The sequence below is a fragment of the Falco punctatus genome (assembly GCF_963210335.1).
Source record: "Falco punctatus genome assembly, chromosome: 6".
Classification (NCBI taxonomy): Eukaryota; Metazoa; Chordata; class Aves; order Falconiformes; family Falconidae; genus Falco; species Falco punctatus.
The window spans coordinates 64896582-64968670 of NC_137585.1; the positions used below are offsets into that span (position 1 = coordinate 64896582).

General features: G+C 43.0%; 1 long non-coding RNA gene across 1 annotated transcript; it reads right to left on the reverse strand.

The window, feature by feature from the left end:
- Positions 1 to 16142: 16142 nt before the first annotated feature.
- LOC308066612 lies at positions 16143 to 44699 on the reverse strand. The gene is made up of 2 exons (XR_013929220.1): positions 33773 to 44699; positions 16143 to 27380 (listed from the first exon to the last, which is right to left on the reverse strand). It is a non-coding gene; the product is annotated as an uncharacterized lncRNA (long non-coding RNA).
- Between the last annotated feature and the right edge of the window lie 27390 nt (positions 44700 to 72089).

The window sequence follows — 72089 nt, forward strand, 5'->3', positions numbered from 1 at the left end:
TCCCCACATCATCTCTTTAGCAAACAGTCCAGTGCACATGCTTTCCATTTGGGAAAAATCAATAATAAAGTTTTAAAGTTGGAACTTTCTTTTGCTTATTATAGTCTGGTATCTAATACTTATAAACAGATTTAATTGTAATTCATGCTTTGTTAATGAGGAAAGGAGAAAGGTCCCAGGTCATTTGCCTTGTGAAGAAAAAAGTTTCATGGATCTGAAGCAAAGTGGCAGGCTGCTAAACATCTTCTAGCTCCGAAGGAGAGTTAAGGCTGTTACTGCACCAATCTGTTTTAGCTGAAAAATGCTGCTGATAGTAGTAGAAAACTACCATTATGCCAAAAAACCTGAAGAGATTCCTTTTTTTCTTAGTTTTTGGGTACTACTTGGGATTGGCCAAATATAGAAAGAAAAGTCCCCAAAGAGGAAATGAAAAGGTTTACATGCTGAAGTGGGAAAACAAACAAAGAAACACATTGATTTGCTATTAATATTTAACTATAATTCAGGAAGATTATTCTTCATGATAGTATTCCCTTGTACCTATTGACGTAATCCAGAAAGTTTTATTGCTATTATTGGAAGTGAGGATTTCTTTTACATACCAGTTATGTTGCAATGCACAGCAAAGAAGCTTTCCCATTGAATATCCCCAGACTCAGGCTCTCTAAAAGTTAGGAAATCAGTCCAACATGAACATACTTCTCAGTTTTGTGGAGAGAGAGAATTTCAGAGGAATATTAGGTTATGCTAAAACAGTTGTCCCTCGTCCCTCATTGCCTTCTAGATGTCCCTGCCTCTTTACATGAAAATGGAGGGAATGTAGAAAATTATCTTAGACTAGATGCCTAAAACTTAAATAGCTGAAGATAAAACCTTATTTTTATCCACTGTAAGTTAAAGGAAGGAAATCTAAGCTAGTGTAACCATGTCTTGTTTAAACTACCCCTCAATCTGACATCTAGACAGTTACCTTGTCTGGTTTCCATCACATCTCTGGATGCTTTGGTTCTCACCAAAACACCTTTTAAAAGCGTTTCTACACTTGTTCCTCTGACCACTACAAGCCCCTCCTTGGCTTATTCCCTCTTCTGGGGCAGTTCAAGCTCATCCATACTATTAAGGCTCTAGGTAATACTGCCCACAATGATGTGTCTTCTCATTTTTGTTTTGCATTCCCTCCTGACGCTTTAGCTTGGTGTTGCACTGTGCTGCACGGACAGAACTCTTCTTCGAATACCTTTGAATGCTGCTGTTCACTCTGAGATCAGATGCTGAGGATAAGGACAACTGCGTTTTAGTCTTAGCAGCCTCCTCCCCTTCCTGGGGCCATGACAACCTGACAGTCTTCAGAAGAATGATAAGGAGACTGAATTTCAAAAAACTTCAAAATAATGTTGTAAAGGCCCAGATGAACAAATTTTTACAGTGTGGTTGGGCCTGTCAGCAATGAGGGACCTTCTCTATGGAACACACCAAGGAGATTGGACGTTACATCAAGGTGCTGGAAATAGCAGCCTTCTTACATCTTCAGTCCAGGCATTTGGAGGTGACTATCACAGTAGAAAGCTGGTCATGTTAGAAAAGGCTGAGTACTGTTTGCAGGAATTGGGATAATTCCCTTGGATTTATTTCTATTTCGATATTTCAGTTCATTTTTCATTCCAGAGCTATTTCCCAACAGAGCAGCAACTGCTACTGAGAGCCCATGAGGCACCTGGGAAGGTCAACAAGATGGACATTTTAAAGAAACCAGACAACAGTTTCCTTTTATGTTATCTTGTAAACACATTTGCAGTCTAGTTAAAACAACAAAGCAAGACATTTCATACATTCAGTTCCTTAATTGAACGACAGACCAGAGCTTCGGCTGGTGTGATACTGTATCCTTCCCTTGCAATCAATTTAGTGCCATGGGAAATTCATTTCCAAAACCCATTTTTCATGATGAACACAGAAACTTTTCATGTAGTTTCTATCAAGGCTTCTGCCACTGCTGCTAACGTCATCCCATTGCTTGCATCTCCAGCTGCTACAGATCCTTCTGCCATTGCACGTTTGAGCACCTTGCTAGTGATTTCGCTATGACTGAGAATCACTTGGGCTAACTTCGCTAGCCATGTGTCTTGAAAAACCTTCTGCCAAGCAAGGCTCAGCCCAGTCTTAGGTTTGGCAGGCCACTTCACTGGCATGCAGATGATTTCATCGTTTTGTTGTTCTGAAAAAGTAACTGCAACACTATTTACTGGCTTACAATGGCTTTATGATAACCCAGTTGAGTCAACTACTTCTTTTGTTTGTTTTACTTTTAAAATTACTTAACTCACTTTTAAAGGAAGTTAACAGGGTTACCTGGGACAACACTTTGCAAACTTTTTAGTGATAATCTTGTTCATGAATGTACACATTTCCTTTAAGATGATACACACATAAACCACAGTGCATGGACATGAGTCAATAAAGTAATTCTTGTGAGCTTGTATGCATCTATATAGTTTCTTAAAAACAGGCTATGGCAGCAGAATTGCATGGCAAGATGCTGTTACTTGGAAACATGAACTGCTTTATAATATCGGTATGTAATGTTGGATCAGTGAGAAAGTGGTAAACCAAGTCTAAATGGACTGTGTCAGTACTTGAACTTCAGATTATCTTTAAAAATGTCACCGAGTTTTCAATTCTCAGTAAAAAATTAAAATAGAATCCTTCCCCCTTGTTTTCATAACCTCAGATTTTCAAACCGAAGTCAAAGGTTTGTTTGGATCTTTACAACTTGAACACCTGTGCAAGAATAAGGAAAGGAGGGAGGGGGTGAGAAAAACCTCTCAATTTTTTTCTCTCCTGATTTTTTTTAAAACTATCTGCATCTGTACTCAGGTCTTCAGGCAGCTTGAGCATCATAAGCTTCTTTTTGCACAATCCAGCCTGGCAGACAACTTAAGGAAAATGCACCTTTTGGCTTAAAATAAAATTAGAGAGTGACTTAAAAAGTTTCTCAGTGGCTGATTTTTGCCCTGTGCCAGCACTATGTGATGTACTGGCCATACAAAATTGAAAAGGAGAAATTAAAAAAAGAAAAAAAAAGGCAGGAAAAAAAAAGAAATAAAGGCGAAAATAATTCGAAGCCTGAAATAATGGTGAGAAGAGCATGTTCTGCAGGCTGATGTAGGCCAGAGCAATCAGAGCTGGTACAGTAAGCAGAAAGCAGAGCAGCTGCACTGTGTTTTACCTCTTTGAAACTTCTAACAGGAAGCAGCCCTGACGTGAGGCCGGGAACCAGTCCTTCAGGTGCTGGAAGGCTCTCAGTGTTTTCAGCGCTCAGCACTTTGCAGGAGACACCCACAGCTTCTCCGGTGCCCATCTTACAGAGGGTACCTTCTGCTGCAACCTCTGCAGCTCCAGATGTTCCTGTCTCAGCTCCCCCAGTGCTGGCCCAGAGGAGATCATCACAGCTTCTGCTAAGCCTTCCCATCTCCTAGGGTGGATTTCCAGCTCAGTCAGCAAAGCAACCCAGCATTAGGCCAGTCTCCTTCCTAATACACTTTGGGGACATTAAAAATTGCACAACAGAGAGAGCAGAGGAACCCCTTTGCCATGCACGGCAGTGACTTTGATAATGCCAAGTCACAGCCTAGTGACAGAAAAATGTCGCAGCACACATCAGGCAAGATGTGAAATTCAGGGCAGCAAAATGAATTTATAAGCATCCCAAAGGTCAGTATTCAAGGGCTGCTGAAGCTCTACATGAGCCTAAACCTTGCTGCATGCAAACACACACATGCAGATACCCCTAAATGCACAGGCTTACACGTACAAAGAAGTCTTTTTCTTTTTCCTTCTTGATACGCATGTTGTGGAAAATGTGTGTCTCTGTGGGTCTGGTGACATGCAAATGTTTATGTGGGTGTTAAAAAAAAATATGGAGAAGGTGTGAGGCATATATTCAGAGAGCCAGAAAGCCGCACACAGGCTTCTATTTATAGCACCCTCGTGGTGAAATAGAGAAAACGAACTGCAGCTTCTATCTGCTGCTCCCAACTGAAGTTTGAGAAGAGCGGATAAAATCTTTTTGGGGTCTCTTTGTAGTTTTAACTGACAACAAAAAGTGATGAGTTAGCTGTTTCCTTTGAGACCCTCTTAAGCAGGTGAAGAAGTCAACTGCTGTGTGAGAGGAGTGGAATAAGCTGATGCTGCCTCGGCGCCTGGAAATGCACTCCTTCCCTTGTCAAAAAACAGAAATAGCACTTGCTCTGGGCACAGCAGCCAGACACTGTCTCCCAACCTGGATTCTCAGCCCCACGTGAAGAATTCATGATCCAGGCACCTCAGCGTGCATGGACATTTCCATTTATTCCTAGTTGCACCTATTAGAAAAAGAAAAAATAGAGATCCAGGGTCCTAGTATCAGAGTTGAGATCTGAGGTTATGGTTCAAACTGTCTGATGATTTCTTATGCCTATAATGGCATGACTGCAGTTTTGCTTTTTTCTTCAATGGATTTTTCTAAAATGGGATGCACTAGATATTTTCTTACTGATGTGATCCTGATGCTGCGTAGTAGTTTTCTTTTTTTTCTTTTTTTCTTTTTTTTTCTTTCAGCTTTTACTCATTGCTTCCCTGAGGGCACTAATTCAAATATTTTCCTGCTTGAGGCTGAGATATTCACTAAGTGAGTAGGCACCTCACCACCCTCCTCTTTCCTCCACAAAGTCTGGTCTTTGCAGTCCCCAGTGCAGGCCACTCTGTTGACTCTTATGCTGGTGTAGGACATTGTCTCTTCCTCAGTTCCTCACTTCACAGTACCTACAGATCACACCACTTGTCTGCAAATTGTGGATTGCTCCATAAGGAGTTGGGAGCCACAAATTTTCTTTTTGTTTGGGTGGTGGAGGTGGGTTTGGCACTTGGAAAATGACAGGGCTGAGAGCAGAACATTGAGATCCTGCCTTAGGTCCAGACTTTGGCCTAGTGACGGTGTAAAAACTAACTTCAAGCTAAGCTACACACACACACACACACACACACACACACACACATTTTTAATTGTATAAAACATAAAGCAAGCAAGTAGACAGAAATATTTAGTGAGTTGGTATTGGTTACAGTACACAACTTTCTCAGAAGAAAAAACCTTGAGTTCTTAAACAGCCACAAAACTCCATTTTCATCTTTAAAAAGGCAGATTTGATTTGTAATTTGTGTCAGTGTAGCTTTAAAAAGTAACATCTAAAAGGCTGAGGAAAAAAACCCCACCTGGATTCATTTTGAATGAAATCAATATTTTTGGAACTAATCTTCAAACTCTGTTGACTGACCAAAAATTCTGAATATTTTCATTCTGAGGTGATCTAAATTGTATTTTTATCAAACTCTGCATTTTAAAAATTCAAGTGAATTAGTTATTTGCACAGTCCTAGGATAATATTAAGCTGTGAGTTTTGCCTACTTCTGTCTCATCTGGAATTGCTGGCAAAGCAAGTATTTGAACTTCTGTTTCATTCTAACGTGTCTTTGTTTCATTCATTCAATATTAAAACAGTTTTGATTGAACAGACTAGTCACATGGTGCATTGTCTGTTCTTTGACTGGAAGAGAGCATATCTCTTGGGGATGATCAACCCTGAAGACTTTTGATATCACTCTACTTCTATTTTTAGAGACATGATTGTTATGTAAGTTCTCCAGTGTCTAATATAATTGCTGATTTTAGATCAGTGTCTTTCTCTTTGGAGTAACATCTTGGTGAGTGCATTGATTTGGCAAGTTTTTTTCCCAGATTTGGACCTGGCCTCCTATTGCAAACATTGCTACTAATACATTCACTACTAAGAAATTGTTGCATGTTCTTTGGTGACTATTCCTTATTATTCACTTGAATTTGCATATTTTATTCTCTGTCAATAAACTACTTTCATAGATGTTGATGGGGAGAGACAAATGCTCCTGAGATGCATTTTCATTCAAGCAATAACCAAAAAAAGTACCATTTCTCTGCAAATTTTTTGCTAATCTTGGCCACTTTTAATTCTGTCCTTATTGTGTTGCTTTCCTTGTAACAAAATTTGGGAAAGTGTTCCTCTAGAAAAAACCAAACCCAAACAAAACAGAACTTACTTTAAAAGTATAGGTCCTACATACACCCAGCAATTAAAACACCCTGTTATAGAGGAAACTAGCAAAAGCTTTGCCAAATGACAAAGGTAGAACACGTTCCTCACTCTCACTTTGCTCACATACCTAGACCAAAAGTCAATGTGAAAAGCGCTCACCTACACTTTGCACTCACCTACAGGTCAACAGGGGCAAACAAGTTAAGTTGCTAATGCATGTCAAACCACCGCAGTGGGTGTGGGTGTGACACACGGGGACACCTATTTGCACCGTACTTCAGTTACCCAACTGTTTTCTTGGGTAATTTGCTCCACTGCAGTGACATGAGAAGGCTTGCTCAAGGTCCTGCCTGCAATGAGACATTGTCCTTGCCCCAGAGATCTTTCAGCTGCAGGTCCAAAGAGAGAAAGGGGGGGGGGGGGGAGGGAAATAATGGAGAAACTCTTGCCCAAGGTCATAAAACAGGCCAGTGCTGGAAAAAACATATTTTTCTCTCCTTTTACAGTGACCATGCTGCTGTTGAGGGAGCTGTGGTGAAGACATATCTAGTCCTGCGGTTTTTAGGCACATTTTATCTGTTATTTTGGCATAGTTACAAAGTTTTAGATCAGGCACTGCATAACTGTTGGGTCTCAGTCTAAGGTAAAGCACTCCTTGGTGTCATCAGGATTTTAAACTTGCATTAGATGAAACATGTTAAAGCTCAGCTAAGCTGCTTCAGCTCACTAATATGGGCAAAAATACAAGGAAAAGAGGTCCTTCTGTTTTGCCCCAAGGCAATCTCATGGTGAGGTGGAGTTCAGGGATGAAGGACTGACCTCAGCAAACTCACCCCAGTCAAAATAAAATGCTTTCGCTTTATTGTAGTTTTACCTCAGGATAACTCAGGCACCTCCGTCATTCTGAGGTTAAGAAAAAAACCTGAAACCCAGCTATTTCAGCAGCGAGGGCAAGCCCTAACTGTCTACCTAGCTCAAGGGCTTACCTTCACTTGGGATGCTTGGTAGATCAGCACTGCCAATTAGTTAAATACATTACAAAAATAATTGTGGGTATCCCTTCAGACCCTACCTACTCATCTCTTCTCTTTTCAGTCTAAGTTTGTCTTTTTTGGTGTAAACGAGCAAAGATTTAGCCAATGTATTGGGCAAGAGGGGAAGGTAGTAGCTCCTGAAACAAACTGTCAGTAATTAGGAGCACATTTTCTAGAGCTACCAGTGCATGGAGGTCTGTGAACTGTCTCTAAAACAGGAGCAAGGAGGTTTCATCGGAAACAGCAGTTCTTCTACAGTCTTCAGGTACAGCATTTGGACTTTTTTTTTTTTCCAATACAAAAAGCCACCCCCCTCCACCCCCCCACCCCCCCAGGTTGTACTAGATTGAAGCAAGCCTGAGCGAAAGCTGGGGCTGGCAAAGCTCCAGCCGCGTGCAGAGGGTAGGCTCAAAAGCAGGAAGCTGTGGCAAAGCTGAGTCGCTGAAAAGCTACTGGAGCTAATATATTGTGGTCATGGGGATAGGCAGTGGCATCTGAGTAGTGATGGGAAGACTCAAAAGCACCTTCAAAACAGGCTTGAAAAATACTGCTGATCTTTGCACTTTGGGCTTTTGTGCTCACGGTTACGCTTGAAGCATTTAGAACGACTTTTGCGTTGATGATCTGGAGCGGCGCATATATTTTATCCCTATGTGTGATGTGTGCCTTGCAGAAGCCTCACTTGCTGCCCATGCACTGAAGTGCTTTGAAGGTGGAAGGGATGCTTAAAATTGGGTTACTCTGGCAGCATTTGTGATGGCATCTGGGGCAAAGCAGGTTGTAAAAACTCTCTGGTGAATAGCTGCCTTACTCCCCTCTTTCTGTGACAGTGTGAAAAGCCAGATATGCACTTGTGGATTGACTAAATCTTTTATGGGGTGGAGAAGAGGTACTGGCTGTGAAGCTAATAAAAAACACCAGGTGGTCAAGATATCATGGAATCCCACTGTTCTAGGAGATTGTTTCATTCATTAATATGGACTGTGGTGATGAGAACAGGATGCATAATATTGCCATGAGAGGTAGGGAGTGAGGAGATAGAAGGGATGAAGTAAGATGTCCCTTTCCTTCTCTGGCCATCCTTGGGAGTGGGGCAGGAACAGCTGTATTTCAGATCTGAAGAACCAGTGCAAGCTGAGTTAAAGGGAAGACTTCCACCAGTTTCTCAGGGGTGAGGTAGCTGCTACCTTAAAATGCCACAGATAATTAGAGAGCTGCAGCCAGCACACGTGCAGGGATCCTGTCTCCATACCTGAGCTGTGCTCTCTACTCTTCTAGGTGCCTGCCCTTACAGCTGTCTTGTTTTTGGGTACAGCCTGGGAGACTGTTTCACATGTTTCTTAGTGCCTGGAATGGCCATAAGGAACCACCTGTGCCTGATGGAGACACAGATGTAATTCCTGTGGTTCTTACTCTGCTGAGGATCAGAAAATACATGAACAGCCAAGACCCCACTTGTCCCACTTGTCTGCTTTGTACTGATCTGTGGACCCTGGACAAACCAACCAGGAATTACTGATAACCTGCATGCTGTTTTTGTGTGTTTTGCAGCTTTTCAGTGGTGCCCTGCTCTCAAGTAGAGGAAACCATGAGCATGTGTCAAGCAGGTTAGTAAAGCTGTGTCAAAACCCACTCTCAGATCATGCTCATTGCTTGCTCAACATCTAGGCTATAAACCTAAAGGCTAACCTGTCTAACCATAAGTGCATAATAGAAGGATCTGGTTGAAGGACAGAGGTAGGTACTCAGACAAGTGACAAAAGTTGAGCAGATTAGGTCTAGAGCTAACAGGCCACTGCAGGGCTCTGTGGAGTGTGATGCTTTGTGTCCTAGTGTGGGCACAAGGCAGTTGGTATGAAAGAGGTATAAGTAGAGAAGGATGTCACCATCAGATTCAAGATGGGGTCTTTCTGGGTAGCTAGTTCCTTTGTGCCAAATCTGCAGCCAGCGAGGTGAGCAAGGAGAGTGTTGTGATGGTGTTGGTGTCATCAAGCCTGCTCTTACACCCCAACACAGAAGCAGCTTTGTGTCAGCAGAGTACAAAACACACTGGTGCAAAATATCTTCCATGCTGTATCTCTGCTGTGGGATCACATTGAGGGATCAGATACTTTGCTGTGGGATCACATACTCAGCACCGTTCTCAGATGGTGAGTGGAAGAGACAAAGAGATTAAGAGTGACATTCTTTTTCCTAGAAAGTACGCTTGTTGCTTGTCCTAGAAGCAGAGTTTCAAAAAAAAAAGAAGAGAAAAGAAAATAATTTATGTTGGCCTGAGCTGTGGTTTGGAAAAAGAAAAGGAGAAAAGAAACCAAACAAAAACACTGGCCCACAAAGAAGAGAAAACAGGAAAGGGAAAGAACAAAACATCCTGTACACAGCAGCCAGTCAGTCGAGGAGGGAGGGTCTGTGTCATTCCTCTGCTGAAGTGGGCACAGGCAGCCTCCATCAAGCCTGTGTTGCTCAAACTTGCTCAGACCTTTCCTTTCTTTCTTCAGCCCTTCTGCTCACTTGGTAGTGTGTTGTCTCCCATTTATCCCCGAGCTGGATCAACAGGGCCAAAGTTGGTTTCAGGTGTGGCATCTGCAGGCTGTACCATCCCTGGCTCCTCTCCGGGGATGAGTATCAGGGAGTCCAGATCCCCACTGGGCACCAACAGATGTAAACTCACTTCGCCCTGCTCCAAGATGAGGGGCAAGCACGGAGCTCGAGGCTGTTGCCGTGCAGTCAGCACCATAGTGTTGGATGAGCTGACAAAATAATACAGCCTGAACTGGAGCTGGCTCTGAGCCTAGGCTGAGAAACTCGTGTCTCTCTGCACCTGCCTGTGTGAAAATGCCTCTTGTTCTTCATCACAACAGCTAACCTGAGAACGAAACCGGTGTGGAGACCTTGTTGTTGTCTCAGCTCAAGACGGAGCCAGTTTGCAGGGTGGGGTGGATGGAATGGGACAAACAGGGAGGCTGAAACCTGTGCTGCTTGCGCTGTTTATTCTGATGGTAGGAGGGTCTGCTAATGCAGCATCTCTTGGGAAGCCTGAAAGATGGGGGAGAATAGTTTTGAAGGGGGAAACCCCCTCCTTTAAGACATCCATTACTAAGCCCAGTTAAATGCTAATTGGGTGCCCCTCTCTGGGTCATCATTTGTGTGGTCTTGCTGAAGTGGATGTGATTTCTTCCAAAACCCATAAATGTCACTTCTTAATCAGTTCCAGAGTTACAGCCTACTTCTTCAAGCAGGCTGCATGTATGAATCTATCACTGAGCTGCTGGAGCTAGTCCCCTCCTGCCTTTCCTTCTGTAAAGGGTAGAATCTTTTTTTAAATAGGGGCAGAACATTTCCAGTGATGAGTGGACGTGGTCTTACAGCCTGGAAGTCAGGCACACTACTTCTGCCCCCACACAGGCAGAAGGGGAGGACAGACATCTCATGTATTAGCATCAGGGAAGCCTGAACAAACTCCCCAAAAGCTGATACTCACAGCATGGTCCTTGAGGTTCCTAAACTGGCATGAAAGTGCATACAGCTTCTCCTTAGACAACTTCACTAAACCATGAAGGTGACCCATGAGACGTGATAGCACACTCAGTTTCTGCCATGCATTTTGCCTTGGTTCTCCCTCCGAAAGTGTTCCAGGAGGTTTTTTTTCCCTCTGTTTTTCCTGTTGAAGTGCTCTCTACTGAAAGCTTAGAGGAAACATGTTCATTTAAGAACAGATGCAGCAGATGCAATTTGAACCGGCTTCCCCAACTCCCCAGATCCCTTAAACTTGGGGAAAGAAATTTTTAATAATGATGTATTAGTTATTTAGGTGTTTTAAGAGGCGCTGCCTCCATACAATATCATTTACTATAATTCTCTGCTATCCCTTGTCCGGCCATTTCCACCCCCTGCCCTCCCCATACCTTCTCTTTTCCAGCTTGTTTATTTTAGAGAGCAAAGCTACTTAGAATTATTTATTTTTGGATCAGCTACTGATTCACTTAGTGACTAACTCATTTCATCACTCGATGCCTCACTTTACCTATACATTAAGAAGGATTAATAGTACCTGCATTTCAGGGCTGTTAGCAGTCTAAATTAATTCATGCTTATAATGTTTATAAAGAGATTTGGGATCCTTGGTTACTGGAGGCTAGGGAACTGCAAAGTATCTTATTTTTACTTAATAGTGGGGTTTTTTTTGGGTTTGTGTGTGTGTGTGTGTGTGTGTGTGTGTGTGTGTGTAACTTTGCATTATAAAAGTACAAGAAACCTTGCAATTAGTTGGAGAGTCTATTATTCCCAGGGCTTATTTTATATTCCAGTTCAGATACAAGCATTTTGTCTGCATATTTTTTCCCTTGATGTTTCAATCAGAGTTAATGTCCTGATCTCCTTTACTAAGAAATGTCAGATTGTGGGAAATGCGGCAATGAATATCATAGGGTGGATAACAGGGCTGTGCAGTGTTGTTTGGTGCTCTTAAAAAAGCTGATGTACTTTTCTTCAGAGGTGGATGAATTTTGCTGTTATTACTGCAAAATATGTAACCAGAAAGCCATAAATTTAGACTTAACATTAGAATTTATGATAGTATTTTGCATTCACTGGAAATATTTGGTGGCACAGGGGGGGATTGCTTTGAGTCTTTTAGGAAGAGTAAAAGGACAGCAAACGTGGAGAAGGCATAAGGGGAGCGTCTCTAAATGAAACAAGAAATCAGTTTCCAATTATTACATGTTTACTAAATAATCCACCAAATGATAGTGCCAGTGACCACATCTGCTACTGATGCTACATTGCTATGCAAACTTTACTTACAGAAGGGGTATATTTGGACTTGAGTATCAGTATGTGGACAGAGCAGCAGTTTGGTTATGCTAAAAATAGCTCCAGTGAAATTATTAGAGACTTCTTATTCTGTTGCCTTGTCTCTTATGAATGGACTTGACTGGTTTGTGTAATGCAGAAAATGCAGTTTTGGGGAAGATAAATAGGTGGGATAGCCTTCCCAGTGAAGTTAATTGTAGTTTTGCCTTTGATGTTAATGGGTGTAGGCTTCCAACCTCAGTTTTGTTGCTGCTAGATTGATGGCTGCATTTTAAAATCCAGCACCATGGATTCCTGTGTTTGGGAATCTCTCAGCAGAGGAGTAAAGCAAGTGTTGAAATATCAACAAGATGGATCAGAGAGAGAAGTGGATTTGTGCTGTCTGATCCAAGGATGGTTCGACACCCATCTTCTAACATCGTGTAGAAAAGCTTCAAAGTGTGAAATGAACCAGCTGCAGACAGCAGCTGGGGACCACTGGCCCTGCCCTCATCCCTCTCTATAGGAATTGGTGGGGAATTGCTTCCACAGTGATTATGACCATCCAAGGGTTTTCCCTGATGGGAGAACTGGTGAGATTTCTGATTGCATGCATCTACCACAAAACACAGTAGCTAAAATATGGCTCAAAACCAGGCCTCCCTTTGACAAGAACTTTATTTTCTGGGCTTAACCTGTTATCTGTTGCCCTTTTTTTCATCTTGGCAGACTGCAATAATTATCCAGATGACATATATAGGAGGCCGCGAGTTATTAACAATTAACCCAGCTCTGGAGTCACTGCCAAGTATTTGTTGGTTTGTAGAGGAAGTCTAAGTGAGTAAACCATGCCGAGCGACAATAGCTCTGCTTCCCAGCCAGACTGAACAGCTCGTAATGTAACTCAAACGTTTCCTCTTTCCAAGCTTGCTTATAAAAAGGCAGACAAGGAAAGGGCAAAAAGGACATTTAAAGCAACACAAGACTAGAAAAACAACCACTGATGTAATGTACCTTCTAAACTAAATATCAGGCATAGAATCATAGAATCGTTTAGTTTGAAAAAGACCTTTAAGATCATCAAGTCCAACTGTTAAGTGAGCACTGCCAAGTCCATCACTAAACCATGTTCCTAAGTACTGCATCTACATGTCTTCTAAATGTCTCCAGGGATCGTGACTCCACCACCCAGGGCAGCCTGTTCCAATGCTTGACAACCCTTTCAGTGAAGAAAGTTTTCCTAATATTCAGTCTCCTGGTGCAACTTGAGGCCATTTATTCTTGCCCTATAGCTTGTTACTTGGGAGACTGACATCCACCTTCCTACAATCTCCTTTCAGAAAGTTGTAGAGAGCAACAAGGTCCCCCTGAGCCTCCTTTTCTCCAGGCTAAACAATCCTAGTTCACTCAGCTGTATGTATTATGGCAGCCATTTAAATAATGATTAAAAGAAAACCAAACTAAACAGACACATAACGTTGTCTACTTACTCCTAAATACTGAAAGAAAAAATGTGAGCAATTCCATGTTGGATGTCTAGGAAATATTTACCCTGCACTATGCATGTCCTGAGTCATGTCTGCTCCTGGAAGAGACAAACACCAGAAAGTTGAAAAGTTGGATGAGACAAAGGGCACAGAGCTGTGCATGGGAACCAGAGCACACAAGGCAGAGGAGCAATAGAAATACCATGGACCTCTGGTGACCATCTTATGTGGTGCTACAAGGCCCAGCTGAGATGATGTCTTCGTTGTGCAAGTGCACAGTAAAGGGGCCAGACTTTGGAAAGAGCTTAGAAGTTGAATCAATAGGATAGCGAGAGGAGGATTAATTTACAACCCCATTTCACAGAAGGATAACTAAAGTATGGAAAGATCAAAGCCTCTTTGCTGCCTACGCTTTTCCACATGTCTAATCTGGCCTGTTCACTGACACCACTTATGACAGCAGAGTTAAGTAGGTGCATTGGTGTTTTCAGGATTGGGCCTATGCGACTTGTCCAAAATCACAGAGGAAGTGTGTAGGAATAATACCCAGATCTCTCGAGTCCCGCATTGCTCTCTCAACCACAAAACCATCTTTCCTGTCTCTGCATAAAGATAGAGCCGAGGGATGTGATTTTATGTACACATGCACAAATGCAGAGTGCCTTATAAGGAGTATAAGCACAGTAAGGTGAAAGTTTCATTAGAAATCACATCAATTCAGTAAGTCTCAGAGTGATTTTTTAATTTATTTTTTAATAAAGCAACCTTGTTTCTCCTTCTCTTGTTTCTCCTCCAGCTTTCTCCCATTTCAGGCATCACAACAAGCACTGCTTATATGAGGTTTCCAACCACATTTTATGGAATGAAAGAAAAATCATATGAATCTGAGCTGGAGCAAAGCCATAGAGCTTGATTTCATAACACAAATCATTACAACTTTGGTGCATCTGGTATGAGTCACAGGTATATTTTGTTGGATATCTTTGTATACGAAGTGAACCCTTTTTTCTGGGAGGGTCCGAAGCAGAAAGAATGAGAAATTGGTCCTCCTTCTGCCCTGAATGCTGAGGTTTAATACACAAACAATGACAACTTTGATGAAGTTATCCAGCATATTTTGGCTAGCATTAATAAAGCAATTCTGTATTAAACTAGCACACAGCTGGGCTTTGTTTTCAAGGGGTCTTTAATAGAGGTCCTCATGAAATTGGTAGATAACAAGTTAAAGGCATACAAGATGAAGAGGTTCCTCTTTCCCTGTGTCACTGAGCAGTGGAATTTCTTGCTGCTGTGAATTGTCTGGATACTGAAAAGTTTACACCGATTAGATAAGCAACTGCACAAATCTGGGAAAGGAAAGAACATCTAGGGCTGTGGATTACAAAGATAGGTTTCTGGCTCAACAAGTCTCTGAGCCACAAGTTGTTTGAAGGAGGAAAAGAGGACTACATGGTGAACTCCAAGATATTAGAGGTGGGCTTCCCAGAAATGCTCGGACTTGGGCTGTCTTTCCACTAAGTTAATAAATGCTGATATGAGCGAAAGTAAAGAGAAGCCAGTGGACAGAGTGGGCTGTTCAGTCATCTAAAAGACAGGCAGTGCATTTAATCTGGTTGGGTAAGCTTACTCTTTGTTCAGCAGGGAGATGTAGGCACTTCTGGAGACTGATTCATCCCATCCTGAGGCAGAAGTCCAAGATAAGTGTGGTCAATCACCCACTGTCTCACTTCATGACTTTAATAGAAGCCAGAGTAAATAATTTATTTGGGCAGTCTAGGGCAAGATTCAGTCAGAGACTGAAATTTTGGAAGTCTGTATGTGAGGTAGGTGCTTTATCTCTCTTAAGAGGAAATGGAGATGTAGTAAAGACAGTCTGTGGAGCCTATGTTTGCTTTCACTCTGCAGTAGACAAGTTGGTCAGGTCTCTAGGTTTGCATATTGATTGGTGTTTATTGCTGTTCAAGCTACCCTAGTGGATCTGACCTCACTTCCAGCAGATACCCTGGCTGCAGGTACAGTGTCACACCTGCCATACAGAAATCCTGGATATATTAGATCATCTCAGATTACAGTAGATGTCTGTGTTTCAGCAACTGAATCACACCCCTGCTCACCATTTACTATAATGAACTTACATGTGCTTCAATTGCCCCAAAATAGTGCCTAGTACTCCTTGAAGTGCCCTATGGTATTTTTTTATCTATTTGTTTTTGAGCACATTTCCAGAAGGGCATGGGCTTCCCATAGGTTGTGTCATTTCTATGAGATGTATAGATCGCTTGGGCAGCCTACAACTTCCGGAAGTATAGTGAACATCTATGTGTGAGCAACTGAATTAAGCCCCTAATTCACATACAAACATCTACACACAGGCATGAAAATTTGGGTGTCTGTCTAAAGCTGAATCCTATTTTTAACTTCTAGGTGACCAAATTAAGGTGAGTTCTACCAAAAATTATTTTGAAAAATTCTACCTTAAGAATAGGAAGAGCACAACAGCTTCTAGGAGCACTCAGCATGTTCAATAAGGAGCTCTTTCTTTTATCTCTTCTCCCTGGCATTTCTTCCTCCAAAAGCCTTGCTTGACAGCAGGTGTAGAGCTCCAGCTCCTGAATGAGAGCCACTTGTTCACAAAGGGCCCCTCCAGAATTAATAATAAATGTCTCATGCCTACAACTAATAGTTTTTACTTTTAGAAATATATAAACCATAGAAGTTTGTTGGGTTTTTTTTCAGAATTTAGCATTTCATAATAGTGGAAAAAAGGTTCTTAAATTTGTAACACAATAAGAAAAGCCAGCTGCTACTTTACACTAGCTCTCGGTACAGTAAACGGAAAGTGGCTTTTAATCACTGGTTGGCCATTAGTTTGACAGAGCCTCTTCATCACAAACCTCAAGTCACTCTTACACATGGAAGCAATTTTGATTTTTCTCAGGGAGAAAAAACATCCCTGCTGTTTCCAAAGACCTTTGACAATTAGGATGGTTTAGCTCAAAGCTTCTCAGTTAGGGCACATTGACATAGATGGGCACAAATGGATGAAGCTCATTTTGCCTACACTCCAAGCTGGCTGGATGTAGGCCAGCTCTGGACTGGAAGCCAGAAATCATGTTAGGATGGAGCTTTGCCGGAGCTAATAAGATCTGTTGAAGGCATATGCTGAGGAGCAAGACATATTAGTTTGGGCAATGCATTCTTTCATGTAGCTACAAAACTTCCACACAGGGAGGGATTCCTTGTCCTGTGTACCCATGTCCAGGTGCCTTCAGCTTCACTAATGGGGGCCTCCAAGGAGAACAAAATGTATTAAAATTAGCCCAGAGTCCACCAGGAACTTCTGCTGATGTATTAAATATCGGATCACGCCTATGGCCAAAAGGGCTTAGGTTGTTCCTTTCTTAAAAAAAAAACCCAAACAAAAAACACACTAAAAAAAAACAGCTAGAGCTTAGAGGAAAACATTGTTCACTTTATAGCTACTGACTATTTCCATTTACTCTCCAACTGGCTCATAGCACCAGGCTGTAGGAGACCAGCTGGTCATCAGGGCGCCTAGCCTGTACTCTGCATCACATGCAAAAATAATGATGTCATTTGTACGCCACCACATGCAACAACTCAAGGCTTGTTTGCTTGTCCCCACTGAGTGACAACCCTATAAAAAGCCCCTGGAGATTTCAATAAGCATAGATCTGAAGAATGCTGCATGATCTTTTCACATGGAACATACCTACATGTTTCGTTCATGCATTGCAAGGTAGGATGTGGAATGGTCTCTTATACATCCCTGTGCATGCTAGAAGAATTCAGTACTGTGGAAATGAAAGCCCAGTCACATAAGCAAGCCCTTCTGAGCTTATCAAATAGCCTTACTTGGCCTGGTGTCCAACAGTATGGTCTTTGCAGGTCCTCAGAATCCTCATGGAAAATGTTTCAAATTCCGTGTCATTTTTTAATAATGAAAATAATTCAAGGACTGACGGACAGCATGAAAGATTGCACACATGGGGTCTTTTTCTCTCCAAATGTTGCACTAATCAAAACAAAGGCTTGAAATGAAAATGCCCCTTTGATGGTAATTATGGTCTGGAGGTCACAGTTAAGTAGCAGGACATCAACAGTTAACAGTGCAGAACCTGGTTCTCCCTAAACTGGTGTGAATTGATAGTAAAGCTAGGGATGTCAAATGCATCCTACAGATGTGAAGCCAGCATGAGTGAGAGTAGAATCAAACCTCTAGTGAATTATTATTACTCTGAATTTCTCCGATTTCTGGCAGGTTAATGGCAAAGTCTTTACAATATTTTAACTTTGTGTTTTTGTACGTGTATGTTTAATGTCCTGTCTGTTTGAATGCTGCATAACCACAATGTGTTCCCTAGGGGCATCCCTCCTACATATACACAAAGTTCTGCTTAGTGTTTCACTTGGATTTATTTGAATCTTTTATTATTATAGTACCAAATGAATACTTGCATTAAAAACACTTGTCTCAGTAATTTCACCAATAGTTGGGGGTTGGTATTTTTTTTTTTTAAATTACTTCATCACTTGGAGGCATTGACACTGTAGATACAATCCACTGCTGCAGAGATTTAGAAAAATAGAAGTTTTGTCTACCCATAAGACTTTTAGTCGTCTAATTAAACACATACAAACCCAAGTGTTGTCAGGTCCTACATGAACACTTAAAACATTACATAAAGCTTGTATTGATTAACTTTGTTTGGGAGAAAAAAGTCTTTTGAAACATGTTTACTGATGGACCAGTTTTCTGAATGGAAATGGAGAGTTTCCGAAAAACTTGACAAGATCAGAAGATTTAAAGCACTTCACAAACAGTGCTCAGCATCTCACCAAACTAAAGTTTTAAATTTTTTCCCCCTGCCTTGGCATGGAAAATATAACTACCCCAATTCTCAAGGCTGATTTAGGTTATCTTGGGAACAACTACAGGGCTGCTCTGAAGTCCATATATTGTAATTGATCAGATTTAACTAATGTCAGCTATTCTGTGTAGGTAAGACCTATCTATGGATGAGGTATGGAAGTCTTCTGCTGGATCTCTGAATGTTCCTGGGAGGTCCTATGAAACTTATTGGCAGTTTCCATCAGTATTGACAAAAATATTGATGGGTCAAGGCTTTCTTCTGCGCACAAAAGCCATTGATTTGGCTCATTGTGCCTGCCATGGGACCTCTTTCCCTATCACAGACAGCACAAGGCTATGGTTTCTGCATCACCATGAGACATAAATAGCATCATGGCTAACCCTGTCCCTGTCCAACTGTGTCTGGGGTTTTGGGTCCTGTGGAGGACAGAGGGTGTAGAGCTGCAAAGCAGCCTGGAAGTTTATAAAGCAAATTGGAAGGTCTGAAAGGTTTCACTTAGCAAACTGGGTTTCTCTCCTGTTATTTTCTCCCTGTACTGGTCTTTTTTTTTTTTTTTAATTAAAAGTCTAGTTTCATAAGAAAACACAATTTTACTGTTAGTGAGCCAGTTATTTATTACCTAATTTAAATTAAGCTGGGGGAAAGGAGGAGGGAAGAGGAATAGTAGCTCAAAGATACTACTTTCCTACAAAATCTGAGAAAAGAGTTTGACAAATCAGCGCTTTCATTGAGACATTAATCCAAAGAGAAAGGCATTGGTCTAAACTCAGCAATTATATTAGACACTGGAGAACTCACATAAGTAGTAGGACATCAGGTTAACATGTTTTGTAGTTTTCACTGGTCTAGAAAGTGAAATATTCTTAGCCCAAAGACAGTACATGAGGAACAGTGCTTTTTGCATCACTTTTAAGCACCTGTTTTTGTTCACTATTGCAGAGCAAAACAATGGTTTTGCCAGAATTGCTTGACACCAGCACAAGGACAACAACGTCGATTTATACTTTAGTGACCCCCCTCTTCCCAGCTTGAAGCTTAGGTCACACTAGATGTCCAGACCCTCTCTATAATCAACACTTATTGTTCAACAAGAACTCCCCCAGGTTGATTATCCCATCCTATATGAAACAGCTGAAAGAGGTAGGCTGACTAACCTTTCAGGGGTGCTGTGTTCTACCCTGAGTACAGAGGTATCCTGTGTTGCTAGCTTATCCGAGAAAGAAGCCACTGAGAGGAATCACATGGTGGTTAGTTCAAGACCAATGGCTAGTTCTCCCCATGACATTACAAAAGCCCTTGGCAGAAGGTCACCTGAACTGTCTGCTACCCACTTCACCTCTACCACCAAGGTAAATCTGACAGAACCACTGATGTTGACTGGACTTTTTTGTTTAGAACTGGACAGAGTTCCAGCATCCTGGGAAGAAAAGGGCTGTTCTTGTTCAGCCTGGTCAAGATAAGATCCCGAGGAGAGGTTTCACTTGTAGGCAGAAGGAACCTGAAGTGCATTCTGAAAAAGCGGTTTTCCACTCCAAACTCCTCTCCACTCAGCCAGTCACTGGATTTCCCAGCTGCTCTACTAAAAATAAATTGATGAAAATTAAAACTTTCTCTTGGCAGGGATTTTAACAAGCACCTAATGTAGACCTGTGCTGATGCAGTCAATGAGTAATAATATCAGCATAGCCAGCGATGGGAGAGGTTTATGTTTTCCTTTTTCTTTTTCCTTAGGAAGGGGGAGGGGTGTACTGTAGCACATTATTTACAGTACAACATGATTCAATTGCCAGAGGGTGAAAAAAGTCAACCCATTGTTCAAGGACTATACGTGGACTCAACATTAAGAAGTAAATTTTCCTGCCTGAAAAACGTAACCCCTCCTCTTTCCCTTTGGCATGGTTTCATCTGGAAGCTTTACATCTGAAACTTGGTTTCTGAGGGCAGATCAAAATCCCTGCTCAGGTCAGACACAAATGAAGGTCATCTTTTTTGCATCCTAAAGAAGGAATTTTTCTGCCTTATGGAGCAGGATTTTCTATTATTTTTAAAGAGTGGATTTGCTACAGTTGCAAAGAAAGCTGCAAGAGTAATTGAAGCACTACTGGGTTCTGCCATGTTTTTCTTTAAAGTCCCTTTGACTGATTTTTAGAAGAGACTAATGTAAACCCAAAGAAGACCAGCTGCAGCGGGGCTGGGCTGGGCTTGGCCTCCTGACTGCCATCATGTCCTGTGCCAAGGCCTCCAGGAGCTGCAACAAGCTGTACTCTCTACTAACTATTGTGGTGCGCCGTTCCACAGGTAGTCATCCTTAAAACTGTAAAAAGTGGCAAACAAAATAATGAATACAAAAAGTAAGCTTTAAATCCTGGAAAACATTTAACAAGCCTCGCAGTTCTCATCTTGTGAGAACACGCATCAACATGTGCTCAGGACAGACCAGATGAGATCTCTTCTGTAATTCTGAAACCCTTTTGGAGGATGAAGAAAAGTGTTAGAAAATTTCTGTTACACGGCTTTCAAAGTCAAATTATGACTTATTTGTGGCATACCTTGTTGTATGAAGTAGTATAATAGCTGAGTAATTAGTTGGAAGAAAATATATTTTTTTTTCCATCAGTTTATAGACAGTGTTGAGTCTGCCAAAATGAATGAAGCATCATACGCAAATGTTGATGTATTGTTGAAGTATATCTTGCTGGGCCTGGTTGCAAATTCCCAGAGAGCACTGATAAAATATCTGTCCAGAAATCTCCAAGGCCTTGTGGAATAGCTCGCTTGGTATTTTATGTCATCCTCACGAATATTTGCAAAAAATGGTTACATGAAGCAAGCATTTGTTGTTTACATAGCTGTTAATGAACATTTCCAGATTTATTTTTCTCGGTGTTGTGTTCTCTAACTGAATTACAAGTGCAAAAACAAGATTGTGGTCATATCATGTTTAAACAGGCAAAGTTTCAAACGTGAAGCCACATCTATTATTCAGCACCATCTTCTAAAAACATTAGAAGATACCCTTTTGAACTTTGTGGTTATTTTTGTCAAAAGACAAAGCTTCTTCAGGTTGAATTTTACTCTGAAACTAGGGTGTGAGTAACAATTACATTGCTTTGTGTGTGGTGCAGTGTTACCGCTTGCTAATCTAACAGCTCAGCGCTAGTGGAAGCAGTAATTACATTCCCTCTTTTCTTCTCTCCCTTTGCTTCTTTCCTCCCATCCCTGTGCACCATCAGATAATTCAGCCCCTTCCCTTGCTGAAATGCACTGGACCCTTTGCTGAGCTGCTGCTGTTCTGTAACCTGGCAGAAAACAACTCACTGCTATTGCTGTGTTAGTTTTCTGCCCACTGAGAGAGCTGATGTGGCTCAGGATGGCAGGTGCCATGGGAGCTGATGGTAGTGGTGGAAGGGCATAGGTGGAAGTGAAGGAGGAAGAAGGAAGGGAGTGAGACCACCCCAGCTTCAGCACTTAAATTAATTCAGCTGTGTTGTCTACTTGCATATGATGTGCAGCTATGCAGAGATCTGACTGAGTCAGTCTTCTCTGCACTCATAATAGAAAATAATGAAAGAAAAGATGCACTTCAAATAAGGGTTGAGAGGTTACACTGTTTGCATCTTTAGGCATTTAAAAACTTTTGGAAATCTGGCTGGATTAAATTAAAATTAATTTTAGACTCATGTTCAGCCTTAGTAGGAGTGTGGTCTCCCAGAGTCCAGTGAATATGCTAATCTGCTTCCATTTTAATGCATACTTATGTTCTTTGCTCAGAACGGGTAGAGGAAAGAACCTGATAAAAAATTAATAAACACAGATTAGTTGTGTGCACCAATTGTTCTCTGTGCTGTATCAGCAACCTTGCCTCACTGTCTTCCTATCCATTATCAAACGAGCTTTTCTCTAGACTATGAGATAGATGTGAATTCAGAGATGGAACCTGAAGGTTGGTAAAAAGCTTGAAAGTAACTTTAGGGGAGTTAAAAGTATTCTGAATAATTATTTTTATAGAACTATCCCCAACAGATATAAAGTTAGGAATGTCACTTTCCTTATCTGTAAGGACAAGAGTTCATTTGATGGAAATCTGAGCTGAAAATTGTGCAAGAGCAGAGCAATTGGAATGGCAAGTCAGGATTATTTTATCATGGGGGATTCCAAATCATGATATTTTTTTTTCTGTCTCATTGATAAGAAAATGAAAAAACACCCATACAGCCAAAATTCTGAAATGATGTGTAGGATAAGTGGAATTGACAATTTCATTTTTTCTTCATTGATTTGACTTGTCTGTTTTGATTTATAACCTAATTCTGGACTGAAGTAGGTATGTTTTAAATATGGCAACAATAACCTGACACAAGAAATTTTCATCATAACAATATATTTAGATTTTATTGCAATTATTATTTTTGGAAAATATTGATGAGATGAAATCACTATTTTCTGAAAGGATAAAGTTGATAATCCCAACTGAAACATTTGGCTTGAATTATCTCTGACTTGCATTTGTCTAATTTAGGAATGGTGCCATAAAGCCACCTGGGATAAAATCTTGAAACTGAGAGGGGAGTATGTACAGTGAAGGGATCTCTGAACTGTGCCTATTGGTAATGATTGGCTTAGCCTTCCAAGAGCGGCAGTAGAAATCTTGATCTAGCAGTAGTTATTTCTTGCCTTAATTTCCAAACTGATGGCTTTTTCACCATCCTATGTCTTTCAAAGGTCTATCTGCTTGCTTAAATAGTTCTTAGGTCTCCTCCACCCAGCGCTGTGAATGGCATTCTAAGAATGTAATCACCTGGTTTTCAAGGCTGTATGTTTTCTTAATTTGATAAATGTCTCGTGCTCTGTCAGAGGCACTTTAGGAGGAATATTGAGGGGATATATTGGTTTTGGGGAACAGAGGTCTGCAAGCTCTGAGTTCAATTCTTGATACCTGAATTGGTTTCTGGAGCCATTCAGTGGTACCTACAAAACTGAAAGAGCAACTGAGGGCTTTGATAACTTTGTAAATCTGGGCTTTTGTGTTGCCTTCCCCAGCTCTACCAAATGGCACAGATCAATTTCTCCCTTTTCCTCTCTTTTATTTGTTTTACTTTTTAAATGTTTTTCTTTTTTAAAGGGCTTTCTCTGCTCATGTGTGTGGCTAGTACAGAATATTTTAAGGTCTCTAGCTGTTGATCCAAACAAATACTAAATGTAAGAAAACATCAGAAGAACTTGCTTTCTTTGACCAACTGTACTAACACATGGGGAATGACCACTTGCCAAGAGTCCAGTGCTATCCTTCACAGGCCAAACCCAGAAAGAAAGAAGTTATTAATTTTTACTGGCAGAAGCATCTGAGGCATTCCAGCTTTAAGAATGAAGATCACCTGAATAGAAAGAAAAAAGTCATATTCCATCCCCTATGAGGCAGGCCACCTGAGACTTTCTGGGATTGCAAATATTCATCCTGAAGCTGAGGCAGAGAATGAACTAGAGGTATATAAAAGAAGTAAAGCCAATTTCCTTCTCACTGACTCTTTGATACATAAATAGCATTCACCGAGAACGGAGATTAACACCTCACTGAGGCCACTGCTGGGGTGCAGATATCATGCTTTTTCTGTTGCCTGCTCAGAGGGAGGTGGAATGAGCAGCACCATCTTGGTAAACTCATTTTACCACATCTCATACATCTTTCACAGTAGGCCTGCAAATTCTTTTTTAAAGGCTAGTCTGCCACCCCACCTCCAAATTCAGAGAAAAAAATATTTGATTGAAGACCTGTGACTTGTAAATGCTCTCAAATTTTCTCGGAATCTCTTTTTAATTCCTTATTCCTTTTTTTCCTCACAGAAAGAAAGTTTAAGGTATTCATTTTGCCTGTGTGCCCATCTGCACTCCTCTTCCCCCTCTTTCCTCAGCACCAGTCTTTTTAACCAAGTTTGTCCAAGTGTCTCAGAACTAGTGCATCTATACCAGCTTCATGAAGATAAACAGCCAGGTAAGGCAGAAAAATCCCACCAGACTCCCACCAGACTGTCCCCATAAGTATGAGCTCAACATTATAAGATAGCAGAGAATTCAAGGGTTGTGAGAGATGTGTAACCAACATCCAAACCATGCCGAAAGCCTTGATCAGAGCCCACACCTCCGGAGATGTCAATCAGCTGGTAAGCCACAGTTTTCATCTTCCTGCCTCTGTTCAGTAGTGCAAGTGAAGCTGAAACTTATTTCATGAAGCAATAGAATCATAAAATAATTTAGGTTGGAAAAGTCCTGTAAGATCATTGAGTCCAACTATAGACCTGGTCTGCACTGGTGCCTGAATGTGTCAAGTCTGCTAAGGAGATAGGCTTATCTAGGTAGGATCATCAGTCTTCTCAGTCTGACTGTGACAAATCTGGAATACCAACACCAGGTTTATAATCCGAGAAAAGCTCTTGAGCTGTTTTTCCATGGAGTCAAGCAAAACCCCATTGCTCAACTCACAGAACCAAAAGGGCTAAATATTTGGACATTCATCTAGTCTGGGGGAAAAACCCACTTGCGATGCCTTGTTCAGTGCTGGATTTCCATACTCACTGTGAGACAGTCAGTCAGGGCTGCCTCCATGTAGATTAGTGAGGCCTTACTGGATGAGATTTGCCAGCTAAAAAGCATCCTGTGGAAGGATATGCTGTTGATATCTGTGTTATCATCTCTGTGGGATTCAAGTGCCTGCCTATGTGCTTACACACAGCTCTTACTTTGTGTACAGGTTCACAAAGCTATGTGCCACACATAGCATGTGGGGCGGTCCTGCCTTCCACTGCCGCTGTCAAATCACTCAGTTTCCACTTCCTCCGGATACGTAAGACCCACGGCCACATTCTTTGTGATTGAGATCTGAAAAAAGCAGTGCTGCTGAGTGTCCAAGTATGCCAGCACAGCACCTTCTTAGCACAGAATCGGGATTTGGGGTGAAAAGCTGCATCTGCCTAAGGAGGGCTCAGAGAGAGATGTTAACTGTGTAGTACATGGGAGACTTTTGGAAATGACATTTGCACACAATTAAAGGTCACATTGTTTAGATAAGTTGTAACCCATCACTATGAACAAGGCATTGATTACTGGACTACATTCATTTTTAATTCCATTAGTGGTATAAATGACAGTTTCTGTACTTGCCTCTTCTCTTGACACATAGCAATGAGAGCAGCAAATTACCTCCAAATTCAAAGTAACTGAACAGATAAGCTGCTTTCCATGGTCTTTGGCACAAAACCCCCAACCCATCCTAGCCTTAGCTAGTCAGTAAATATCCTGGCAATCTCCTGAAATGATGCATTAATGGACTATAACAGGGTTACGACTATCTGATTATCTGAGGAGCATTTACTGAGGTGTCAGTGTAACTACACAAGGCAAATTACAATTTCCCCATCAGTCCTTCCGTGTCTGATTTGTTGGGAAAAGGGTGAGCTGCTACATTAGGTTTTCTCTGACTTGTTCTCTAGGAATAAAAGTTATCCCTGCATCCCTGGAAGTGGGCAACTAGTCTAAGCTCCTTGACCGCAGCCATGGGAAGCTTACAAAAAGAAATGGGCACCTCAAAAGACAGCCTGTCTCCCCCAGTTCCAGGTTTATGCCTGCCCTTGTGCAGCTCAGTAGTGCTAATGCTGATGCATGGGGGAGCCTGAAATAGTGCAGGCTTAAGGACAGCAATGTAATTTGTTGCTTTTAAAATCTCATTCACTGTTCACTAAGGAACACTCCTGTTCTCCCCCGCCCCCAAGTGAATGGAAAAGTTGGGACAAAAGTGGCAGCGAGTCACTGGTAAAAGAACTTGTTAATTTGGCTTTGACCCCTGGTGCAGGAGCAGCAGTTTTAGCTGCCTAAGCAATGTGAAATGAATTCCACACCAAGTGATGTAGAGCTAATTGCACAGGGATTGACAGCAGAGATCTGCTGTGCAGGCACAGCGTTGCCTGATGACCAAAGCTGCCTCATTAGTCCTGCAACCTTCTTCATTTAGATCCTGTTCTGCACACAGACCACAAGTCCCTGCCCTAAAAAGGACACTGTGAGGCATATTGCTACCTTCAGCTGGATGCTGCATTAGTATGGAAGACATGCATTGCCCAGTGCTTAGGTGGTAGCTGCCTAGCAGGATCTGTGTGTGAATTCAAGTGTTCTCTTGACTCCCAGTGGCAGTTCAATGCCCAAAGGACTTTTAAAAAATCCTTTAGTGTCTAGTGGCACATTTAATTGCCTGAATACTTCAATAACTCTCTTTGTAAATTAGAAGAAAATGGTAATCAAATTCATGTACATTTGCAAAACACTTTATGACCAATAGGTGTATCAACTATTATTAGCCCAAAGGCAGAGCTACTCTTATCACTACCACCAGTATCTAGGCTGATTTTACTTGGCAGGAGTTAAACCTAACGGTTCTTATCATAAAAAGAGAGAGAAAGTGTCATCAGAAGTGATTGAACTACATATTGGCTACGTTATGTTGTAATGGCTGTCAAAGATAAACACAGGAGTAGCTTATCTTGTTTCCTAATCATCTTCAGGTGTAATGTTGTCATTCATTTTGCTAACTCTCCCTTTGTATTTAAACGCAGGGGAGACCACAAACTGAAAAATAAACTTTCAGTCTATTTCTGCTTTCAATTGGTCTGTTTGTGGGAATAATCGTTTCAAACTCAATGACCACAAATGAGCTGATGTTTACACAAAACTTCCTGAGAAAGCACGAAGGGGACCTGCCAGCCTTTGCTGATGGCTTTGCAACGTCCGCTGCTGCACACCCTGTGTTGGGTCTGGTCTTGCGTAAGCCTGAGCTGCCCTTGCTTCTCCCAGGTATCTGCAGGTTCATGGGAGTTTGTCCTGTAGAACTGCTTGATCGTCATCTCCCTGGGCACCCAAATAAAGTCCTCCCTGGCTCTTCCTTGTGTAGATAAGGAGAGACTTTTCCAGTCATTACAGAGGCAAGTAATGTCCTCCAATCCATCAGCGGGAAGGGAGGGAGAAGAGGCCAGTCCAGCTATGCTACATCTATGGTCCTGGGCTCCAAGGAACAATCTGGGCCTGGAGGGAAGACAGCAAAATTGGTAGGTTAAACACAAAACAAAGAAGGATTTCCCTCCTTCTCTTTCTCCTAGAGCAAAAGAATTGATTTAATTCCCAGAGCAGTGCTGCTTCTGGATAGTTTCTAACCTCATCCTAAGAGTAGGAAAGAAACTCTCAGTTAGGTTTATCCTAATAATAACCCCGTGACAGAGGTAAGTAATCTTAGTATTCTCATTTTATAAACAGGGAACCAAGACTCAAAAAGGGGGGGTGTATCTTATCTACTTATATGCATTTGGGCATTTGGTTTGAGCCAGTTGTTTGGGCTCCCTCTGTAGTTGATGGAGGAAGGTAGGCAATTCCAGATAGTAAATATCCCATTTCTTCTTAGCCACTTAATTTAGCAGTGGGAGAGCTGGCCTTTGCCTAATCCCCATTGGGATCCCGGGCTAGATGGAGAAGGACTTCGGTTTTCTGACTGTGTGGGTGTTCTCAGAGTTTGCCTAAAATATTCTAATAGGATCAGGGCCCTCACAAAATGCTGTTTTAGCTGCTTTGCTTTGAAAACCCAGCCAGTGGTGTATTATCTCCTTTGCTTAATAGCCCACTGGTTTGAACAGTCATTTAGGAAGTGAAAGCTCATAGTTCAGCCCTGAGAGAGCCTGGTTTTATCCCTCCTAGAAACATGACCCAGATACCTTCCAGCTCTGCTGAGTAGAGATGTGCTACCAAATTAATCACAGACAAATTTGAGAGCTGTGGCAGAGACCTTGGGGGATAAGGACCAAGATGGGGCACTCCAGAATTAGTGTAGAGAGAAGGAAAGAAGCTCCTTCTCTCCAAGCTCGTGACTTCTTCCAGGGAGGGGGAGGCAGGTGCCATGGGGGCAGAAGGTCCCTGGAGGCAGTTTTGAGCAGCAGGGCTGTTCTCAGCCAGTTTTGTGCCCTGGGCAGCCTGGATAACCACTGGGGCTCTTAGAGCTTTCAGGCTAATTAATACAGTGCTGTCCCAACAACTTGGCTTCTTGGATCTTGTTTCCCTTCCTCTTCCGAAAAAATCTCAGTTTATTTGCCAGTCATCTTTAGACGGTTAAATCAGTTGTTGGAATCTCACACAGTGCACAAATAGGCTTCTCAGCCTTTCCTGAATGGACATCAACTTCCTCTCAGCAAACTTGGTCAGGCCGTTTCTGTGGTTTCACAACACTTGCTCTTTAGAAAAGAGGTATGAAATATGTCTAAGAAACAAGCACATGATTTCTGGGGAAGGGGAAGGGGAAGGGGAAGGGGAAGGGAAGGGAAGGGAAGGGAAGGGAAGGGAAGGGAAGGGAAGGGAAGGGAAGGGAAGGGAAGGGAAGGGAAAGGAAGGAAAGGAAAGGAAAGGAAAAGAGAAAAGGAAAGAAAAGAAAAAAGAAAAGAAAAAAGAAAAGAAAAAAGAAAATAAATTAAAAGTGAAAAGAACAGGAAAGAAAAGAAAGGAAAAGAAAAAAGAAAGGAACAAATAAAAGAAAGACAAAAAGAAAAGAAAAGAAATCTTCAGTTATTAAATGGAAGGTCACAGAAAGAAAAGAATTGTAACTGGACTGATAACCGTGTCCCTTAAATTAATACTGAATAATTGGAAATGATAATTTGCAAGTGACATTTCCTGCATGGTTAACCATGGTATACGCTTTATTGTTATATTGTTAAAAGTGAGTAAGTTGCTGCATAACTGCTAATAGCATTTGTAGCTATTGAAGATAAGGCAACAGTAAGGGGTAATCAAACTACATTCTACCAAGTATAAAATGACTATGTAAAATGACATCTGTAAATCAAAGCTTAATTATCCTGATGTAATTTACAACAATTGGCTAGCCCAAGTTTTCCTCAGGTGAGCTGCCCTGATGGAGTCAGCTGATGACACAGTCAGATGGGACATTGTGGCTGTGGCTAAGGTACAAGGCTGCTGCTATCCCCCTGCAAATGCTTGCTGCACCTTCACAACTGCCAGCATAACTGCTTGTGTCATTGCTCCCTTACCCTGGTATCTGTTTGTACTATCTTGGTTTAAAAAGCTTGTCTGCAAAATAATAAAAAAAAATAATAAAAAAAATTTGGCTAAGCCAGAACCTTTTGGAAGAGTCTCTTACTGTAGATCAGGAGTCTGATTTCCCCCAGGTCAGGAGGTCTGTGCATGTGGTGTGGGACTCCCATTTTGGGTTGGGTGCTGTAAATGTGGAAGGGGCACCGAAAAGAGGCACTGAAAGAATTAGAGGCTTGGGGGAAATGCTTGATGGTGTAAGAAATTAAGAAATTGGTTTATTTAGCCTGTATGAAAGAATGAGAAATGCTTTGATTACACTGTGTAACAGAGAAAATGCAAGATACGAAAGGGCAGTTTAATCTGTCAGAAAGTAGATAACAAGAATCATGGATATGAAAGCTAGATGTGATCATCTTAGAAACAAGGCACATATCTTTTTAACTGTGAAGCTGCTTAAGAAACTACAGGAAAGAATGATGGAATTTCCATTTCCAGATGCATGCTACTTAATTTAAACTGAGTCACCTTCCAGGGAGAAATGTGTTAGTCCAGCATATTACCAGCTAGATAGATACTGGCCTGACTGGATGAGATGGAACAGGAAGTCAAATCAGATGGTTTACTTTAATAATAGCTTTAAAATATAAGAATTACAAACTACTGTCCTGTGGTCACTACTGAAAACTTAGTACTACAGAAACTGGTATAAATCTATTTCATCTCATGTCATCTCATCTTATCTCATCTTTCATTGCACTCTAATTTAGGACAAAAATGTATGATTCCAGTAGGTAATCCAGACTCTCTCCACTATTTTATAGCTATGCAATTGGAAGTGTTGTTATTAGTATCACCATTAAGTTTGAAGCGTATGTTTAATGTGCACTTAAATACTTTTTTCAACTTGCAGCCTTAATCATCATAGTGTAATAAGAACAGAATCATTACAGTGCAGCAGATGAGTTCTCAGAGCTTCTGTACCTTAGGCGGTGATGCCATTAATTCACATAAACCAAACAGCACTTGGCCTGGCAGGTATTTGGAAGAGAGACCTCCAGTGCAAATGTATGCTGTTTAAATTAACTTCTGTTAAGGCTACTCATGTACCTACTAAATGTGTGCATTGCATTTTAAAATATAGAAAGTAAGCTAACAAGAAGGTAGTAGGACAGTAATGTAATAGACACAATTGGAACTGACATAGGAAGTAGGTGCAAAATGAATGAAGGCATGCAAGAAAACGCATGAGTTATGAATCAGGTTTCAAATGAACATGCAATATAAGTGCATCCTTCCATAAATTCTTCAATCCCTCTGATTTTTCCACCTTCTAAATGCTACAGAAATTATTTTCTGACTGTATATATCTAACTTATTCCATGAGAATGACTTCTGTTGAACCACATATGATTCAGAAAATCTCTAGATCTTTTCAGAACTATCCAGAGAAGTCTCCATCCTTCACTATCAATCACATGCTATTGAACTGGGTTGAGACATAAAGGGTACATCTAAAGCATCTGTATGATCATGCTTGTACTATCCACATGCAACTAACCTGGGGAACGACTTACTACCGAAAATTGCTAAGTGCAGGATTTAACAAGATTATAAAATACATAGCTTGGCCTAAATAAAGTAAAAGAAGGCTCTGTGGATTTAGTTTCTCAGGTGTATTCTCTAACATATTATAAAGTGCAAATGTTGGTCAAATCTTTGTCATATTTGGACCTCTATGAAGTTTTCCTTCTGTACAGCTTTCCTGGCATCATTCATTCTGTGGTGACACTGCTCTACTTTTAGGCTACTCTTACAATTAAGCTTTTCAGGACTTAATAACTTGGTATCCCTGCTTCTCTGTTAAATATGGGTGAAATTGGCCTAGACTTAGGAGTTCTCACTGTGAAACAGGTAGAACAATGTAAAGGCACAGGCAATGTCATCTCATGTACTTTTTCCCCTAAGCAAACTATATCAAAAAAGGGATTGGCTATTTATACAGTTACCAAGGATAACAATACAAACCATAATTAAAGACAATAAAACTATTGGAAGCCATATTAAACCTTGTACTTCAGGGCTTAAACTAAACTCTAGCTGTTAGAGAGGATTATAACTCTATATTAGAGCAAATAATTGATTTTCTGGGTCACTTCACATTCACTACCAAAAAAAGAAAAAAAAAAAAAGGCATCATTTTAGTTTTCCTCTCCCTGTTCTTGATTTTGTTGCTGACTAGAACGATTTGAGAATAGTAACCAGAGTTTCCCAAAACCTTTGAGGAGTCTAAACTTGTTCTTTTGTGTAGAGAGAAGATTTAATACAGAATTATTTCTTCCATCTTTCCCTAAGAAGGGAAACAAGGTGGGGGTCACAGAATATTTAATTGATAGCTGCTGTGAAGCTTTTTATTTCTTCTTCATGGTGTCCTGATCTTCTGGCTTGGGATTTGGATGGAGAAGGACACTGGGATGGGATTGATTGGGGTCTGACCTAGGCAGGTAATGTCCATGGGCCACATGCAGGACACCACAGTCTGGAGTTGGCCTTGCTTATCTATAACAACTGGTAGCCTGTTTGACATGTGACTATTTTTCTCCACTGACTGTAAGAGGAATGAGGGTCTCACAGCTCTGGTGGTAGGTGGTCTGAAGTGCTCATCAGTCTCTTGACCTTACACTCCCTAAGAGGTGAGATACTTAAATGAGGCCCTCGTGATGGGCAGTGCAAATATGAACTTTATATGTCTACAAAATGAGGTAAAATTCACGAGGGTTAGGGTTACGCTTGCTGGAGGAAAAATTCCTGCTGCTCAGGCAACATCTCTTTGGCAGTCAGCCAGCACCTCCTTCTCCTGAGATTAAGGGTCCTGTGACAACTGTTTACTTACTCACAGTTGCCTTTGATTTAATGATTTTAGTTGGAAATAGTTGTGAGTTCTGCTAGGAAATTAGTATGGGAGATTGACACGGGGTTTGCTTTGATACCTTTCTTCAGCAGGATACCTTCTCAAGCCAAGGCAGAGGCATGCAGAGGTACCCAGATGGGTGCCAAGCTTTGCCTTTGGCTATGGAAAGCCATGGAACACTGGCATTATCTTGCTCCAGCCAGGGAAATACTCCTGCTTCTCAGAGGGTATCCCTAACCTGCCTTGTTGTAGTTGGGTTCCTCCTGCTCTGTGAGGTAGCACAGGACTGTGCCACCATCTTCCACCTCCCTGTGCCTCCCTCCCTGCCTGGGAAATGAGGCTAAAACCTCCTAACGGCGTAGTGACTGTGAGGCACCTGGGATCGGATCTGTAAAAATGCCAGTTCACTTTGAACTTCAGGCATGAGTGATGTGGTGTCAGCAAGGTTAGATGCTTTCACTGTCCTTGAGGCTCTGAGCTTAGCTACACTGGGAGCCAGTGAGAGAACTGGTTGAGGTTGCAGACCATCCTTTAGGCTCATGCTGGTGTATCAGTGGCTAAGAGGCATCCTCAGATGGGGGAAACCCAAACAACTCAGCTGTGTTGTGGACTGAGTGGCTGCTTTGAGGCTTTATAGTGTTCCTGTGGCCCAGGTGTTTAGGGCTGGTGCTTTTCAAGCAGGCATTTTCTGAATCCTACCTTCCTGTCGTGTCTTCAGGGAGTGTGGGTGCCTGTGGTGTAGAGCACACTGACAGCCATGGGTAATGCTCGTAGCCATGGATTTATCCCAGTCTGACAGTTGTACTCCAGCGCAGTGCTTAGTGGTAGGTTCCTGTCTGCTGCCTCCTTATCTGGGACAGCTTCCACCCAGCTGTGGGTCGTGCAGCTACCCCCAGTCCTCCCTTCACCCCTGCCCCTCTTGGAAGAAGCTTGAACATACCACTGTTAACTGTGTAGGAGCCACCTTTGGCCTGCCACCTCCCTCGCCTGATGTGTGAGACAATTTCCAAATCTCACTTCTTCCACCACCACATTTCTGAGATCTAATTTTTCTCACTTCATTCACACTCAGCCCTACAAAGCCAGCCTGCAGATCAGGAAGGAAAATTCAATGTCCTTTCATCACCCAAGATGCCTGGCTTCTTTGGCACAACTTCTACCTGGATGTAGATCTTAGCAGTAACTTCATCAAGACATGAGACAGAAGTGAATGGGTCCCAGGAGTGGCATTGTGTGACACGCAGAACCACTGACAGTGGCTACAGCCCTGCTTAGGTAACTCAGTTAAGTGCAACAAATTAATGGCAATAAATCACTGAACACAAGCCCTCTCTCTGGAAAGCTGAAGTAAGGTGTTAAGAGATAGAGGGTAACTCATTAAATGCTAGAACAGCCTTTATTCCTTGCCATGTACCTTTTCCAGGGTTTTTCATTGAGTTTATGGGTAGGTTTGTAGATGAAAAATAAGATTTACCTGTCTCTAGCACAAGGGGAATCAGGTTCCAAGCAACCACAATACATATATTTACACAGAAAGCAGTCAAAAGATATCTATTGGGTTCAGGAATATTAAGTGGACATTTCTTGTTGTGCATTTTCTCTCTTCTTCTCCAACCCTAAAAAAAAGCAAATCATAAACAACAACAATTTCAAAGAATATCCATTGAATGACAGGCACAACAAACCAAGAGAGCTGTTGCTGCAGTTTGTGCTTCCTCTGCACCCATCCCTGCAGCACATCTGCCACTAGAGACTCCAACAGAGGATTTTGCAGTTCTAACCACAGCTGCTTGAGACACTGCCACCTCCACCCATCCCTTTCATGGCAGGTGAAGTGTGAGCTGACTATGTACCTCACTCAGATGCTTCACTTCAGTGTCCAAAATTTGTTGCAATGAGTTTGGATGCCAGTAGGTCAGTGGCTCGTCTGTATAGTGGTGGCAATAATTCCTCCTAGCTGCCCTGAGCTTTTACAACCATGCATGACTATGAAGGTCATCATTAACAAAAAACCATAAGCTATTTCTTCTGCAAAAAAAATGGACATGTAGGAATACATATAGCTCATTTCATCTGAGGCAGTTCTGCTAGCCAGAAGTAGCTGCACTGAAATCAATGTGTTACTCCCAAACATGGAGGAAATAGGAAACAGTTTCTTAATAGAAGAAAAGTTTCCTTAAACAGAAGAGATCAGACAACCAGTAATTCCAGTAAATTACTTCCTTGGCATTAACAATGCTGTATCGACCCATCCTGGCGGAGAATTTGGCCGACATTATGACCAGATCATATTACAGCAAGCACTGCCCAGAGCATCTTCATGTAAAACTGGAATATACTGCAGCAAAATAACTGAGAGGAACTGCTTGAAGCAGGTTACAATTTTGTTTGATGGTAACAAAACGGTTTTATAAAAGAGGAGTTCAGAGTGTGGTAGCATAGGACTGCCACTGATGCAGAACCAAATCCCGAAGCTGAGGGACACTAGGGGCTTCTCATCATGCTTTCTGCTATGCTTTGGCCTCTTGCTGTTTCCAAAAGCAGGGACAATGTGGGGGAATTTTGCTTCCTCATATTCCATGGATATAGAAGCTCTTGATCTTCATTGTTAACCTAGAATAAAAACTAAAACCAAACCAAACCCAAACCCAAATTTTACTTTTCTTTTGAGGGTGAGAGATGACAGGAAAGTTAAGTTTTGCTGCAGTTCTCAGTATTTGAAATCCAGTGGGACCTTTCAGTACAAGAGCTTAATTTGGACTTGATGGGAACCCAGTTTACTGGTTTAAGTCACTGTTGGCTAATACAGCTTGAAGCTGTTCCACAATAAAGCACTACATTCAGCTGTGAGCCTTATCGCTGGGACTCATCTGACCTTTCCCAGGTAAGCTGGAATTGCTTAACACCGTCGCTACCCCAAAACTAATAGAACCTTTCAGCATGGCTTAGGCTATCACTTCACTTCCCTGACATCAATTTCTAAAATAAAATAGAAGGCTAATTGGTAAATCAGGGGAGTATTTTTTTCCTCCCCCCCACAAGATATAATGGTCAAATATATTTTCAAATCTAAACTACCAACAATACAAAGGTACAACTTAAATGCACAAATAAAAGGGGAAGCTCAGCAGAAGGTTGAAAGTTCAACTAGAATTCACCAGGCCAAATTTATCAGCATTGGTGGGGATGAGTCTTAATCACAGTCACCAAGTCTAAGGTGGTGTGGTCAATTTTAATAAACATGGTCAAAAACTGCAGGGGAGAAATAGATACGCCGGAAACAGAGTGCAACTCCCAGGCTTCTGGCGCCCCAAATAATTTTTGCCTCATCATATCATGCTACTGTACTGAAATGCTTTTAGAGAAATGCAAGACCACAAAGGCTAGCTAAAGCATGAATTCTGCAGAAACTACCTGGCATGTGGTTCTGAAATGGAACATAGACACTAATAGGATGCTTAGCATATTTTGCATTGGATTTTGAGATGTGTAGTGAAGCAAAGCCAGAAGGAACAATGGGAGCTGAGCAGCTGATCCAAGTGGGTCAAGGGCTGAAAAGTAGCCATGGCTCCTTAGCAGGAGGATTTGGATAAGGACCAACAGGTGATGTGAGTGATGGGTGTGAAAAAGGCTCTTCAAGCTGTCAGGGGAAATTAAGATAAAAAGGAAGGTGAAGGAGTAAGGAAACTGGTTGGATTCATTGTTTCAAATCTCTGCTGAATGTCCCAAAGAGATGAACTCAACCAGACTATGAAGGGTGCATCAGAGCTCAGGCTGTAACGTGTTTCAACAGCCAGTCTAAATATATGGAGGCTATCAACAAGAGTAAAGAAAGGAGGGAAGCATTAAAGCATAAAGGGTTTTTGCACTTACTTGTTTGACAGCAGCTGGGACTGCGAGCACCAGTCTTGAGGCACAGTCCCACACTGCTGCTTTCTGCACTAAACACAGATGAAAAAAAACAGAGTTCCTGCCACAAACCACTTCTAATCTCAGTTTAAGGCACAAATATCTTCTAATCGCCACCCACGGCATACAAGGTGGGGAACCTTCTGTCTACGTTGGAGAAGAGCACCCCTTGGCACTGGCATCACTTGCCCACTCAACCGGCCCAGTGATGACCAGAGGGACATTGCCTTTTTTGGGTCCCCATCAAAGCCAATACTGTCATAGGAAGCAGGAGGACGCTGGGGGCACCCAGGAGCATGTGCGATTACTCGGTGGCTGGGGACAGGGCGGCCCCGCGGCAGCAGTCCTCAGGCACGAGCCCCGGCAGTGCTGCACGTGGAACTTCCTCCAGAGCTTGGCCAGAGTGCAGGAATCCAATGTTTAGAAAGGCATTTTCCTGTCCATATAAACAATTTGACCACAATAGCCCAATTCCTGGCTCCAAGGCCTCATTTAAATGTTGGTCAGTCAAGGCCCACAATTAACATTTAATTAGTAAACTCATTACAAAGGCAGGAAGTCTCAGACTTTCCCTTCATTCTCTTTCAGGCCTCTGAAGGGAAGGGCCAGGCCTGTCTTTGGCTTTTGATTCAGCAGACGAGTGGTTGGTGGGGTTTGTTGTTGTTGTTGTTGTCTCTCCTGATATCCCTCTGCTTGCAGAACAGTTGCTTTCCTTGAAGCAGGCAGGCATGACCTGAATACGTTGAATGTTTGGCTGGAAATAAGCTAGTTCACTAATATTTCCATCTGAATTTTGCCCCGGATGGCTTCCTCAGTGTTCCCAGGTGGCTGAAGAAGCAGTGGTTTTTAGGGACGTGGTGGTGGGGAGCCTGGTTACCTGCATCCATCTTCGTGGTAGAGGCACTGCCAAAAAATCTGATTTTCTGTGTGATGCTGAAGGTTATGTCTGTTGTCTGTGACAGCAGGGAGAAAAGGAGCCTCTTGGCAACAAGAAGGGAAAAATGGTGAGGCTTAAATTCGAGAGAAAGCACTGATGCAGAGGATGAGAGCTGACTATGCCTGTGGCGAGGTACCTTGCTGGAAACATGTGATGGAACTGATACAGTGGCCTTTTTCCCAGTACGGGAGAGAGACTGGGAGTTCATAGTGTAGCTTACCTGATGGGGTGTTGTTCATCCATCCATAGGCTACAGGACCCCACCTTTGGCCATCTAATTGCTTTTCATGTGATTATTCATGGATATGAATTACAAGCAGAGCTTGTTTTCACACAATGCTAAAAGGGTCTGAACTCTCTGATTTAAAGTACAACAAGACAGACCATAGCACAAATACTTTTCCAACACTTATGCTGCTCTATGAAAATGTATTCACCTGACCATGCCCCGGAGTAGGGAGAAAAGTAAAGAAGTCAACACAAAAAATAATAATTGCAAAACAATAATTTCTCTCTTTTTTTTCCTCCAGAATCTATTTTCCATTGCAGCACAAAGTAGGTTTAAAAAGTCTGCCGGCTGGCAGGGTATATTTCACATTTTGTAATTTTGCGGAGATTTTCTCAATGTAAACTTCATATTTCTCTCAAAACAGAGTGCTGTAGTGCTAGCTGTACCATCAGTCATACAAATGTTGTATCCTTTTGCAAAGAGGGACTGTGGGGAGCAGCAGAAGGTGCTCGAGTTGTAAGGCATGTTGAATTGTCTGCCTTACCTATCTTGTCTGTCTGTCATCAGAGATGAGGAGATTGCAAGAACTTATTATTTTATAGTATTAATTTCTGAAATAATACTCTTCCCTTTCACATTGTGATCGGGCCACCTCAGCAGTGAATTTGCTTTGGATTCATTGTTTTATTCCATATTATGTCTTTAATTCATTGTTTTGTCAACATTACATCTTTAACATTTTTTCCCCTTGTGTTCACAGAATTGGAAGGAGATAGCTGACTTGTAGTGATTTATGAGGGTGCTTAGCCCTGGTTTGTTTTGGTTTTGCACAAGCGTTAAAAAGCATTTATCAGGCAAAGAACTTGTATGTGCTAGAACAAGGACTTGAAAAAATCTTTTCCTTAAAGGCCTTTCATAGGTCTCTGAGTATGGACAAGTTGCTGAGGTTTTTTTGTTAGGTATCTAGGTCAATATTTAGCAGAATTTTGTTGGAGCATCCTATTTCCTCTACATTTCTTCTGCAGAAAGAGATAAGCTACTGCACTCCTTTATCTAAGGCCTGTCATCATCCACACCAATTCCACTCACTTGGTCAGTTCATGGGGCAAGCAGAGCCACAGCTTTAACTCCTTTTTTCATACCTGCCACTGCTGCTTTGGAATTTACTCTGAGCAGTAGTTCTGGAAATTATCCAAAGGATGTGGAGACAAGAATGGGCGGACCTTACAGTCCCTTGCCACCTTGTGTGACTAAACGTGGGAGCTACCTGACCAAAACTTCTCATCTGTAAAGCAGATATCTACACTTGAGCCAACCACCTAGGATCCCTTGCTAGTAAATGGAGAAAAACCAAACAAGGCCAGTAGAGGTTAGGTTGTGATTTACCTCCTTCATATCCAATGTTTTCCTTCTGTGACTACAATGACTACGTCTTCTCAGACCATAATGATATCCTAGACATTCACTTCGGGGTAGGCACCTGCATCGTAGTCATCTCAACTTAGATGAGATGCATTCATCCAACACATAACATATCTGAATGTACATAATTTTGTTATTGCTGTGTTGTATGGTACTATTTTGCTTGCTGTGATCAGGGCTTCAGGACTCATCAACAGAAAGAATCATTAAATAGACAGTTCCTGACCAGGAGATTTGAGAGTTGAAAGGACCAGTGCAAAACAGGGGAAGTCCCAGTCACCTTTCTGATAGGCATCACTAGAACTAAATGGCACTCTGACATTTACCAGTACAGAATATAAAAATGCTCTCTCTCTCTCTGGCTCCATTTTTGGACTAAAGATTTTGTTTCAGAACTTCACTGTAATGGGCATCCTGTATCAGAGTGCTCTCAATAAGCACTGGAGCATCCTCTTTCCATGTGTTGTGAAACAGAGGCTTGTCTCAACCACTACCATATGCTGCTGGTTGAACGTACAGCTATAAGTGCTCAGCTCTCCAGACTCACGCTTCATTCATGGGTCAGACTGTATCAAACCCCAGAGAGGTGGCTCAAGACAGGTCAGCTTCATTCCTCCTCTTGAGTCTTCATTTCTCCCTACTGGCTCTAAACGGTCTTGTATAGCTAGCTCAGATGTAGATACATGCATGAAATAAGACTTGACATATCTCATGCTTCACCTAGGTGCCTGGATAGTCCAAAGCTTCATGAACATGTCAGGTGCTAGCTGGAGATCCACCTACATGCTATAAGACAGCATTTCCCCAGAGCTGTGCATGTGCCCAGTCTGCAATGTAGCAGCTCAAAGAAAAAGGTATAAATGAACTGTGGAAGAATGTTCTGGCTTGTGGATGGTATCCCTGAGACACTTTGCCACTGTGTGTTGTAAGCTAAAACTCCTCCAAAAATAGTTTTCTTTTTATTTTTTTTGTTCTTGGAGCCATAAATAAAGGAACTCTGGCACAAGATGATGAGCTAAAAAGCTGAGCCGGCTGGTTTATAAAACACATGATTCCCTGAAACAGTAAATGACTGGCCTCATAACATATGCACTGCAAGTAAAAGCATAGTCTTAGTTGCATCAGTTCACTTTTACTACTTTTTAAAAATTAAAATTAAAATCAGGAATAGAAATAAAACAGACCAGAGTTCATGACCTGTTCAGGAATGCAATTAGCCCATAAAAATCATGACTGGGATTTGTTGCAAGGTAGAAACATGATCCCTTAAAAAAAGTTGCCCCTTTGCAAAGTACCAAATGATGGGGATGAACAAAATAAGGGAGAGATGAGCGGTTTTTATTTTAAACCCACTTCCCTCCCTCTTCAACCAGAAAGAGCTGTAAAAGAAAAGACCCATCACCTCCTGTAGTCAAGTTTCACAGCAAACAAGAAGTCCTGAGCAACTCTGTGATTACTTTTATCTCTGTAAGACTAATCCCATGATAAACCTCTTGTTTCCTACACTTGATGTGCCACTATTTTACTAGTCCTGCATGCATCAGGCACATTGTGGATGGCTCACTACGAACAAACAGAACCTGACAGTTTCCTTCCTTAAAATAAACAGAAGTGGTACTTAGACACAGTTCAAAGAGTTTAGCACTCCCAGAATGGCTATTATTACCCTTTAGGTAGGCAAGTAGACCCAGTTTTTCATTCCAGTGAAGGCACCTTTTTTAAATTTTTCTCCCTTCCCATTTTTTACTGGCAATAAAATGACTATATAATTACCAAGCCTGCTTTTTTTACAGTCCTCTGCTTCCTCTTTCCATGCAAAGTGATCTATCTGTTTATGCCGCTGCTTGTTTATCTCTACCTCCTTTTCTGAGAAAAAGTCATGTCATTTGGGCATCTCAGAAAGCATTTTTGTAAAGCTTTCCTCTGTCCTCAGAGCTACACAGTACCGATCTGTTAACTAATGGCAGGAGAAATCATATTTTAAGAATAGTATTACAGTGACCTCTATGAGGCCTTTGATCCAAAGATTTCTGAAGGCTTAACAGTTATCAGTGATGTGGAACAAACCTATCTACCTATTCCCCTAGGGGCTTTCACTCATGAACAGTCACAAATTCTATGGCACCTACAGTAGAAATAAGCTTTTTAAGAGATCTTCAGTGCTCTTGTCTACTTCGAGTTCATAAAAGAAGTGCTGTCAAGTAGAATGTAAACTGAAATGCAGTTGCTATTCTGAATGAAACACTTATTTTGGAAACTCACTCATCATTAGGGTCTGAGTTCATCCTTTGTGAGTGTAAGGGATTGCCCAGAGCATCTAGGACTTCTAGGTTATATAGCAAGTGGACAGCTAGAAGAGAATGTATATGCTTTAACATTAAATATCAAATATTTGATTGACATACTGGAAAAAGCCCAGTGGAGGGTCAGCAAGATGTCTGGGGACAGGAGCACACGGTATAATAGGAGGAGCTAGGGTTGCTGGGCTGGCTCATTTTTAAGAAGAAAAGATTCAAGATCACTTACCTTATGACTTTAGGTATTGCAGCTACCTTGTGGTGGTGTGCAGAAAAGACAAAACCAGACTCTTCTCAGAGGTGCACAGCAACAGGACTAAGGCAACAGCCAGGAAAAGTCTAATAAGATATTATGGACATTTTTTATTTTCACCTTGAGGGTGGCCAAATAGTGGAAGAGAGACGTGTAGGGGCTGTGAAATCTCCATCCTTGGAAATGTCCAAAACTCAACCAGATGAGACCCTAAACAATTTCATCTGACTTGAGGGATGACTCTGCTTTGGGTAAGGGGCTGGATCAAGTGATCTCCAGAATTTTTTTCATCCCAAATAATGATACTGTGGTTTATCACAAATGAAGTTGGCTGTCTTGGCTCTCTCCATGAATGGATGCATGAAGTACATCCCACCATCCTAATAAAGGTGTCTCAGGTAGCTGTGTTCAATGGCCCTGAAATGTCTGTCTTTCCACTGGCTGTAGGGGGACTCTAGACAAGCACCCTAGCCTATTAGATGTGTAAACTGAGATTAAATGTATTCCTAGTAACCTGAGACTCACCTTGTCATGGATAGAAGTACTTGTTTCTCTGTTACCTACAGCAGGAGCTGAAGACATGCACACTCCTAACACCTCATTGAAACCTAGGGCTAATTCTGTTTCCTTCACATACGCATGCACTTCCTGAGAGACCGTGGGTACCTGAGCCATCCTCCAAGACTGGCAAATATGACACAGGGCATCTAGAGTGGTGCTTCACACCCAGCTGTGGGCAAGGAGGTCAAGCCCATGCTGTTAGACGGGATAAATCCAGGTCCAGGTGTCTTCCCAGTAAGCATGTAAAGAAGTAGCTTTTTCCAGTGCCTATTTGGACCTTTGCCTCAGGCAGTCAAGATCCTAAACACCTGAATAAAGACAGACATTAATACGTTATTGTGTACCTTATACACTATTAGTACCCTGCAGCTCCCATTGTAATATGTATGATTGAATTTTCCCAGGAAGCGGGTTGGTTTTTATTGCCAAGTCTTCCATGGAAAATGTCTTTCTGCTGTTAAAAAAGGGGGGAAAAGGCTGAGAACTGAAAGGTTTGGATTTCAGATGGAATGCTTTCAGAGTTTGTGGGGTGACTTGAACGTTTTCATGTTATTGACAGATATTTCTTTTTTTTTCCACAGAAGGTGCATGCTTCTTCCCATAAAATTTATGCAATTGTCACTTTAGAATCGTAGAATCATTTAGCTTGGGAAAGACTCTTAAGATCATCAAGTCCAACTGCTAAATGAGCACTACCAAATCCACAACTAAACCATGTCCCTAAGGGCCACATCTACATGTCTTTTGAACACCTCCAGAGATGGTGACTCAACCACTTCCTTGGGCAGCCTGTAGTGATCACCAAGAGAGAAATGTTTTGGCCAGACCTTAAGAACACACCAAGGAAGAGATCTCTATAAAGAAGCCTATTCATTTTGAGCTTATAAATCCCTTAGATCCCTTAATGAAATACTTCAGAAGGCTCAAAAATTCAGAGAGGTGTAAAACAGGTAAGGTTTGGGGCTGGAATTCACAATATGTTTGAAGGAGAAATTGAATGTTTGCTGGTACTGCTGGGTTTGTCATGGGTAAGAATAGGGTGATGTGTGACTGTTGCAGCCCTGTAGACAAACTAACATGTGCAGATGCTATGCTTGGTTTAGATCTTCAATAAATAATGCTGGTTTAGCTCTCTTGGTTAAAGGGTGTGAGCAAAACCAACACAAACATAAACCCCAGGTCTAACCAACAGAGATGTGCCAGGGCTTGTCTCCCCTCTTCTGCCATTTCAAGGATGTCTTCGTCTGTGTACACTGCTGTTACCATGGCATGATGGTATCTTCAATGTGCAATGTGGCATTGTGTCAGGTTTAGTGACACAGGGGACAAAACTAGGGAAAAGCTGTACTGGGAAGCTGCAGCTGTGAACACATCTCCCACCCAATGACCTCTGCATCGGGGTCCCACTGGCAGCAGACCCATGGGAAGCTCTGCTGTGGCCTGTCTCTGGGGCTGAAACTCCCTGGCTTTATTCATTTTGGCATACTGTCTCACAGGCAGAGGGGATGTCAGCATATGCAATACATATCTCCCATTGCATGGAAAAAAAAGTGACAGGAATGAATGGTATAAAACTTAAGTTCAGAATATGATACTTGACAGGACTGTCTCTACCAGTTTGTCAGTGCCAGCAAAGAGTCGACTGTATAAATCAGATTTGATTTTTCCCAGGTTGCCAAGGCTGGAATAACCTGTAACAGTGATTAGGCTGTAGGTGCTTCGGAGCCCTCCTAATGTATACAGGGAGGGGTAATCAGCCCCTTTTTATAGCTGGATGAACTGAGACACAGGGAGGAGATGCTAACCAACGAGAGTTACAGTGCCACAGCCTGCGAGAGAAGCCAGCTCTCCCAGCTCCCCAGCCTTTGCCTTTTAACCACTAGACCATGAATCCTGTTTGCTTTGTTTTCTGGGGTTTTGTGCATGTTTGTTTTCCCCTTTCATGTACCTAATGATGCTGGTCCCTAGCAGGCAGTGGACAGCTGACAGATTACTGGGGGCGCCTGGCTGGAATGGGAGGCAGGATGCTTGGCCAGCTCCAGAGCTATTTAACTTTTCTCCTACCATGTGGGTCTGCAACCCTCCCACTCATGCTCATATGACATCCCTGGGGCACGGACAACAATTGCCTAAATGGAAAAAGGAAACATTTCCTGTGCCTTTAAATACTTTTAGTGCAGTTTGGCACCTTCAAAGAAAGCATCGTGCTCAGCTAACAGTCAGCCAGCGCTCAGCAGTTCTTCAGAAACTTGTGATTTTCGTGGACAAATCCATCAGAAACTGCACTTTGGGAGCGTAACTCAGCAATCCCAGGGAGCTAGGAAACACTTGCTGACCTCTGTGATACCCATGAGCCCAAACTGCATAGCAAAGTGTTTTTAAACAGACCACCCCACTCAGATTGGTTTTCACTCTCGTTTCACGTAACTTTATTTTAGACTCCCTTTGCATCGTTCGTTTGTTACAATCTACATGCGCAGGTACTGATGAATCATCTTCACTTCCGTACTTCTCCATCCTTCCACTGAAGGCTCCAGTTAACAGATCAGAGAAAAAGAGAGACAGAGAGAGATGAGGCCACCACCATGAACGTCTTAGGAGCCGCGTGCTTTCTCTTTACCTCACGGCATCTGCAAAACTGTTAAACCACAGTCCTGCCTAGTTTACTGGCAGGGAAGATTGGCCTAAGCCAGTTAAGCAAAGCTTTTTTTGCAACTGTTTAAAGTGTGGGTGTAGGTATTACTTTTTGGCTTCCCCCCCTTTTTTTTTTCTTTCTCCCCTCCCCCCCCCCCCCCCCCCAAATTTTCCCAGCTGGATACTCAGCTTTTGTTTGCAGTGTTATCATATCAGAAAACAAAACTGTAATAATTTTGTGTGCATACGAAAATGGCTCTGATAACATTGATAGAGGCTTTAAATCCTTATATGAGTTTTTTCCTGCTTTGATGTCTCATGCAGTTGTATATCCACAACTGGCCTTAGTGCAGATTCGATTTCCACTAATGCACTCCACTGAAGGTTAGCCTTAGAAATAAATGCCTTGGGGTTCAAAAGGCAGAAATGCCTGAAGAGTAGTACTTAAATACATCAGCCCCAAGAAGAAAGCTCAATGTATTTTAAATATGCTGGTACTGCTTTCAGGGCAGCAGAGGATGACTGGTTATTACTGGTGCTTTCAGGGTGTCTCCTATGGTCCAAACTGGTGGCCAAAACTCCACTGTTCTCATTGTTGTCCAGAATCAGCTCAAAGGTAGGTCCCAATCCAAAAAGCTAAGAAAATAAGTGGTTTTGTGGCCAGGCTATCTGACAGTGGTCTTTCCTTGGAGAAAAGGACTCCCTGCCACACAGTGTTGGTCCCAAAGTCAGAGGTCTGAGCACCCTGCAGCCTTCAGAGAGAAAAGCTCCTTCAGAGCTTCCTTCACTGACTTGTCCCCTGCCCATTCACTTCTTTAAATGTAGGCAGTGAGGTACGTACCCATGACCATACCTCTTCAGGGGAATGAACTTCTTTTATCATGCTTATTTATGAGGGTATTTAAGGACCTATAGCTGATGCTGCAGGATGAAAAATAAGAATAAATGGGTTCAGACTAGGGAACACCTGAAATGTCTGTATTATCTCCAGATGCCAGAAGCAAAGCACTCACTGGGATTATTCTCTTATTATTTTGCTGTTAGAGATTCTAATTAAAATGTAAGCCATGACTGAGCTGGGCACTACTAACATACAGTCTCTGATCAAGAGAAGTATGATTTTAGGTCCTACTGTGTTAAGGAAGGTTGTATTGCGTTTGAGTAGGTCTTACTGAAGTGAGAAGGATGAAAAAGGGGGAAAACCAGGGTATGAGCCCTGGAGAGCCTCGTCATCTGCTCCACCTTCCTCAAATGCAGACACATGCTGTATCAAACATTTCCTCTCCTTTTCTCTTTCCTTTTCTTGGGGAAGGGGGATAGTCAAGCAGTTCTCAGTGGCAAGAGATTTCATCATCCCACAAAAGCAGGGATCTTTTGCTGGCCCTGTGAATGATGTAGTATCTCAGCATGAAGCAAGTGAATGAGGCCACATGGTAAATATCATGAGACCTGTGGGTCTGCTCGGCAGTGGGTGTGAAAGAGCAAGAGTGAGGACAGTCGTGCTGAAAGGAGATCCTGTGAATGAGGTGTGACTGAAGCGCCGGGTGGCCCCATGGCAGCCCCCTGCTATTTCACAGGCAACTAGGGAGATGCACATGGCTTTTAGCCACATCAGTGTCATTGCTAGTTCTTTCGCAACCTCAAGGGGGAACGAGAAAGCTCTTGTTTTATTTTGCTTATTGAATTTCAGTGGCAAACACATTTTTCAGGCTTTTGCTTCAAAAGCTGGTTTTGCTGACCCCTCATTTGGCCCTGCTGGCCAATTTATTGGTCCACTGGCAAATAAAGATCTGGCACGTCCAACCACCCGGTGGGCTTATTTGAGGCTGTTCTTGGTGCAAATCCAATCAAATTTTGAATCTTCTTTTTTCCTCCACTGTTATTAGTGAAAATTATACTTTTAAAAGAATCACAGCTTTTGCTTAAGTGCTGCACTCTTGAGGTGTAATGGGAAGAGTCATCAGTCACTAAAGGAAAGTTTCTTCAACCATGACCTGTTCTGCCTCTTGTCAGGACTGTCTGATGTCAAAGGAACCAGTGTCAGCATTCTCGTCTAATAAGACTACCTATTTTTTTGTGCCATGTCTTCTCTAGAGAGAAAGGGAGAACTTCGTACAACCAACTCTGAATTTGAGTAAGAGCCAGTGTAAAATTTCTGACCTGAAGTTTCTTTGGAAAACACTTTTTCATTCAAACTGAGGTGTTTTAGGACCACACACACCCTCCGCACTCCCCCCCCCCAAAAAAAAAAAAAAAAAAAAAAAAAAGTAGTTAAAAAAGCCAACAAGCTGGTTTGGTTGAATCTCCTATTTCAAAATCTAAAAGATAAGCTTTCAGGAGACATGATTTTGATCTTTCTTTTTCAAAAGACATGTTAAAATGAAAGCACTTTTCATTTGAGCTGTTTAACCCCAGTAGTTCCTAAATACCTAAAGCATTTCTGAAAATGAATCCCAGATCCTTGAAAGGACCCTAGCGTTTCTCTGCCTTTTAGGAGGAGACAAATGCATCAGGCTTCTGCCTAGCAGGGTTTCAGGGCTGTCTGCCTATGGCAGGAGCACACCTAAGTCACTCACTGAACATGGGTTTGAGCTCAGGTTTCTGATACTCCGGAATAATGCCCTGATCACTGATCCACATACTTTTCCTCACACATGGCAGAGCACTGTGATGGAGATGTCTGTGGGTGGTGGATGTGCTTCCTTCCGGGCTCTGCTGTATGAGGAGGATGTTTGCAGCACAGGCTGAAGCCTCTGCTCTGCTCCAGAGCCCTCTACACAAGACATGCCCATAACTGTGTCCAACAGGATCTGGTCCTGAGGCAGAAGAGAGATGCCAGGATGACAACAAATGAGATATCTATCATCCAAAGGGGAAGATGGATCAGTGGGCAAAAAAATGAAGCTCCTGTGTGGTGTATGAGGCTTGGCAGGACCCATTCTGGGTAAGAAAACCCCAAAGCTGATACGAAACAGTTCAGCATTTTCCAAAGCCAGGAATCCCACACTTGTTTTCAGTGAGCAACCCTTGGGTGAGCCGCAAACTAGTCCACCTCTGCTCTCCTATGAGAAGGAGATGTGCCTGAAGTTTCTGTTTGTGATCATTTTTTCATTTTGGTTTTCAGATTTAAGACATGCAAGAACAAAAACATAAATGCTCCAATAAATATTTACCCCATCTTAAAAAAATAAAGCTATACTGCAACACCACATAAATTCTAGGAATAAATAAGACAACTCTAAAAATGTGATTGAGAAAGGGTCAGGCTGCAGCCAGCTACAGAAGGCACTGGTGGTGGGAGAGTCTGACAAGGTGGAGGCTGGGGGTGGAGGCTGTGGTAGAAGAGAAGGTCATTCTGTCAAGACAGGAGAGCTGTGACTGGCAGGGAGCTAAGGATCTGGCTGCCTACAGACACGATGGCAATGCTAAATGTCACAGAGGACACTCAGGAGGCCTGCATGATGGAAACACTTTTCTTTCCACTACTCAATGAAGTAGAAAGTGAAAAAGAGAAACCAAGCCTTTTTTTTTTTTCTTGATTCACTGTCTTGCTGCACAGTCAGTCTTCCTCGAACCGGTGCTTTGACAATCCCCCTGTGAGCTGTAATCTCTCATGCTGCTCCTGTTAAAACATATGAAGAGCATGGTATGAGCAGCAGTTTGAGGTGGATGCTGAGAGGCACTGCTTACCTCTCAGCTGGAGGATGTAGCATTTGGAAAGTGGAGGCTGGGCTGGAGCCGGGAGCCCTGCGTCCTCTCCTTTTGCAGGTCTGAGCTGGCGCTGAGTGATGGAGAGGAAATAGCTGTGAAGATTGACAGGGTTTATTAGCTCACGTTCAAGTGCACTAATGCCAAGTGATTTTCCTCTGCATGAGGCTAATTTCATCTGTGCGTTCCCAAATATGCTATCCAGGTGAGCTCTTTCACTCGTGTAAGAGAAAGATCTCAGTCAAAATACTGGCTGCTAGCACAGCCAGGATGCACAGGTGTGGGTTTACAAGGAGAGTGGAAAGAAGGGGGCTTTAGGTCCTCATTAGCCTCCATCTCCTTTCCTTTATGGGCAAAGCTCTTGTGCTCCCAGCCTAGCTGTGTGGCTTTTCTCCTTAGCAGTGCTCTGGGGAGAAAAGCATGGTGAGAAGAGCAAGCATGAGGACAAGCCCAATGTATGATGTGATAATGCTAGGAAGAAAGGGGCTTAGCTCACCCCACTGACACGGGGGCTTCTTCTTTCCCTGTGTATCCAAAACAGCAAAGCCTGAGGTTTCCCCTCCTCTCACCCCGCATTGCCTTGTTTTTCTGTAGCCTTCCAAGCAACTTGTCTCCCCATCTCCTGAAAGTACTGCTTCTGTCATGTCCCTGGTTCAACATTTCAACTTCTCCCTTGGCTCAACATCTCTGTTACCTGAAGCCATCGATACTACACTACTAATATATGAGGTCCAGCATTAAAAAAGAAACTTTGGGCAGGCTTATTTTTCTCTTCTCTTTCTGATCTGCCCTGGGTGACATTCCCTCCTCTCTTGTCATCCCCCAACATGCACATCAGCTTTTTGAACTTCATATCTATGGCTTCATGCAAGTTTGTCAAAATATTTAGCTGTTTAACTCTTCTTCATTTCTCTTTGACTTTACTGAGTTACTGGCTGCTTCGTGTTGCAGCATTGCTTTGCATTGCAGCTGTGCCACAGCACACCTTATTGTGTCTGAGAATTTGGACTTCTTTTATCATAATATCTTAGAAAGATGCCTTTGGCATCTGGATGTAATGCGGGGGGCAGGATGAAGAGTGGGCTTCTTCCACCACTGCAGAAAATAAGATGTAGGCAATGCCTGCTAACTGAGCAAGGGGTTAGCTCCTTCCTGCCCTGCCTCTTACACAGCTATTCCTGTCGAAGGAGTATTTTATGTAGACATCTTGCTGGCATGGGAGAAAGGGGTCAGGACCATAGGAGCTGCAGCCCAAACCCTTGTCACTATTCAGTATACTGTATTTCCTCCTGATACCCTTCAGGCTGACCTCAGTGCACCTGACTGCTGCAGATGACTCAAAGCACAAGGAAGGGTGAGCCAGGCAAGGGAAGGTGCTTGTGTTTGGCTTTCCTCCTCCTTACTCATATGTGTGGGCAACACTTTGGGACTGCTCAACAGGCTGATTTGGGCACTTTTCATCTCTGTGCCACAACAGCAACAAAAAGGGAATCTCCTCCATGCTTTAGTTGCATCCTCTCATGTTTTACTTCACGCCAAAAAATGCCCATGCCCTGTCTCCTGTGTGCACAAGAAATTTGGGCATGTAATCTACAAGTATGGGGGTGGGGAAGAGAAAAAAACAAAGCTATAAAATACATTTAGTTTCTTTGGCTAGCATTGTCACTGAAAAATTTGCTGTTGCCTTTTTTGTTTTGTTTGTTTTTCAGGTTACAGGGTGATTTCTGGGTTATGATGGAGTCAGTTCACAGTACTAAGCTCCAGAGTTATGGTTAATTAGTAGCTGGTTTAGGAAATTATGTTATCATTAGCTCATCCTTTCTTAGCTTAGCAGCTTTCCTCCTCTTCCACCTGCCCCCCTGCCCCATCCTCTCCAGCCTTCCCTGCCAGGGATATTATTTTTCTTAATGACATCTATGTTGCACATACAAAAATCACATCTCCTAAGCACACCTCAGCATCTTGGGTCTCCAGTAGTTTGAAAACCCACATGAATTACCTTTTTCAATGTGGAGACTGACTAAATAGAACAAAACCCAAACAAAAAATACCTGGTTCTTTGCTTTCCCCTCACCATGCTGGTATTAAGCTGGCTCTTGACCATGCAGCACCGTACCAGGCACGGAGTCTGATGCTGGGCTGACCTCCACCTGCCCCGTGTTTGTTGATGACGAGCATGCTTACTTACACCTTCTGCCATCAACGCCATGTAGAAAGCAAAGAGGAAAACAAACAGCAGGAAGGAGCAAACAACCAGGTCCCCTCAACAAGTGGTGGCAACGTGCTGAATTAAAAAGAAAACCCATGGAGGGGGAGATGAAAACCACAACTTAAACGGGGATTTTTGAGTGGCAGACTTTGAAACCAGACACTTGCTATTAGTGGCAGAGGAGGAAGGGGAGTGGGAGTTCAGAGATGGAGACCTTGGGTTTACTGGTCTGTTCAACTCTGCACTTAGCCAGGCCTTGTTTGGATCTACACAGTGTCTCAGGATGAAAACCTGGGGTAGATGCATGGGAGATGCATAGTACTCCTCTACCAAGTTTTGGCCCAGAGCAATTTTAAATTGGTCTTCTGTTACTTTCCTTCCATCTATCTATCAGTGGTAAGGTCCTTTTAGTTGTTTGTCCTCCTTAATGTGTTGGAGGTCTGTGTTGCCACATATGATGACATGTGGCCACCTTGGGGAAAGGTAGCTGATGTGGAAACCTCTGGAGCACAAAGATCTGAGATGCCAAAGCTTGAGCTGAAGCTCTGAATCATCTTGTCAATGTAGCCAAAAGCACATCCTCTGCAATTGAACACAGAGAAACATTCACATCACCCACCTCTCAGTTGGTGGCTCTTGCTGTGCAAAATATGAGCATTTCAGCAAATGTTGTTGTTGTTCTCCTTTTCTACCTTGGTTGTTTTTCTTCAGTTCCTTCTATCTTCATCTCTTATAGCATACAATGAGCATGCTCAAGTGGATTGTCTCCGCTGTCTCCTCTAAGTGGGACTAGATCTGGACTGTGACCTTCAAAAATGCACCTCACACATTGTCTCTACTGATTTCTTCTCACACCCTGTGCCAATTCCCCCTTCTCTGCGGTGTTCACACCTCCCGGGCATTTGCAGACTGGGTGGGGCTGGCTCACAAGTTAGTCATTTCTTCACCAAGCCACTCATGGTTTATACAGCTTTCGCCAGCCCTAAAAGCTCGTGTTGCTCTTCTCTGCACTCCTACTCAACGTGGAATTGAGGGGCCAGGAAATTCATGTGATAATCCACACACACTGTCCCTGCAGCTTGCAGAAGGACTTTTACTTCCCAACAGTGATCACAATATTGAGACAAGCCAAAATCACCCAGGCTTTTGCCATATCACATTTCAAGGCAGAACTATCTGTTGCCTCTCAGGCAGTCTTTAGGCTAGGGAAATAGGTTGTGTCTGAAAATAAATAAATGTCTTACTGAATTTTAAACAGGACTTTGCACTGAGGATAAATCAAGCTTCAAATCATATGAGCTGGCTGTAGCCAGCACCAGCAGTGGGATGTGTGGGGAAGGCTAATACATGAATTTCTTCCATACACTTGGCACTAATTCCCATTGAAAATTGCATGAGTTGAAACACGTTAAAATTTTTCTGGAAATGTTGTGTGTCTCATCGAACATCTTCTCTCCCCAGGTGTGTTCTCGCTGAACAGTGCATTTCAAAGGCTTTGATCAGTCATTGCATTTGTGTCTGTTTTCCCAGGAGGAATCTCCTTTCCGTCTCTACTGCCCATGTGGTGTGTCTCCCAGGGCAGCTTTCTCCTGTAGCTCAGTCTCTACTTGTGGGTCACAGTTAGGATGGTCCCAGAAAGAAGACCTGTGGGACTCTGTGGGGGGGGAGTGGGAAGGACAGTGTTTCCAGGAGTTCACACTGCTCTGCTTGTTGAGAACTAGGTATTGAAAGCATCCACCCAGCTCCTACATGTATCCATTATTTTATTTTCTCTGGCTGTCAGGTTTCTGGGGTCCCTTGTTGGCTGAAGGACCAGAGCTTCATCCTAGTGGTTCTTATGGTGGTTTTCAGCATCTCTCCACCATCAGGGTGGAATGGGGAGAACCAACGGCAGCAGCTAAGCCCTGCAGAGTAAGGTACTAAGGAGAGGACCTCCTCGTTTCCCTGTTTGCTAAGAGGTGACAAACCGTGGGAGCTTCAGCCAGGCCAGAAGCACAGCAAGGTGCCTGCTGGGACCTGGGCTAGGAGCCAGCATGGCTGCAGTTGGAGGCAATGTCCAGACCTATGGGCATCTCTTCTAACACACCCGGCTCTGCCACATCCAACATGCCCTGGGGACACGACTGAAAGCTACTGCAAATCTCTGGTACAGATGCTCTGTAACTAGCCTAAGATTCATTTTAAAAGCCTTAATTTGGTGGTGTAGGTTGCCCAATAAAATTCAGAAGATGTCTACTCCTGTCTCAATCTGTCCATAGAGAAAAGATTTTCGCTGGTCATTCAGTGAAGTTAAACAGGCTCAGCTTTTCTACTATTGGCAAACCTCCGTGCTTTCCTGCCCTCCTGTCTGCACACTCTCTTCTGCCTCTTGCAGTGGTGTGGAAAGCTTCAAATGCTTCAGACTCTGGCATCCTGATGCAAAGCAGAGCGGTTTGGTTTTTCACTGTTCAACGCAGGAATGCCTTCTGAGGGTGGCTATCTTTTTAAGACTTAGATTCAAGGGATGCTGCATTGTGGTCTCAGCTTATTTCTCACAGAGCTGGATGCATTTCAGGGGTGGTGTGCATCAGTGCTTTGAACAACACTTGACTCCTCAGATAGCCACACTGAAGTCAAAGGGCATCTTTGCTGAGCGAGGTGTTATTTCCAGGGGGACAGACACATCTACACCCCGGCTCAGCCTATTTTGTTTTGAATCCCTTATAAATACTCAGCTGCTGGAATGAGTTTATCATCTGAGAATCTCCTCTTTTTTTAAAAAATTTTTTCCCTCTTCACTGTAAGTTGTTTTTTTTGTCTTTGTGGCTGCGTGGAAACTGGAAAAAAAAATCCCTAGCCACAGAAGACAAATTAAAAGATCTTTGAATTTCATATTTTGCCTTAGGACTTCTAGGTAGGCTTGCGATTTTTAACACCAGACAGCTACACATTGCAGACAAACAGCTTAAAGCACTGACGCCCAGTCCCCTGAGTGAGTCTAAGGCCCAGGGTTTGCAGTGTACAGCTCTTTTCTACCCGTGCTTTGAGGGCTGATTTTAAATGGGTTTAGTTAAACCAGAGCAAAGTCTCCCCTTCTGGAGACACTCATAATCTGAAGTAGGTGTCTGGACTGATTCTGTCTCATTCATTTAATTGAACCTCTCGGTAAGATGCCTGAGTTAGGCTGACACGGTGCTAACATTGTCCCTTAGGTTGCTTCTCATTGTTTGCCTGGTGTAACCATTGGTCAAAAATAAATGGGACATAATTTGCTTGCCCCCATCAGCTGATATTACTGCAAGAGTCTTTAAAAAAAAGAAAAAGAGAAAGAAGGTGACATTAAACGAGCTAAAAAAATCTCAAGAGAGCTGTCAATCAAGAAAGATATTTACTGAAGCTTCTATTGACCCATATATGCTCTTATCTAGAAACCTTTATCTTCTAAGACAATGTTGACTAACAGCTTTTCCTTTACTCTTGTTTCTATCTTAAAAGAATAACAAATAAGCTTAATTCTTCACAAAATCTTTAGCAAATGCCTTTTAAGCCTAACACAATGGTAGTTATTTTAAGAAGGACGGCTAAGCACTGCAACACTTTTCTATTTTTCTGTCTTCGTTTTTCATATTGGAGCACTTAATCACAGTTAATCTTTGTGCACAAGGAAGACACATTAACTTTGTTTGCACAGGACTGATATAAAAGCTTTCAACTCCTCTGTTCCTGTATTCATCTCCCTGGTAAGCCTTACCATTTTAAATAACAGATAAAGGGAATGCTGAAGATTCAATGATACAGTCTATCCTTGCTCATGTAACTGCAGGGACTAGACTCCGTAAGCAAACTTGCAGGCTAACAGATGAGCCAGCTGAAGCTGAGCATCTGCAAATCCCACTGGAAGGTTTGAGCTGAGGAGAAGGGCACAGTTTATAAGGGTGTATCAAAACCAGCAACCTGAGAACATGAGAGTGCTTAGGACAGGTGAAAGGAGACCACCTTCCTGCACGGCCAGGAGTGTTCAGCCACCTCTGCAGACACAAGCAAGCCTCCCTGCCAGCACTGCAGCCACCTCCTGACATTCCTCTGAGCATCCCCTCTCTGGGTTTCGCTTCAAAGGGTGCAGTAATGGCTTGCTAAAGAGTCTTGTTTTGATAGGGTTATATTCCCCAAGGCTGTGAAACTGAGGGCTGAATCTCAGCTCTGCTGAAGTCAGTGAGCCTGAAATGAATAGAATTTCTTTTGGACTGACTCCGAATTTCACTGTTGAGGGTACTGGTAGTTTAAATGCCTTTTACGGCCTCTTTACTCAGTCAGAGCAATCAAAGGGGGCTTAGACCTTGGTCACACCCAAAAGTTGCCCTGCTTAATTATCTTGGAATAGTTAAAGTAATAAAACCCTTTGCCTGCTCCCTGCCTCCCTCACATCTACCAGAGCAGATCTGCTGGTATAAATGTACCAGTGTGGGACATAAAGGGAATTAGACTGTAGTGGCTTGGGGGTGTTGGCTGGAAAGAGACAGCTGTATGTTAATTCATTAAGTGAGACCTTATTCCTGTTTCTTTTTAATTTTTTTTGTTTGTTTGTTTTGTTTTGTTTTGTTTCCTGCCTGATTGTATAGGTATGAACTTAAACTACTGAACTCAGGAGAAATTCTGAGCTGGATGCATGCCATGGCCACATCATGATCCCAGATCAGGAGAAGACTGAGATGTGCATGCAAATCTGTGTGTGTTTTAATTGCACAGGAAAGAAGCCTGGACATGGGGACCAAAGAGAGTGACAGTCCCTAATGTTGGCACCTGGGAATCAGGGTTCTGGGGCATGGCATGGTGCACATCCTTGGCTTTCCCTAGGAAAATCAACAGGTAAAAAGAAACAAGAACTGGAGAGAAGAGAGCCCATGGCAACTTCAGGAGATGTTAAAACACAACTAGAGGTCCTCCTTTGCTGATTCTTGCCAATTCTGCATCCTGTTTTGTGTTTGCTAGGATCCAGCAAAACACAAGCAGTAGGTGTTGCTCCAAACTTTCTCTGTCTCTGTCCAGACATTTCTGGGAGCTATTCACAGAGACCAAACCAAAAAACATTGTGCGTACATTGGCCAGGAACCATTTTAGTTTGCTATGAAGTGATGTAGCATAAATAAATATATATGTGCAAACAAATGCATGGAGAATATTTGCTTGGTGGTCAGAAGAAGCAAAGCTGTCCTTGCCCTTTCATCCCAAGATGAGAGTACATTAGATCAGACTGATAAGCATGTAGACTGTTGGTTGGGTTTTTTTTAGTTTGGTTTGGGGTTTGTTAGGTTTTTTTTCTTCTTTTCTTTCTGTTATGTTTCAGTTGTACTATTTCATCTTAACAGTAGGTAGGTGCAAGAGGGCTGTGTAACCAATATACTAACCAGCCACCCAGTAGACTCAGAGACCTGGGAGTCAAAAGGTTACACTCAAAGGTCATGTCTATGACAATAAATAGACTGTGACCCTGAGGGCGAATGGCTCAAAATGACTCAACCACAGAGGCTTTCTGTCCCCTGTTGCCAAACAGTTTTGCCTCCTCTGCCCCATTCACTTTCCACATCTGTGTGCTGAATGTCCTTTGAGGTGCTGTAGGGCATGTTGTCTTGCCTCTTTATGCTGTTCAGAAGACCACAGGTCTTCCACAGATCCTGAATCATATCTGACAACCTGGTGTAAATGGTATGGATACTCTAGTCCAGGGGTCCTCAAACTACGGCCTGCAGGCCGGAGAGGGCCCCCCAGGGTCCTCAATCCAGCCCCTGGTATTTACAGAACACCCCCCCCCCCCGCCCCCGCCGGGGGTTGGGGGGGGAACCAAGCAGCCGCAGATGACTGCCTGCCACTTCATCCACGCGCCGGCCCCCTGGTTAAAAAGTTTGAGGACCCCTGCACTAGGATTTCACTTCAGGTACCAGGTGGCAGTATGTAGCCAGCTGGATGAAGCTCCTAGAAAGTACAGCCACTATCATCAAGAACTGATTGGCGTCTGCTTTAAGGTGAGCTGAGAAATTTTTTAGAAGCCACTGACAACGTTGCTAGCTCCCCACCAACCACAGTGGGACTTCACAGGTCAGCACATAAACACCTGAATTTGGATACCTTAATCTGTGATCTAAATCTCTTTCCAAATTCCTACCTGAATATCTAACACCATTTGAAATGCATGAGCTTGTATATGGATTTGACCCTGGGTATCTAAGGCTCTGTATCTTACCTGCTTTGTAACAATGAAAGAGCAAATATCAGAACCTTAGAAATAGGCTTCCAAAGCAGCTTCATATGCAGTACAGATAAGGCAGAGGAACCCCTTTTTGCTATATTCCTCTTTATAGAGTGCCTTGTTCTGCTCCTCTAGGACAGGCAGCTTTCTCTCCTGGGGAATTAGTTAGATCTAAAGAGATTTTTATTGCAGATATGTTCATTTCTAGCTCCTTGTCCTAATGATTGCAGTGTGTGTGTCAATTGGTTCTCATTGGCTTTGTGGAGAAACAAACCAAAAACCAACAGACTTCTTGGGTTTCTTCAGATTCCCAAAGGAAGTTTTAGTTCATTGGCTCTGGGTATCATCCTAAAGTGTCTGAATACTGGTGCTACTGGTTGGGTCTTGGAAGGGATTCAAAGGCAGCACTGTACAAGAAAACTTCACAGGTCTCGGCATGTTAGATAGTGGTGGGTAGTGGGGTTGCTTAATAAAGCAGTTCAGTTCAAAGTGTAGGTAGAGGGAGTGTAGGCTCATAGATCATAGCACACATGCTAGCCCAGAAATGCCAGGGTATTTCAGTTGTCATTAAGACATGCAGGTACATGAATTATTGGTAGAACTAACCATCCTGTGATGCCTGAGCATGGAGCCAATAGAGGCAAAACACTTCCAATTTTTAGCAAGTTTGGATGCTTTGGCAAATTGTTTAGCTTGGAAGTTACTGAAAGCCATATTCATTTAATTAGCCTTCCAGTGTACTGGCAACAGGTCTAGGAGTTTATCTGTGCTCAGACCCCCTCCATGATAGGTGTTTTTCAGGTCCCACACATAGAATTTTGGAAGCAACTTCAGGAATTATGAACATGAGGGATGGATGGTACTTGTCTAAGTCAGGCAAAACGTGGGTGGGCTCTTTCTCAGCTAGTTTGCACTGCCAATTCTTGCCAATATCCCTCACATCCCAACTGCCAGCCCAGGGCTGGGTTCTCAGTAAGGCATGATAAGGTTTTTGACATAAAATATGGATGCTTCAGATTCAGAATATCATTAAAGGAGTCTCAGTTTTTAGGGGATGAGGTGTTTGGCAAAAGACAGACAAAGGCTCTGGGTGCCATATTCAGACCGCCTTCTCTATGTGCCTATATACCTCAGAACAAGAAACCAATGAGTTATTTGCGTTACCCTGATCTCCACACCCTGAACATCAGTACTGTGAAGTGCCTACAGTACCCAAATTAGGCATCCCAGGAGAAAGTTTGGAGATTGTTAGGACTATATTCAAGTTCTGTGGCACTTGAAAATGGGCACCATAATTAAAAGACCTGATTTGTTTTTTAGAGGGAAACAGGGAGGACCTGGCCTTTCCCCTGATGTTATAGTCTCCTTTCTCTACTTTGGGATGTTCATGAGATACAAAACCTTTCTAATTTTTTGTACATGGTAAGAAACTCCCTCCAATGAAAAATAATTAATCTTTCATCATAGCTCATTTACATCTATCTCACTACCAGCTCAGGAATGCTGGTCTAAACAGAGACAATCTCAAAAAACAGACAGGTAGACAGGGGGAGTAGCAATGCGGACTTCATTTTAGACATCAAAGAGGTTGTTAACTGAGCAGTTCTATTTATAATGTTGGTAGATTTTCAATGCACTTTCACAGAATGAGATAGACAATTAAAGAGTGCAGATTTTATGTCAATGAGTAAGTAAATGTTTCATTTCTAGAATGATTTGTCTTAAATGAGTTGCTTAAGGTTCTGTTTGTAGTCTTTGAGTGCTGGAGTACTGTCACACCTCAGATGGTAACATCTGCCCTCAGGGGCTCAGAGGGAATAGCATCTGGCCATGTGGTTTTTTCTCCAATAACCTGTTAGCACCCTTTGTTTCCCAAAGCAGTGCAGTGTTTTTGCTGAGATTTGTGTTACAAAGAGCATCTTTCAGTCCCACATCGTTAGGTCCTCTTGACCACAGAACAAAATCCTGAATGACAAGATTATTTAATGCTTACAGGACTTTTTCTTCACTGAACATGGAGGCTTGCATTTGTGTAGTAACGCAGGGCTGAGTAAGTAAAGACATTGGGCTTTCATGGCCCTGGTATTACTGAAGTGGGAAAATGAAGGAGGTAGGACATGATGAGGAGAGAGAGGAGCTGGTCACAGTAAGGCATCTGAGTGTAGTTCTGGGGAACAGGGTTTTGCCACAAAGATTCGTCTGTGGCGCCTTTCCACCTGGGGAAATGTAACTAGCCTCATCTGGGACTAATTAGTCACCTGGTGAAGGAACTATAAACTTATTTAAGAGTCCTACCCTCCCTTGCTGTAACATTCATACAGTGATGACTTCAGACCCACTATGGGGAAAGGGGAGAACAGCTTGCAAGAAACATTTTTGCTTTTGTCTGTCCTTGCTTGCCTCAAGGAATGGATCAGACCAGCCTGGGGCGGCATCTAGGCTGCCCTTTTCCTCCCTGGTGCTCATTTCTGCCAGTTTAACTATCCTGCTGTACCTCTCATGTCGTGCAGTCCCCTGAATGTCATAGGAGATTATTTCCAGAGCACCAATTTCTATGATTCCTGAAGAAAAATTGTTGGGTTTTTTTTTTTTTTTAGGAGCCAGGTACATCTCTCAGAGTGGTGAAAAGGAGTTTAATGATGTGGCTCCCTAAATGCCCTGGTCAGAAAGCAAATAAAAGAGAACACAGAATTATTCCTTGGTAAAATTTCATGTTGTACTTAAGGTAATCTCAGAGTCTGCAGAGATGGATTCCCTCTTTTTGAGTGTTTGATATCACCACCATCATCTCAATGTCTTTCTGTTTGAAATTGTAACACAGTGTTGAGATGTACGTTGGTTATTTCAAGGGCAGAAGGGAACTCAGGTCTGATGTATTGAACCTCTTATGTTGAACATAAGACTCACAATATAGCTGAGAAGAATGGGTACTGAGGGGAAGAGCAGCGTGTTATGGCTAGCAGTGGCAAAAAATAGATACCTTGGAAAAAAGCTGAGAATAATCGTGTAGTGCTGCTTCCTCAAACACCCTCCCAGTCGTCAGCAATTTGCATCTGAACCGGAGGGGCTGCCTTTATTTATATTCAGTAGCCCTTGGTTGTTTTTTTTTTTTTGTTCTGTTTTTTTGTTTGTTTGTTTTTTCTTTTTCTCTAATCAATTTCTTTCTAGCTGCTCATTGGACCCAGGTAAGCTATCGGCAAAGGTCTGTCACTCTTGTTTCTGAGGACCAGCACTACAGCTTCTGGCCTGGTGTGCATTTTCACCTGTCAGGTGCTTCTTTTAGGGCTGATCTGATATGAACGAAGCAACAGCCTTGGATTTGAAGAATCACAACAGTGGGAGAGGCTTTACTGCAGCTGGAGTATCTCACCTGGCAGCACCCTATGCTCAGTAGAGGTTTGCTTGAAGGTATTTTCCCAACAACACCTTGGATATGGGTGACCTGGCCCATGGGATGTATCAGTGGAGACCAGCAGCCCAGCAGCAATTACAGTTTCACATGGGGTTGATTTACCACGCCTGTTTAGGTGGAAAACATGAAGCTTGATTGAGGAATGATAGGTAAAGTATCTGATGTAGGTGGTGATGGACTCTTGTCCTGTCTCCATTGCCTCCCACTGCTAAACCCAGCTGTGCCCCTAAAAGCTTCCAGGCTGGCATGGTGTGAACCAGTCAGCAATCTGGACTCTGCTTGAAAAGAACCCAATCTGTCCCATGCCTCTTCTCCTTCTAAAAGCAGCACCAAAGCAGGAACGAGGAGTGAGGGACCTGGATGCAGATAAGGGTGGGTGCTGCCCCTAAGAAAACATGTGTGGAATCACAAAGTTGTTTACTTAATGTCTTTATGAATTTGGAAGACACTCCCAAGGCACTCCCTCCATACAACCCCACACCTCCCTCACCTCCTCATCTTTGCACATGCCTAACAGAAGGTTGGCATTGACCCCAGCGATGTGCAGACTTACATGGGGTGATAATGCCAAAGAAACATTTTCACCCCTCTGAGGCCTTTCTTAGATTTTAGATGTACACCTCACCACAAGGCAGCCGAGGCATCTGAGAAGCTCTGCCCAGGTCTGGAGGCATTTTCACTCCCTGTCCCACCTACCCACTGCCCCGTTCACCCCTTGTTCCCTGACTGGCCAAATGTCTTGCGGAGAAAGGTGAAAGAGCAAGCTGAGGTACCACCAGGAAGGCTCTGCACCTATCCTCACTCTTTCAAACCCAAATGAAAGGCAAGGATGCATCCTAAAACAGCCTCCAAGAAGAACGGGTTAACCTGGGAGGTAGTGAAAGCCACATGAGAACTACACAGGTGCAGCAACAGTTTTTATTTGGTAAATATCACCTCCACAGCCCAAACAGAGGCTCATGAAAGAAGATGCCTCTTCTGCAACTAGGAAGAGTGTGGTTAGGAGCACTTGCCGAGCTAATAAAGGCTGTTGAAGCTTCAGCTTCCGTTGGTGGTTAACCCTGTGACATTGCTCTGCTCCTCTGAAAACAGCACCTGACTGATACACAGCTTAATTGTGTGTGATATAAACACGTTTTTATCACATTAGCCTGCTGCTGAGTGCGCAACTGAAGGGTGCTGCTTAATAGAGCAGGGGTTAATTTGTACATAACGAGACAGGGTTGTGAGCTGCTGCATAATGTAATGCTCGGGTTTGCACAGGTAATCAGGGCTGCCCCGGCTTTGTGAGCAGCTGCCAGAGCGGGTGCAGGGCAGAGAGCCATGATGCGATAGGAAAATGATTGCCCTTGTGGTTAAAAACCAAAGCTTGCCGACCTATTTTTTAGCAAAAAGTATTCATTTTTTGGTTCAGTGCTTTTCTCTGTCTCTCAAGGAGGGATGCTTGGATTTAACGTCCAAGATGTGCAGCTGTCAGTCTGTCTGAGACTAAGGTAGGACCTCGGCTTTGCAGCAGAGCCACCTTGGTCTCAGCACCCACATTTCCTCCAGGCCAAGGCTCTACAGGGAAATAGAAGTTGTAAAGCAGGACAGAACCCTGAGCACCAGGTTGATTTCTGCATTATGGGCTTTTTTTGCATCGCCAACCCAGAGCCCTTTTGCATCCACAGGATCGATTTTTGAGCAGCCAGATATATAGTAGCAAAAAGCAACCCAGACCTTGTGTCCCTGCTCTAAAGCTGCTCCACAAGCTCAAGGGTTATTTTTTTTTCTTGCTTTCCTCCAAAAGTAAATAATGTCGAAACTGGAGGAAGATGAGACATAGACCTGGGCTCACCCTACCCCATGGTAACATTCAAAATCACTGTCACATCCTCTCCTGAGCTGGGAATGTCTGTTCTCTCTCATCCACTGCATAACTGCAAATAGCTACATAAAGGGGTTGCCAGGTTCACTGTCCATAAATATATGTGTGTTTTCTCCATCCCTAAACACTATTAAACTCTATTTCAGAATCTGAGGAAGGTGAAGGAAAGGAGTCTGCAATGCTAGTCAAGTTCACACATAAAATCTGTATTCCAGGAGCTTCGCCCTCTGCAAATACAGGGCTTGGTAAAGGTATTTTATTTAGGGTAATATATATATACAATTTTTCCTTTAGAATTTTATTTGTCTGCAAAGCATCACACACACCCCCACGGCTCTGTAGGCACACTACAATTTTAATATTGGTTTGGTTCGTGTTTCACTCACTCCACATCAGTGAAACGGCATGTACAGAGTTGCAGCCTACTTCCAGGCTGGTAAACAGCTCCCTGGGGGTCCTCCTTCATCTGGGCTAGCTCTGCTCTGCAGAGGTCCAGCACAAAATGATGGGGTTCAAGACTGCCCCCACAGCAAACCCAGCAGAAATCTTCTCCTTACTTCAGTAAAGCAGGATTGGACCAAGGCTGTCATATGCTGCAGCAGATCAAGGCTAATCCTACTTGACTTTCATTCCTCACACCTTCACCACAGTGCCTTCATCCATCGGTTGTGACAAACATCCTTTCCCCACGCCTTCTTCCTCTCTCCCCATCCTCCTCTCCCTGCTGACCTCCTTTGCACAGCTGGGCTCGTCACAATGTTGATTTCTTCAGGCATTAATTTATGAATGGTACTGGCAGCGCTTTGGAAATTTACCCCTTCGTGCCAACTTCCTGCTCTGTGGAACACCTGCAGTTAACAGCAGAGAAAGAAAACAACCACCACAGTAAACTTGGGGTAAAACTGGTTTCAATTAGGAGCCTTAATTGCAATGAAACTGAAGGGAAACAAAATAGGATCTTTGCTTACATGAGCTCTCCACCTCCTCTGCCCCCACCACCCTTTTCATTCCTTTCAGCCTGGGTGAAGCATCACATCTCTTCAATTCCCATCCCAGTACTCAGCGACCCCACAAGTGGGCCTCGCACCCAAATCTCTGCCATCTTTCTCATTTGCTTTCCTCACAGGATGAGGCAACATCTCAGCCACAGACTCTCATGGCTTCAGACACTTTGGGACAACTTCTATACCCAGGCTGGTGCTTTTCACCCAGTTACCCTCACAGTGAGTCCAGTAACTTGTTTTTAACCAAATAAAAACCCCAGAGACTTCAACTTTTCTCCTTTCTTCCCCTTACCAGTATTCCCTTGGGTTTGGGATGTCAGCCATCACACAGCCAGTGTAGCTGACTTCCTGGCTGAATGGAGCTCAACAGGGGGCCATGAACTTCTACACATCTTTTTCCTTCCCCCTGTTGCAAATATGCTCCATGCAAGAAGACTGAAAGGTGCAATTTCCCCATTTTAACCCAGATCCGCTTAAGGTGCAGTTATTTTCATATTTCAGTCAACACAGTTTCGTGTCTCTTGGCAGAGGGAGCATATTGCTGTATGCGGCATTGCGTCCGCAGGTGTTACGGCTGCTGCCACACTAAGGAGGTGAGAGGAGACGGTTCGGACCTGTCACACATACATTTCATCATAAAAGTGTTAATGGATCATTCCAGAAAGTCTCTGCAATCTTTTCAATTGCTTTTACTAGATGTTGTTTTGGACATTCTTGGCACCAGCACAGCCCATTTGTGCCTCATTGCTGCCTCTGGAGAGCTGGAGGTGGGTTATGTGCAGCACTAGCTCTCAGCTGCAAGGGTTTGCAGGCTCCAGTTTCCCTAGTCATTAAACTTGGGACTCAAAAGCACATTACTGCCCTGAGCTGGCAGCACAGGACATTGGACTTCCCAGTCTACCAGCAGGAGATCCCGGTGATGACAGCCACAATGGCAGGGGAGTTCTACAACTCTTCCTCCTGGCTCTATGCATAAATAGGGTAAATGACCACTAGACCCAAGCTGCAATGGGACCTCCCACACATGGAAGTGGTTGAGGTTCAAGCCTCAGTGATGCCATCACCGTGGGTGATCCCAGCATGCCTGGGTTTGTTTTTCTTAGCATTGTTTCTGATGTTATTGTACTATATGCAAAGATGTGAAAAAAACCCAACATAATTGCGCTTACAGGTGTTACTGTAAGGTTGTATGGTTTGCCTAACAGTCATGTTGCCTGTACTCTCCTTTTGGCAGTAACTGCTTCATGTTGTGCTTTGCCCTCAGTGGCCTGTTTTATCCTGGTTGCTGCTGTTTATCAGCATGACCTGGTCAGACCAAAAGTGAAGATGGATATTTACACTGACAAATGTTCTCCTAGAAGAAGCCAGAGTGTCTTTGCTAAAATGAAACTGTGCTCTTCCTTAGCTAATGTCAGTGCAGGGCCTTGAAAACAGGTAGAAGAATTCAAGTCCCATCCGGCAGAGATGAGTTTCAGCAACTTTTAAGCATGTAAGGAAGGACTGTTGGCTTCCAGTAGGGTGGAGGAGAGAGCAAGTAGCATCCCAGAATTCACGCAGACGCTGAGGGGACTGAAGGACTCCCTTGTCTCTGCCGACTGACTGCAGTATGGGGATGGCCCTTTTGTAATTCAGGTACTGCAGGTGGGCACTTAGGGCTAAGGGATGGAGCTGCATTCCCTGCCCAGCAAACATACAGGCCATTGGCTGTATTGCAATTCCCAGCTGTGCTTCTTCATTCCTATACCACCATCAGCTGGAGAAAAGTGCTTTTTCCCTCCCATGCCAACAAACTCTGTTTTTAAGGAGGCAAAGTGAGACTTGTGTGAGGTACCCAGGACGAGAGTGCCACCTTTCTTACAGCAAAGCCACCTGTCAAAACCTTCCTGCTTGTGACAGCCACAAAGGCAACATGAACAGAGCTCAATGGAGCGCTCACCCGGGAAGAAAGGTTTATCTGCCATTCTCCTGCAGCGCTTGGGTGTGTGTGGTAAAACTGAAATCTTTCTCAGTGCAGCTGAAGGATGTAGCTGTGGTTGCTCTGCAGCAAAAGAAGGGATCGGTGTGTGTTTGATCTGGGGGACATCCCAGTTTACCTTGCACCGTTGCCGACAGGTACGAGAGCTGTGGCTCCCATCTGTGCTGCAACCGGGATGCGCTGAGAGCCGGCACGCAGTGAGTGGTGGCCAAGGGACAGGTACCTTCCTGGCTGCACCCTGCCCTGCCGATGGGGAACTGCATCCCTGTTCCTGGTGTGGTTAAAGCCGTTACCCCCATTCGCTATGCCACGGCTCCTGCTTCAGACCCATCCTTCCCTTCTCACAGTTAATTTCCTTATTTGCTTTAGCAAAGGTGGGACATGTCACGTTGGTTTTTGAGCAGAGACATGCTGAGGAGCTGGAAGCCAGCCTGGCAAAAGACTTGTGCTATTTGTTGCAATAAGGATGAGGTAGTTTGGCAGCGAGCAAGGAAAGGAAAAAAATTAGAATTTTCTCCCACCTCTGTTAGAGATTTTTGTGGCAGCTTTGTCTTGTCCTTTCTCTTTGCTGTGAGCCTTTGTTTCTCCACCTGGGAAATGAGAAGAAATACTTGCATTTGGGCCATATTACAGGTGGCCCCTCACTGCTGTGGCTCAGGTTAAGTTTAGCCTGTGCATGTCATGGAAATGGAGGACAAATGCAGACTGTTCTTATCACTGAATGAGTGGGCCTTAGTACTCATGTTTTTCATGCATTAGAACCAACCACGTACTTTCAGTATGCACAGCTTTCCTGCGAGGTTGCGCAGATGGGACTGGAAAGGAATTTTTGGGTCATCAGATTCAGTCCCTTCTATCTGCCAGCCATTTTGACCACTCCTTCCCCTAACAAAACTTTTCAGGTTTTCACCAACATGCACTGCTCTTACCCAGAGCTGTTCCAGACCCAGAATACATTAAAGACAAGGCAGCTTTTTCCACAGCTACATGGGGGTGGAATGGAAGAAAAGCCAAAAAAAAAAAAAAAAAAGAAAGACTGAAAGTCAAATTTTCATGGATCTTCTTGGGCGTAAGATGTTTCATAAGTGGACAGAGGAGGCTGCACTATGAGAAACAAGAGTGCAACACTCAGAAAGCAAAGACAGAGCAGCCACATCCACAGCAGCGCATCGAAGGAATCACTTTGGGTTATGCAAAAAGCACAGTATGTTTTGTTACCCCAGTACGCAACCAGGTGTACATTGCCACCAGTCCACATACAATCACTTCAGAAGAAACTCCTTCCTACAGCCAGGCTTGCAATGTGCAAAGCAAACCAGCTCCAGGGCTTGCTTCAGCACAGGCCCAGCCCTGACCCCCACATCGGCAGCAGCTTAGCCTCCCCCTTGCTTGGCCCTTTGCAGCCAAGTGTTCCCAGTCCCAGTGTTTGCAGGGGACCTTAGGAAGGTGAATGAGGGAAGGTGTGAAGTCAATGTGCACCAGCTAAAGACATTTAGTCCTTGTGGGGATGCTCTCATTCAGGAATAAAGTCACCTTATATTGCTGTAGCTTAATCCTCCTCTGAGGATTAAGCACTAAAAGCATTTTAATCCTAAATAAGAACATGCACATGTGTTTTAATTTATGGGTGCTGACTTCACACCTGTAGTTAGCTGACTTGCCTTCACTTTCCTGCATGTCCCTGTGTAGGAAAGCTCTAATGAGATGCAACTGGAATATGGGTGATGCTGTGGCTATTAGTTCTCTCTTTGAGGTTTCTGTGGTTTGGGTTTCAGAGCATTCCTTGTGTTTTGGGTTAGGTTTTTTCCCCCTTTTGGGCCTTTACAGACACACCTTCAGTTTTGGTATATATGCATGGCTGATTAGAAGAATCTCAGACGGAAAAAATTTACCCACCGAGAAATGTGCTTTTTGGCTATTGGAAGTGTTTTCAATCCTGTTGGGGTATAAGGCAGCCTCCACTTGTGGCTTGCATTAATTCTTTGAATGTGAGGGGACTCTTCCTTTAAACACATGCTTCTCCTTCATAGAAGCTCATGACTCTAAGTGTTCAGCTAAGCTACTTAATTACCTAGTTGCTCTCTTAATGCTCTGTCTATAAACATTGCAAAAAGTAATTTTCTCTGGGTGGTTAATTTTAGAAAAAAAAATTGGACAAGTCTCTTTGTTGTCTAGACACTGAGTGTAGAGACTAGGCAGGCCATACAGACACCTATATTTTGGTACTGTAACAGTTCCATTGTGCTGGGCTGTTTTTTTGCTTCCAAAAAGACTCAACCATGGTGTGTGTAAGGGGAAACCAAGACCACCTGCATTGATTTTTTTTCATCAGCTGTAGATCTTCCTTCCACTCTGAGGCCACTACACAGAATGAAATGTGGGCAGGATTAGGTCATGCTAATGCACCGGTAGCTTTCCTGGCTGAGAAATTCTGTGTTAGCCTTCTGAGAACATCCAAGAACTTCCATTACTTAATGTTTATGGGGAGAGGGACTTGGGCTCACTGCTGCCAACATGATGAATTATCAGAAGACATCTGCGGCTTCAGATGCAGTGGTACCCAACAGGCAGGGTGTTGGTTTAGGACACCGGGACTAGGAAGAAAGGCACATCCCCTTGCTGTACTGCACCTTGGTTTTCCCAGCTGTGATATAATGCCTATTCTCTTTGCTCTGAAACTACTGTTGAAACTTGAGGAATCTAAGGTCCTTCAGGAGCGATTATTTGAAGCAGGCAATAGCTTCCTTTCCTAGATAAAACTTTACCTCTCCGTTGACTACAAGGGGAGCCAAAAGAGACTGACTTTTCTATTTAACCATGAGATTTGCTTAGTACTAGGCCCCTTACTGGGGTTCTGGGTAAAAAAATGGATTTTATTGTAATAATGATAATATTATTATTATAACGTGCTCAACATGATACTTCATTCTCCATGTAAAGTAAGTGGATACCCCCTTCCATTTGTTGTTATCATTATTTGCTAATTATTTCTGTAGCCAGAGGTGTTCCTTGCTCAACGGAGCTAAAAAAGGAAAAGGGCCTTAGGTTGAAACTACCTCTTACACATAATCACTTTCATCCACTAAAAAGGAGGGAAAATAGCCAAGATCCTTCACTCAAAGGATTGCTTGTTTTTGATTTTGCTGTTGTTGTTGATTACTCTGTAAAGTCTTTATGGCAAATATAAAATGCCCTCACCTACACCCTGATACCTGGAAATCAGTACAATCTGGTCAGCTACACTCAGCTTTTTCAGTAGCTGACCCTCTTCTTTGCAATTTATGAGCTGTTACCAGATTTTATGCATGTAAGTAGTAGTGACAAAAACAGTGGGCTTCATCTGTGTTCAGAATGTGTTGCACTCTTTAAGGGCTTTTTTAGAATTGGGTTGTGATTTATTTCTAAATAATCAGAAAATCTGAATCATATTGTTCATCTGCAGTTCCCAAAAAGCTTTCTGAAAGCAGCAGCAAAGCTTAATTACCACATGACAACACGTTCAATTACACACCAGAGGAGCAGAAAACCAAATGATCGTTAAACCAGTGCAAGATGTAAAACCACACAGTCCCTTCATTAAGAGGTGCAAAAGTACCTTTCAAGTGACCCTCAGTCTTCCTAGGCCTCGAAGAATTTGTATACAGACTTCTCCTGACTTGAAATGTTTGGCACTTTTATTTTAAAGTAATAATTAAATTAATGTTTAAAGTAAATTTGAAAGTGACATGTTGTTATATGGCAGAACAAGCTTCACTATTGCAGGTACATGAGAACGTGCTGTTGTATCATTTTTCTGTTCTTCCTTGTGTCAGAGTTCATTCACTCATTTAGATCATAGCGCTCAGCAGATTTCCAAATGATTTACAAAAGAACTGTGATAAATTACACTTACGCCCTTTTCACAGAGGAAACTGAGGCAAAGAGAAATGAAGTAACTTGGCAAGTTTATGCAGCAGGATTCAGCTCTTTGGGCTACTTGTGGGTGTCTTAGTGTATTGTGCAATGCTATGTGCAAAATGCATATTCTCTCATTGTTATAGACTAGATCCTAAGAAAATAATGAGATAAATTAATCCAGACTAATTGTACACCTTACCTTTATAAGCAATACGGGAGCTCCTTTGACACCTTCTCTTCACACTGTAATAAGAAAGATGTTGCAAAGATGTTACAAAGTAAGAAAACTCTGGGCATTTTGAACATTTTCTAGGTCTTTGAGCAGTGTGACTTTGAAGTATTTCCCCACAAGCGTCAGGTTGGAAGCATGGTGTCTTTGGTTTTGTCTGAGGCCAAGGTCCCACTCTCTGAGAGATACTATGAGATTCATGCTGCCATCAGGCTGCAGAACAGAGAATATAGTTGTTTTCAGCAGTGCTAGTCATAAAACTTCCGATTTGGAATACAAACCCAATTGAGTCCTGGCTCAAATAAATTTATTGACAGTATAATAAAAAACCACACATCCCTCATCTCCATGCTCTGTCTTTATGCCATTTCTGCCCTTTAAGGGGATGAAATGTGCTCTAGCTTGCACAGATGTGTTTCACGGGGTAAAGATATGCCTGAAGGGAGGTGCATTTTTTCATGCCCTGGTGAATTCGGCCTGTAGGTAGAAAATTCTTCCCTGTTGTTCCACTACGAGCTCATGCACTTTTTCTGGGGCAGGGAACGTCTTTTTGTTCAGTGCGTGTAAAGGGCTGGGTGCACTGCGGTTCTGGGCCATGGTTTGGGGCTCCTAGGCACTACCACATGCTGCATAATTAATATTAGTAATGAATAATAATAATAACAACAACAGCAACAACAATAATAATGGCTGAATACAAGTGAACCCCATAACCTTGCCCTTGGGTGCCTGAGTAGGAAACATGAGCCAAGGCAATTCAAGAGAGACACCAACAACAGAGTTACTTGCAGGAGTCCCGGCAGCTGACTTTCCTAATAAGCATTATAAATGCGGCTGGGAGGGGGAGGCAGTGCACAGCAATTTCACATTGCTAGGCTCCACGTACAGGGCAGTGTACCATCACCGATGGAGTCATTTCAGTCTCGACTGGAAAACCAGTGGGAATTACTGCTCTGGAACATTTTTCATTGAAGGGAGAGCAGCCATGGAAGCAACCTCTGAGAGTGGCACTGGGTTGTAAAATGAATTGCAAACAACTATTGCTTTTATGTCTTCTGTACAAATGCTTGAGTGGTGAGACTGAAGCTATTATGGCAGGTTGCTTCGTGGTGCCAGCCAGATGGCTGCCACTGGGATGATTAGCAGCTCTACCTGTCACCTCTTTATTCAAATGAAAGGGATCCACTGTAATTCTGGCAGGTTTCTACCAACCCTTAATTTGTTGAAGGATACATCCTGAGGAGGTCCTGAGCATCTCCACCTTCCAGTGGTAACTGCATTTTTCTGAAATGAGCATGCTCTTGAGAAAGTATAACAAATGAATGATTGGAATTTATGTTTCATGCTCTGCTGTTACTATTGCTATTCTGCCTTCTACCTAGGCCCTTCTTGTGGTTTCAGGCTATTTGATAACTAGAGAGGAAGAACCTGGTCTTCACGTCATTCCTTCAGCATAGTGTTCCTGGTGCAGAAAAACCTTTTGATAGCACAACCTGTCCTTCCCCAGCAAAGCCCAGGACATGATGCTGGCAGCTTAGCATGTATTTGAGTCCTCTGGGGAATAAGAACAGATCAAAGCTTTGGCCTTAGAAAGAAAAAAGGGTTTGGTCACGTTTCCCAATGACAATGTTTCTCACAGTTTCCGTTTAGCGTGGCATTTATTGCCTCTCCCAGGAAGACCCTTGAGCAGTGGTAGCAGAACAATTGTCGGAGTAAGCAAATATTGCGTAAGTAAAGGGCTTCAACATACCAAGACAGATCCTGCCCACTTCCACTCTACTGTAAACTAAAAGAAATTCTCTTGACTTTGGTGGCGTGGGCAAAGCCCAGCTCTTCAGGACCTTTCCCAGTCATTCCTGGAAAGCTCAGCTTCTGTTCCAAATCCACCACAGCACTGCTTTTGCCAGCAACCAGCTTTCATGTCACAGCCATTAACCTACTGCCAGTGCCTTTCAATTAGTTTTTTGCCCCAGCTCCTCCTCCATGGAAGGCTTTTCCTGAACTTCACTCTTCTGATGTTTACAAATCTTCAAATTTCCAGCCTTACGGCCAGTTTGTTCTTGTGCCAACATTGTCCTTTTTCTTAAATAGCTCATTTCCCTCCATGGCACTTGCTCACCTTCCCCTCCCTATGGTGTATTTATAGAGAGCAATCATATCCCCCACTAGCTAGTGCATGCTCAGCACCTTTCAGTATAGGTCCCTTGCATCTGCCTTATAGACATGTCTTAAAGTGCTTCCTCTGTGTCTGAGCACAAATAGAGTTCCCACCCAGTTCCAAACATGGTGCTTGCACATGCTGGATCTGGTCCAAACGGCCTCAGGATTGCCTATATACTTAATTTAAATGGCAATGAAAATAAATCTCAATCCAAGCAGCCTCATGGGACAGGCTCTCTGAAAAAAATTGGAGATGTATGCCCTTCTCCCAGTTCTCTCTTTCCTGAGAAAAAAGGGCAACTCTAAGTTGTTGAGGCTGAATTCCCTTCTAACCTCACTGGTGCTCTCCCCCCGCTCTGCTCCTAGGGTCTCGCTGCAAGGGGGAGCCCCTGCAGTGGTGCTGATAGGACTGGAGTTGTCTGGCTGCCAGGGTGAATCAGAACAGCTCTGTCTTTAGCATCCCGCCGCCTGTTAATTAATGCATTAATGAATTGCCTTCTAATTCCTATAATCATCCTTATTTTTGGGGGTGAACAGGCTTTCAAGGTTGCATAGCTTGCCCAAGGCCACGCAAGAAGTCAGTGGCAGAGCCAAGGAAAAAAAAACAGGTGCCCTGGCTCCTGCACTGGGCTGTGCTCACCAGACAATAACACTGTCACCGTGGCCGGGCCAAATTGCTCTCCTTTTGGTAAAATGGCCTATGCAGCATTCTTTTCACTCCAGTAAATGCGCTCGGTGCAATGAAGCACCTTTTTTTTTGCCTTACAGCGAGACTGCAGAAAAGCATGTAACAAACTGAGATTTGAAGCTGCCTTCAGCAGTTCCTAATCTCTGCAAACGTTATACTCTTTGTGGTAAGGAGCTT